The sequence below is a fragment of the Bufo bufo genome, chromosome 2 (genome assembly GCF_905171765.1).
Source record: "Bufo bufo chromosome 2, aBufBuf1.1, whole genome shotgun sequence".
NCBI classification, from domain to species: domain Eukaryota; kingdom Metazoa; phylum Chordata; class Amphibia; order Anura; family Bufonidae; genus Bufo; species Bufo bufo.
Genome location: NC_053390.1, coordinates 270,465,737 through 270,537,825, shown reverse-complemented (window position 1 = coordinate 270,537,825; position 72,089 = coordinate 270,465,737).

Below are 72,089 nucleotides of genomic sequence, written 5' to 3'. Positions count from 1 at the left end.
CAATCCCTTGACATTGTAAGATACTAATTTGAGCTCAGACATATTTGGGTATGTCAAAGTGGGTATTGTGAGCTTCAAATAGCTTAAAGGAAGGGCATTGACCAACCGGCAAAAGAAGGAGAGAGAGGGTGCCACCTTGAGGAGAGTATTCCCATAGCCATCGTCTCAGACCGCCCCAGCACCACGTTTTCCTTCTCAGCTCTATCTCTGATTCACACATATGAAAAATTGCCAAGAGAGATTGTGAGTACCTGTCAAAACAATAAAGGTAAAAAACATGGAACATAACAAAAGAAAGAAACCAAAAACGATTAGTTAATCGCCATATATGGGAGAATTTGACAACTTTGTCTCCCTGAATAGATGACATAGGGGGGGATAAGGTAGAAATACCTAGAAATAGCGACTCCCTCTATGAAGTCAATATTACTGGAAAATGGTAATAGTAGGAAAACCATAGGATTATACTAGTACTGTATATGTACTAGTAGACAGTGAGGGAAGAAGGTAGGATGTCATGTTACAAATATTAAAACATCAATCTCATAGACTACTGCTCAGGAAGAAAAAACTGATTCAGCCTACAAACAGATGGGAAGGGGATCCCTACTGTCTCTTCCTCCAATACTGAGTGGAGATATGGTGTAGTTGGAAGCGATGAAAGTGGAAATGCCTGTATCTCCACTCAGTATAGAAAGCAGAATCATGTGGAGTGTATCAAACATATACAGTAGTGATATAAAGACCTGACATGAGTCCTGCAAATCCCTATTCACAAGTAGGGAGGTTTTAGACTGGTTACTTATCCGCCAGAGCTAGGCGCTTAGGGGTGGAAGAAAAGTTTCCTCTTCTGGACCTTTGGGGTTTTGGGGTGTGGGGAGGCTCCCAGGGTGTCACTAAAGGCAGGTCGGGTAAGGTGGTCATATTCTGGACCATGTCCCAGTGTTCTATAGGTAATGGAAAGATCTGTAGAAGTTCGTAAGCTTCATCCAGGTCACTAAAGGAGGAAATATGGATGCGGCGACCATCATGGAGAAAGGAGAGACCAAATGGAAATGTCCATCTGTAGATAATCTTGTGATGGCGTAGCCAGTCTGTGAGTGGTTTCATTGCTTTCCGTTTTCTGAGCGTTGACTGAGCTAAGTCTTGGAAGATGGTGATGGAATTATCTTCCCACTCTACAGAGTTGGAGTTTCTGGAGCTCGCCAATATAGCTTCTTTCACTGGAAAGTGCAAAAACTTGCAAATCACATCTCTGGGTGGTTCACTAGCTTGAGGCTTAGGGCGAAGGGCTCTGTGAGCTCTTTCAATTAGGACCTTGTGTGCAGAATCCGGGCCCAGTAGTTTAAGGCAGATCTGGATAACCGTTTCAGGAATATCTACTGCCGGAATCGTTTCAGGTATGCCCCTGAAGCGGAGATTGTTCCGCCTACTCCTGTTCTCTTGATCTTCCATTGCGGTATATAGGGAGTTGATATCGTTTTGAGCAAGAGATAGGCTGGTGGACACTTCATTTTGATGTTGTAAAATTACAGCCTGGGTGTCCTCTAAAACTTCCACCCTCCGGCTTATGTGGCGCACATCCTCCTTTATTGAGAAAAGATCTAGGCTAAGGGGTCCCAGGGCGTCTGCCAGAGCTTCTTTTAGGTAAGCTCTGGCGATGGGAAGACAGTCCGTTTCACTGGGATCTTCCCCTACCTTATCGGCGCCTGCTGCCGCTGCTTGCTTGTGGCTGGAGTGAGGTGTTCCGGGCGCCATCTTGGAATCTCTATTCACTGCTGCGACCGCCACCTTTTTAATGAATTTCTCCATTTCTCCAGGCTGGTTCAGGGAGCGAGTGTGACCCGTCTGGTCAGCGGGTTTTTGGCCACCGATTTTGACCATTTTGAGGTCCAGTGCGCTAAAGATAGGGAGCTGTGAGGGATATGCTAGCAGGAGAGCTGCACCTCACACAACCATCCGGCTCCGGTGCAGGCTCCGCCCCGCCATTTTGAAGTGGTTTTGCTGAAGAATACTGTCCCCACAGCAGGTTGTTAGCAGGAGCCTCAGCCAGACACAGCCATTCAGCACCGGTGCTAGCTCCGCCCCCAGAACTTTTTCCACCTTTAATGTGACCAATAAACTGTACAACTCAATTGACAAACAAACTAAAATCTTTTAGGTAGAGGGAAGAAAAAATATAAAAATAAAATAATATGGTTGCATAAGTGTGCACACTAGAGTTGAGCGGACACCTGGATGTTCGGGTTTGATGAGTTCGGCCGAACTTGAAAAATAAAAGTTCGGGTTCGGGACCCGAACTTGAGTCGAACTTGACCCCGAACACCATTGAAGTCAATGGGGACCCGAACTTTTGGGCACTAAAATGGCTCTAAAATAGTCCTGGAAAGGGCTAGAGGGCTTAGAGCATGGCAACTGTTCTGCAAACAAATGTGGATAGGGAAATGACTTAAAATAAAGAAAAATTAAAAATAACAATCTGGATCTAGGAGTAGGAGGTTGAGGAGGCGGTGGATGGGTGGATGTGGCGGTGTAGGTTGACGTGGCGGTGTAAGGAGAAGCGGCGGTGAAGGAGGAATAGGTAGCCAACACTGATTTGTGTTATTTTTCATTTTTAAAATTTTGGGTCATATTACAAAATAAAACAAAGAATAAGTGCACTTGAGTACAAGAATGGATGGTTGAGGCTAGTATAAATGTCTATTCTGCACAAGGTACGGAGAAATTCCTGTGGGATCCATGCCTGGTTCATTTTAATAAACGTAAGCTTGTCCACATTGACTGCGGTCTGTGATAATGCTCTCTGCTGTGCTAAACACACGTTCACACTATACACTGGCTGCAGGGCAGGTCAGCACCTCCAAGGCTGACAAAGCTTTTCCACATTTTGGCCATGCTAACCCTGACTTCTCAGGTGCTGTCGGTACCCCAGCTACGTTAGCGACCTCTTCCTCCTCCTCTGCCTTCGCCTTGTGCTTCCACTGTGCCCCCACTGTCTGGTGGGAATGCCATTATCAGCGTGCGCTTGTAGTCGCGCATCTTCCGATCAGTAACAGATGTTTTCACTAAATTAAGTTCCCTGTCAGCAATGCAGAGCAGGGGTTCATTCATGGCAAAAGGGGGTTCATGTCACCCAGCAATAGAACAGAGGATTTTGAGAGAGCGAGGCCCATTTCACCCAGGCACAGCAGGGGTTCATTCACGGCAAAAGGGGGTTCATGTCACCCAGCAATAGAACAGAGGATTTTGAGAGATTTAGGCCCATGTCACCCAGGCACAGCAGGGGTTCATTCACGGCAAAAGAGGGTTCATGTCACCCAGCAATAGAACAGACGATTTTGAGAGATTTAGGCCCCTGTCACCCAGGCACAGCAGGGGTTCAATCACGGCAAAAGGGGGATCATGTCACCCAGCAATAGAACAGAGGATTTTGAGAGATTTAGGCCCCTGTCACCCAGGCATAGCAGGGGTTCATTCACGGCAAAAGGGGGTTCTTGTCACCCAGCAATAGAACAGAGGATTTTGAGAGATTTAGGCCCCTGTCACCCAGGCACAGAAGGGGTTCATTCACGTCAAAAGGGCGTTCATGTCACCCAGCAATAGAACAGAGGATTTTGAGAGATTTAGGCACATGTCACCCAGGCACAGCAGGGGTTTGTATACTCCAAAAATGGTAAAATGTCAAATAAGATTTTTTTTCAATTTAGGGCACTAAAATTGGCACTTTTTTGCATTAAAATGGCTTCAAAATAGTCCTTGAAAAGGCTAGAGGGATGTAAAAGGCAGTAAAATGTGCTTAAGAACATGGCAACTGCTCTGCAAACAAATGTGGATAGGGAAATAACTTAAAATAAAATACTAAAAATTACAAATTATTAACCAGCAACTCAGAGAAGGAGGTGGATATGGAGTCGGAGGTTGAGGAGGCGGTGAATGTGGTGTTGTAGGTGGAGGCAGCAATGGAGGAGGAGGAGTTAGCCAACAATTTTTTTTTATTTTTTTTACTGGGGTAGATAACCCCCAAAATATTGGGACAAATAAAAAATAAAGAAAACAAAGAATCATTGCACTTGACTTGAGTACAAGAATGTATGATTGATGGTGGTATAAATGTCTATTCTGCACAAGGTACAGACAAGTCTTGTGGGATCCAAGCCTGGTTCATTTTAATTAACGTGAGCTTGTCCATGTTGGCTGTGGACAGGCGGCTGCGCTTGTCTGTGATGATGCCCCCTGCCGTGCTAAACACACGTTCAGATAATCCAAGGCGTAAAGGGCAAGCTCAGGCCATGTGCCCAATTTGGAGACCCAGAAGTTGAAGGGGGCAGACCCGTCATTCAGTACATGTAGGTGTGTGCACACATACTGCTTCACCATGTTGGTGAAATGCTGCCTCCTGCTAAGACGTTCCATATCAGCTGGTGGTGCTGGTTGTTGTGGCGTGCTGACAAAGCTTTTCCACATTTCGGCCATGCTAACCCTGCCTTCTGAGGTGCTGGCGGTGCCCCAGCTGCGTTGGCGACCTCTTCCTCGTCCTCTGCCTTCGCCTTGTGCTTCCACTGTGCCCCCGCTGTCAGGTGGGAATGCCACCAGCAGCGTGTCTACCAGCGTGCGCTTGTACTCGCGCATCTTACGATCACGCTCCAGTGACGGAATTAAGGACGGTACGTTGTCCTTGTAATGGGGATCCAGCAGCGTAGCCACCCAGTAATCAGCACGAGTTAGAATGTGGGCAATTCGACTGTCGTTGCGGAGACACTGCAGCATGTAATCGCTCATGTGTGCCAGGCTTCCCAGAGGCAACGAAAAGCTGTCCTCTGTGGGAGGTGTATCGTCTGTGTCCTCTGTATCCCCCCACGCACCAGTGATGGCTATGAGCTGGTCTGGGTGCCACCCTGCTGTGAACATGGTTTCTCCTCCTGCATCTCCTCCTCCTCATCCTCCACCTCATCATCCTCCAGAACTGTGCCCTGGCTGGACAATTGTGTACCTTGGGTTTGTGGGTGCAGGAACCCACCCTCGGAGCCACTTGGGAATGACTGGCCGGAAATCCTACGAAATGATCCCTCTTCCTCCTCCTCCTCCTGTGCCACATTCTCTTCCATCATCGCCATGAGCATTTTTTCAAGGAGGCATAAAAGTGGGATAGTAACGCTGAGAACGGCGTTATCGGCACTGGCCATGTTGGTGGAGTATTCGAAACAGCGCAACAAGGAACACAGGTCTCGCATGGAGGCCCAGTCATTGGTGGTGAAGTGGTGCTGTTCAGCCGAGCAACTCAGGCTACTTTCACACTAGCGTTCGGGTGTCCGCTCGTGCGCACCGTTTGACGGGGCTCATGAGCGGCCCCGAACGCATCCGTCTGGCCCCAATGCATTCTCAGTGGAGGCGGATCCACTGAGAATGCATCCGCCTGCCAGCGTTCAGCCTCCGCTCAGTGAGCGGACACCTGAACGCTGCTTGCAGCGTTCGGGTGTCCGCCTGGCCGTGCGGAGGCGAGCGGATCCGTCCAGACTTACAATGTAAGTCAATGGGGACGGATCCGCTTGAAGATGACACTATATGGCTCAATCTTCAAGCGGATCCGTTCCCCATTGACTTTCAATGTAAAGTCTGAACGGATCCGCTCAGACAACTTTCACACTTAGAACATTTTCTAAGTTTTAATGCAGACGCATCCGTTCTGAACGGATGCGAACGTCTGCATTATCGGAGCGGATCCGTCTGATGAAACATCAGACGGATCCGCTCCGAACGCAAGTGCGAAAGTAGCCTCACCCGTGCGTGCTGCAGCTGAAACTCCACTATCGCCTGCTGCTGCTCGCACACTCTAGCCAGCATTTGCAAGGTGGAGTGCCACCTTGTGGGCACGTCGCATGTGAGGCGGTGAGCGGGTAGGCCGAAGTTACGCTGCAGCGCTGACAGGCGAGCAGCAGCAGGGTGAGAACGCAGAAAGCGCGCACAGAGGGCCCGAACATTATGCAGCAGCTCTGACATGTCGGGTAATTTTTAAGGAATCTCTGCACCATCAAATTCAGCACATGCGCCAGGCAAGGGATGTGCGTCAAACCGGCCAGTCCCAGAGCTTCTACGAGAGGAGGAAGCAACAGGAGGCAAACTTAAGCGCCCTGAAATCCTCGGTGGTGGAAGGACATGCGCCAAACTGCTATCCGCCTCAGGCCCAGCTGCCACTGGATTTACCCAGTGTGCTGTTATGGAAATATAACGGCCCAGACCGTGCTTACTGGTCTACGTATCCGTAGTCAGGTGCACCTTGCCACAGATGGCGTTGCGCAGTGCACACCTGATTTTGTCCCCTACTTGGTTGTGAAGGGAAGGGATGGCTCGCCTTGAAAAGTTGTGGCGGCTGGGCGCGACGTACTGTGGGACAGCCACCGCCATAAGGCCTTTAAAACTATCCGTCTCCACCAGACGGAATGACAGCATTTCAAAGGCAAGTAATTTAGAAATGCTGGCATTCAGGGCTAGAGATCGCGGGTGGGTAGGGGGGTACTTCCTCTTCCTCTCCAGCGTTTGGGATTTGGAGAGCTGAACGCTTCCATGGGACATTGGGGAGATGCTTGGTGACCCAGGTGTTGGTGTTGCTGGCAGATCCTCTGTTTGCGAGGTGCCAGGTGGCACTGTCACTCCAGAGGTGGATGAAGAGGCCACGACTGCATCAGAAGAGGAAGCAGGAGGAGCCAGAGACCTTTCTTGGTTTTTAAGGTGTCTACTCCACTGCAGCTCATGCTTTGCACTTAAATGCCTGGCCATGCAGGTTGTGCTCAGGTTGAGAACGTTTATCCCACGCTTCAGGCTTTGATTGCACAGCGTGCAAACCACTCGTGTCTTGTCGTCAGCACATTGTCTGAAGAACTGCCATGCCAGGGAACTCCTTGGAGGTGGCTTTGATGTGCTCGGTCCCTTGCTGCGGTGAGCAGTAGGAGGTGTACTGTCAAGAGGGCGGCCGCTCCGCTTTTGCACCCTGCTCCTTCTTCTGCTGTGCTGGTGGCTCTGTGCGATCACTGCCTCTTCCTCCGAACTACATCGGTCACTCGCATTACCTTGATTCCATGTGGGGTCGAGAACCTCATCATCCTCCACATCATCTTCCACCCAGTCTTCACCCCTGCTTTCCTTGTCGGTCTGCACACTTTCGAAAGCCCCAGCAGTTCGCACCTGTGTTTTGTCATCATCCGAGACATGCTGGGTTGGTCCTCCCATGTACTCAACTTGAAAAATAAGTGGTTGGGCATCGGTGCACTCAATCTCTTCCACTTCTGGGGCAGGGCTAGGTGGATGGCCCTGGGAAACCCTGCTAACAGAGTCATCAAAAAGCAGACGAAACTGCTGCATGACTTGGGGCTCAGACTGCTTTGCTAATTTGCAAGGGGGTGAGGTGAAAGACTGATGGACATCGGCTGCAGGTGCCAACTGTGGTCTTTCAGCAGGAGACTGGGTGGGAGAATATGTGAAGGAACTGGATCCACTGTCAGCAACCCAATCTACTATCGCCTGTAATTGTTTAGGCCTCACCATTCGTAGAGCAGCATTAGGCCCGACCAAATACCGCTGCAGTTTTTGTCGCCTGCTTGCACCTGACGAAGGGGTTTCACTTGTGCGTGTAGCTGGCACAGATCGACCACGTCCTCTCCCTGCAACAGGAGCTACACCAGCAGCACCACGACCTGGGCCACGTCCCTTATTTGACGCTCTCCTCATATTTCTCGAGTTTAGGATCTTACCCTAAATGGGTGTTTAATTAATAGTACAGTGGAATAGAACGACAGTATGTACATTGTGTATCTCACACGCCCTGAACTAGACTAGGCCTCAATTAAATTAGTTTGCCCAAAATGGCTGTATTTCAAATACCTGAATAGAACCCCTGTATTTAAAGGGTGTATCTCACAATGACATCTGTGGCAAAGGCTGCCAAATATTTTTTTTTTGCCCAAACGGCATATCTGCTAAGATTCTATCTCTCAGGGAAGCAAAAAAAACGACCTTGTGCTACATTAGGAGCATAGATATTGTAAATGCTGAGACTTCTGTTTACATCCTTCATTGTCAATACCAGCACCCTGCCCTCGTCATCTGCAGCATGTCCTTGGATCTTATGCACTAAATTCCTATGTACCAGAGTGACCACGCCCGCTTTACCTTGCACTGCCGGAGAACCATAAACCTTCCCCACCCACAGCTTCGACATTCTCCGAAAATCTTCCTCTAAAAGGTGTGTTTCCTGCAGAAACGCAATGTCCGCTCCCAGGCGTTTGAGGTGACGTAGCACCATCATGCGTTTCTGCGGGGAACGTAAGCCCTTGACATTCCAGGTAATTATTTTAACCATTATACAGCATTATTACAGCTTCTTCTACCAATCTGTCACATGGAAATGCATTAAAGGTCAGCAGGAAAATGCTAACAGATCTGTAACTTGCGTAAAGAACTTATAAGAACAGCATTATAGATCCTATAAAGGATATAAGAAATAAAAAGTAAATAAAACATCTATTGTGGACTTCTCTTTTTTCTGGTATCATAGTAAAATCCTCATACTCCCCTTTTTTGGGTTGACATGGGAGAGCGAAAATACTGCAGCAATACAGCACCTCTTTTGGTTTTTGGCTTTCTGAAAGTGTTCTTACGTTGCCTCTGTAAGACTTACTTTCGGTGTCGCCGTTGGTTACTTGCCGATGAGGTGAAGTCCTCAGGTTTTCGCTGCGACTTATCGCGGAAAGTTCCAGGCAATGCGTGCTGTGTGTTTTGTGGCCTCTGGCTTTCTTTCTCCACCAGATCGTCATGATCTGAGATGTACGGGCCTTGAGCAAAAAAAGCTGTAGCATCTGAAGCAGAATTAAAGTTCCTGTAAATGCCGTCCTTGTATTTTCCTCTGGAATAAGGACGTGCAAATTTCACTGAAGCCTCTTCTTTTCTTTGTGACCACCGCAGAGTAGTCATTGAAAAGCATAATCTTTTGACCCCGATAGGTAAGTGGCTCCTTGCGGGCCCTAAAAGCACGCATTATGTCCTCTTTATCAGAGAAATCCAGGTATTTCATAATGACCTGTCTACTCCTTTGAAACCGGGCAGAAGACTCCTTGGATCCCCCTAAAGGGTTCTGTAATGATCCCAATCTATGCGCTCTTTCTACTTTGCGAGGAACAGACAGTCCCAGCGGTCTGGGGAGGTCCGATTCACAAATATGCTTAAGTTCAGAGCCCGATATCTCCTCCGGGAGACCCACTAATCTGAGATTACTGTGGCGGGAGCGGTTTTCGAGGTCATCCACTTTATCCCTCAGCTCACTCACCGTCTGCTGCAGTTTTGACACACACGATTGTGCGCCATTTAAATCTTCTTCCACACAAGACATCCGCTGCTCAAGCTCCTCTATGCGGTACCCTTGTTGATTGTAAGCTTCTTGTAGCTCTGTAAGGGATTCTTGAATCGTTGCCGCAAGTGTGGTCTTGAGGTCAGGTGCCAAATGCGCGGCAACTTCAATCGCCAGACGCTTGAGATCCGAAGCTGAAAGAGGAGTAGGGCTAAACATATCCTCCTGTGAGGAGGTTAGAGGCTTGTTCAAAGCAGCGTTTTGCGGCGCAGCCTCATGTTCAGCCGCCATCTTGATTGCTCGGTTCGCCTGCTCAGGCCGCGGCTCGTCTCCGTCCTCCGACTTCTTCCCTCTACGAAGGCGTTATATTAGTGGTTACCACACTTTGTGTGGATACAGGAGCCCTTGGGCGGTGAACGGAGGGTAATGGTGTCGGGGAGAGTGGCGGAGCTCCGCTAAGCGAGTCTCCTCATACCAGTGCCGGAACCAGAAGTCCGCCATAACCTTTTTATTTTTCCATTCACATAACGGTATGAGGGCTTGTATACAATGTAGTGGGAAGGAGGAAACAATTTCTGATGGGGTTGAGTTATTAAAAATACAAAACAAAAAAACAATTCCGCCACTGTTTTATCGATTTAGTTTTTACAATGTTTCCTATGCGGTAAAACTGACCAGTAACTTTTATTCTCTGGGTCAGTACAAATGTAGCGCTAACCAAAAATTGTAAAAACTTTGAAAAAACTAATTTTTGATCACTTTTTATAAAATTTTTGGCGGGGTCAAGTCACAAAAAAATGTTGAATCTGCGCCTTTGATTTTTTTTCCATTATGCCATTAGCCGCATGGGATAACATACAGCCAGGTCCATACATATTGGAATATCGACACAATTCTAACAATTTTGGCTCTATACACCACAATGGATTTGAAATGAAACAAACAAGATGTGCTTTAACTGCAGACTGTCAGCTTTAATTTGAGGGTATTTACATCCAAATCAGGTGAACGGTGTAGGAATTACAACAGTTTGCATATGTGCCTCCCACTTGTTAAGGGACCAAAAGTAATGGGACAATTGACTTCTCAGCTGTTCCATGGCCAGGTGTGTGTTATTCCCTCATTATCTCAATTACAATGAGCAGATAAAAATGTCCAGAGTTCATTCAAAGTGTGCTATTTGCATTTGGAATCTGTTGCTGTCAACTCTCAAGATGAGATCCAAAATGCTGTCACTATCAGTGAAGCAAGCCATCATTAGGCTGAAAAAACAAAACAAACCCAACAGATAGCAAAAACATTAGGCGTGGCCATACAACTGTTTGGAACATTGTTAAAAAGAAGGAACGCATCGGTGAGCTCAGCAACACCAAAAGACCCGGAAGACCACAGAAAACAACTGTGGTGGATGACCAAAGAATTCTTTCCCTGGTGAAGAAAACACCCTTCACAACAGTTGGCCAGATCAAGAACACTCTCCAGGAGGTAGATGTATGTGTGTCAAAGTCAACAATCAACAATGAACAATCAAGAGAAGACTTCACCAGAGTGAATACAGAGGGTTCACCACAAGATGTAAACCATTGGTGAGCCTCAAAAACAGGAAGGCCAGATTAGAGTTTGTCAAACAACATCTAAAAAAAGCCTTCACAGTTCTGGAAGAACATCCTATGGACAGATGAGACCAAGATCAACTTGTTGCAGAGTGATGGGAAGAGAAGAGTATGGAGAAGGAAAGGAACTGCTCATGATCCTAAGAATGGCACCTCATCAGTGAAGCATGGTGGTGGTAGTGTCATGGCGTGGACATGTATGGTTGCCAATGGAACAGGTTCTCTTGTATTTATTGATTATGTGAGTGCTGACAAAAGCAGCAGGATGAATTCTGAAGTGTTTCTGGCAATATTATCTGCTCATATTCAGCCAAACGCTTCAGAACTCATTGGACGGCGCTTCACAGTGCAGATGGACAATGACCCAAAGGATACTGCAAAAGCAACCAAAGAGGTTTTTTAGGAAAAAGAAGTGGAATGTTATGCATTGGCCAAGTCAATCGCCGGACCTGAATCCGATTGAGCATGCATTTCACTTGCTGAAGACAAAACTGAAGGGAAAATGCCCCAAGAACAAGCAGGAACTGAAGACAGTTGCAGTAGACGTCTGGCAGAGCATCACCAGGGATGAAACCCAGCGTGTGGTGATGTCTATGCGTTCCAGACTTCAGGCTGTAATTGACTGCAAAGGATTTGCAACCAAGTATTAAAAAGTGAAAGTTTGATTTATGATTATTATTCTGTCCCATTACTTTTGGTCCCTTAACAAGGGGAAGCACATATGCAAACTGTTGTAATTCCTGCACCGTTCACCTGATTTGGATGTAAATACCCTCAAATTAAAGCTGACAGTCTGCAGTTAAAGCACATCATGTTTGTTTCGTTTTATATCCATTGTGGTTGTGTACAGAGCCAAAAATTTTAGAATTGTGTCAATGTCCCAATATTTATGGACCTGACTGTATTTTATATTTTAATAGTATGTGCATTTTTGCATGCGGTAATGCCTATGATGGTTATTTATTTTTGAAATGTTTATGTATTTTTATTTTTTGGAAAGTGTGGTGATTACAATTTTGTCAACATTTTTCAAAACTTTTTTTTTTTTTTTACACTTTTTAATAGTTACCCTAGGAAACTTTAACAAGCAATCCTTAGATTGCCTCTCATAGAGAATTTCACTATGTTCCCATGGAGCCTTGTCACAGGCAGGGTCTTCATAGGATGATAGCTACAACAGCTTTGGATCATTCAAGAGGACCGTGGATGCCACACAAACCATCCGGCTCCCCTGATCTCCGCTAGGAGGAGCCGTTGCAGGGCCAGGAGCGTCCGCTCCAGTTTTTGAGCTCCCAGATTCAAGCATCTAAAGGGTTAAATGTTTGCTATCAATGATATTGTCAATTACGTACATTAGCAGCTACGCAACTGTAATGGCTTCCATTGCTTCCACTCACGAGCGGGTGCCATCTTTAAATACCCAACCTCCTATAAATATTTTCACTGGACAGTTGGTAGGGCGTTAAAGGGAATCTGTCAGCTCCGATACAACCTCCAAACTGCAGTGTATAGTATAAGTTACAGTTATGTCATTTTTACTTGTATTCTGATGCTGTGCTCTGAGAAACCAGCAGTAAAATACATTGAGAGGACTCCAATGCTCACACACATACTGGAGAGGACTCAAATAGGAGTCCTCTTAATGCATTTTACTGCTGGTTTGTGGGAGTACAGTGTTGGAATACAAGTTAGTATGAAGATAAAAATTACATAATCACTACTTACTGTAGTTTGAAGATTCCCTTTAAAGGTATGTTCTTACTTTATGTTACAGGTAAATGCAGTTGAGTCTGCTCTTCATATATACCGAGTAAATCACAGGATTGTAAAATGAATAATAGTTTATATTGTGTCTTGCCATTAGTTGGAATTGCTATTGAAAATGTCATTTGGGTTAAAATAACAATCAATCAAACTGATTAGCCTCTAGACTTCTATACAGCATAATTATGTACTAAGTGTCTTAAAGGAAAGTACAAAATCAATTTTGTAGAACACTGTATGCTACATGCATTAGCAGTACAGAAAATAACATTTCATCTAGACGCTCATCAACAAAAAAAGAGCTATTCACCTTATACAAATCCCCAAACTGTTGTTTATTTTACAGTGTAAAAGTAGAATATAATATAAAATGAAAAGCTTGAAAGCAACATGTATACTGTAGGACAAAATGGTTCGTAGAATAACAAATTTATGTGGGAAAACAATGTGAACAGTAGTTTTGCACCAAAACAGACACATAAAATACATGCTTGATTCATCTTTGATTCCTTTTTGGCCTTTCCCCTTGCATGTTGTTTGTTCTCACCAGTTATAATTCCAGACCTGACAGAAATCTAAAGCCTCTGTTTCTCATCTGAAACTTTCCTTTATTGTTGTTGTTGTTGTTTCTCTCATCTCAAAATGTGAGCTCCTATTCCATCCTATTTTTCTCTCCTTTTTCTCTAAACTAAAATCTTGGATCATCACGGGGGTTATTTTCAGTAAATATGTTGTTTCCTTTGGCATATTGCTTGGAAGCTTTGTTGCCCCTTTAGTCTCACTCTCAGTTGGGGATCAAAGTTCATTCCTTTTCTATTGTCTTTTCACCCCTTAAACAGGTTATGCCATGATTAATATAAACTAATGAAGACATCATCTAGTACATGAAAAACTCTTTATAGCCAATCTTGGACTGTCTTTGTACCTCACATGGTTTCAGAGATCTCCCCACTGATTGTTCCAATTGTTCTGCTAGATATATTTTAGGCTGGCAGCTCAGGGGGCATGTCTTTCTGCTGTAGCTCTTTCCCTGTAACTGTAAAAGACTAAATGGTTGGTGACAGGTAAAAATGTAAACTGAGTGTGTGCGGTCATCTCTTAATTATGTGCAATTACAAAAGTATTTAGATCCAGGTGCTAGTTTGGAAAATCTATATTTTTTGTGGCACAACCCATTTAAAGATTGGGCCAATTTTATGTTTTCGTTTATTTTTATTTTTTTTACTTCTCTCTTCCAAGAGCCAAAGCTAATATTTATTAAAAAAAAATTATGCATATTATTCATATAATTTTAAAAGGGCTTATTTTATTGTGGGACAAGTAATCTTTTTAATAGTAACATTAAACTTAACATATTGTAACAAAAAATTTGTAAATCAAATTGTTTATTTATTAATGATCTTGTAGAAGGCTTGCATAGTAAAATATCAATTTTCGCAGATGACACTAAACTGTGTAAAGTAGTTAACACTGAAGAGGACAGTATACTACTACAGATGGATCTGGATAGATTGGAGGCTTGGGCAGATAAGTGGCAGATGAGGTTTAACACTGATAAATGTAAAGTTATGCACATGGGAAGGAAAAATGCAAGTCACCCGTACATACTAAATGGTAAAACACTCGGTAACACTGACATGGAAAAGGATCTAGGAATTTTAATAAACAGCAAACTAAGCAGCAAAAACCAGTGTCAGGCAGCTGCTGCCAAGGCCAACAAGATAATGGGTTGCATCAAAAGGGGCATAGATTCCCGTGATATGAACATAGTCCTACCACTTTACAAATCGCTAGTCAGACCACACATGGAGTACTGTGTACAGTTCTGGGCTCCTGTAAACAAGGCAGACATAGCAGAGCTGGAGAGGGTTCAGAGGAGGGCAACTAAAGTAATAACTGGAATGGGGCAACTACAGTACCCTGAAAGATTATCAAAATTAGGGTTATTCACTTTAGAAAAAAGACGACTGAGGGGAGATCTAATTAATATGTATAAATATATCAGGGGTCAGTACAGAGATCTATCCCATCAGCTATTTATCCCCAAGACTGTGACTGTGACGAGGGGACATCCTCTGCGTTTGGAGAAAAGAAGGTTTGTACACAAACATAGAAAAGGATTCTTTACGGTAAGAGCAGTGAGACTATGGAACTCTCTGCCTGAGGAGGTGGTGATGGTGAGTACAATAAAGGAATTCAAGAGGGGCCTGGACGTATTTCTGGAGCTTAATAATATTACAGGCTATAGCTACTAGAGAGGGGTCGTTGATCCAGGGAGTTATTCTGATTGCATGATTGGAGTCGGGAAGGAATTTTTTATTCCCCTAAAGTGGAGAAAATTGGCTTCTACCTCACAGGGTTTTTTGCCTTCCTCTGGATCAACTTGCAGGATAACAGGCCGAACTGGATGGACAAATGTCTTTTTTCGGCCTTATGTACTATGTTACTATGTTACTATGTTTGTGATTTGAAATAAAAAAAAGTCTGTCATAATTTTTGGAGTTTTGTTTTTATAGTGTTCACTGAAAGCTAGAGATGATATGAGAATATACTGTGTGGGTCAGTACAATTATGACAATACTAAATGTATGTAACTTTTAATTAAACTTTTAGTACTTTAGTAAACCTTTCAAAATAAATATTTGCTTTGTATCATCATATACTGACACAATTTTCATGTTTTTGTCTATTGAGCTGTATGAGGCTTGTTTTTTGTGAGTTGATCTGTGATTTTTATTTGTATAGTTTGTAATAATTTTCTATTCAATTTGTTTGGCAAAAGCAGTGACCGAAAAACAAGGAATTGATTGTTTTATTTTATTTTTTCCGTTACAGCATTCAATGTGCAGGATAAATATTTTGAGCAGTTTGGACATTTTTGTATATGATTATATTATTCTTTTTTTTTTATAATTTATTTTTATAGGTAAATATGGGAAAGAGGAATGATATGTTTATAATAAAAAAAATAATAATAATTTACGGTCATTTTTATCTTGAGCCCATTCCATGCAAATTAAGTATAGGTATGTAATCAATGAGCTTTGACTGGGAAGCTATGGTTTTGAGTAAAATCTCTGTGCTAATGAAATCCAACTGTGCATTGCCTTAGGGCTCATGCACACGACCGTATGGTGTTTTCAGTGTTTTTTTGGGCCATTTTTAACGTTTTTTTTTTTTCCCGTTTTGTTTCAGTAGTGTTTCCGGTTCAGTTCCGTTTTTCCGTTCCGTTTTTCCATATGGCATATACAGTATGCAGTAATTACATAGGAAAATTGGGCTGGGCATAAAATTTTCAATAGCTGGTTCCGCAAAAAAGGAATGGATATGGAAAACATACGGAGTATATTTCGGAACGTAATTTGCGGCCAATAATAGGATATGTTCTATCTTTGAACGGAATGGAAAAACGGAAATATGGAAACGGAATGCACAAGGAGACACTTCAGTTTTTTTTTACTGACCCATTGAAATGAATGGTTCAGTATAAGTTTAGCATACTGAACTCAAAAACGGCCAGTATACTGAACGCAAAAAAACATTTGTGTGCATGAGCCCTAATGTGAAACATCTCTACTTTCACTTTATGAACTACAATATGACTATAAGGGCAAGGTTTCCCTCCCACTAGGTCAACCCTAAGCATAGTGTCATGTGCCTAATGAAATACCTGGCTCTGCTCACATTAAAACTTCAGCAGATCAATAATTATTTTATTTGATATTAGTTATTTCAGATGTACATAATTTTACTAAAATGATTGTTGCAAATCCAGCAAATCCATTACTATTGCAGCGATTACAGCATTATAATAATTAAACCAACTGTTGTATGATTGAGATATACTTAGATGGGGAGAAGTTTCTAATACTTATTACTGCTAGTCTCTTTTTTTGCTAAAATTGGCTTCTCTGAGAGCAAGCAAAAGCAAGCAGCTCAGGAGCGATCAAACCACATTGGTGCCACTAAAGTACATGTCCACCTTGTGAGGTCAAATCTAGTGACTGAACACAGATTTGACCTAACAAGATCTGCACAGATGCTGCAGAAAATCTTGTTGGATCAATTATTCATGCTGAACTCCTATAATGATAGCTCAGTGTGAATTGTTGTTCACCCTGCATGTATACCTGTCTCTTCTACAACCTGAGGAAGGTGCCCTAGAACCTAAAAACTCATTTGTCTTAGAAGGTCTTCTTACTTATTACATTTTTACTCCTTTATAATCCCTTGAGTGTTTCAATGATCATTCTTGCACCTACAAGGTCATGTACTACAGTCTGTGACCCCTTGTCACAAATTTCACCCCACTCTTGATTCCTGTCTGAAGATGGTTGGCACCCATATCCAGGACATCAGCAACAGATATGATAACAATAATAAGCTGTCATTAGTGTTGTGCCTTAATATATTCACCTATGAGCACTTTTACCATTTATGGCACTTATAGTTGCCTGTCTGACCTGTTCCTGAGCTCTGTACTGACCCCTTGCTGCCTGCCCTGACCTATTACTGTATAGCATATATTCTGCCTGTCCTGACCTCAGCTTGTCCCTATGAATCTATCTGACCCCTTGGTGGCCTGCATTGATGTATCTGACCCCTGTGTGTCAGCTATGAATCACACAGAGACTACTCCAGGAGATAACCTTTTGGTGGTTCCCTTTCAGCAAAGTCCAGATCCCTGGACCAGGAGACTACCAGGATAGCACCCTTAGGAATAGCCCAAAGTCAAATCTGTTGGCTAATGTATAAACTGCTAAGGTTATTGGTAGGATAAGCCTTAAAAATGTTTGACTTTAGGTTTAATGATTTTGATATTTACATTATACAAGTACAAAATGAAAATACAAAACTATAGAGTTACAGTTTTATTAATGTAGATTGTAAAGTGATAGTGTTTGAGTCCATTAATCGTGACATATATTAATAACAGGCTGCTTGGTGCAGTGCAGTTTTATATGGTAAGTCATAATGGAAAATTTCTGCTCTCTTAATGAAGACAGGAATATATTAGAAAACCACAAGATATGTGACCATCATTGTTATTCAGGTACGTTGCTTCATGGCAGTAGAATTTATATGGCTAAATGCGATTTTCAATTAATTGAAATAACTCTCCTTTTAATATAAAGTCCAAGATTTATTAATTTTTTTACTCAGTTTAATGATATGCTCCTAGGCTGATGCATTGCATTGCTCCTCAATATACATTGCTATGTACCAGACAAAAAAATATATACACAAATGATGCATAACTTCAAGGGCTGCACTCAATATTCAGGAGTTTTGATCTTGTATACAATAGCAGGCACAGTATGTAAAGGGCATCTATCACAAGGAAATTCACTGCTAAACCAGGCATGGTGCCTTGTAGAGGAAGCTCTGCTTGAATGTAGATACCCCTCTATCCTTCTTGATTGACCTGGGGAGATGACTATGCAGGATTCTGGCTCTGTCTATCAAGAAGGAGAGGGAGTGGCTGGCAGAGCAAGTAGGAGAAGCAAGGGTGCGCAAAGTGCCTTGGACCCACCTTTGGTCAAAATGCTGGGTCCCCCACAATCCTAAAAACTGGGTTCCAGTTCCCATGTTCTAATGGAGCGTTCGGCTATCTCTGGTATTCCCATGGAGAATTAATAGAGCGGTATCATCAGAACAGGCAACAAGACCATTCTCAGGATTGTGGGGGTCCTAGTGGTCGGACCCCCAGCTATCAGTTGTTATCCCCTATCCTGGCAATGGAGTAAGCTTTCTGAATCCTGTCTTATCATTGACATCATTGCATAAAAGCATACAATAAGTTATTGAGTTAGTCAGCATGGTATGCTTGAAATCTTTGTCTCTCCATTGGAGCTCTGACAACTTTAAAAATATTTAAACGGAGAATACAAATGTGATCGCACTCTATATCCAGCATTCTGCCCTGCCTCCATGCTGGATGAGACATTGGTGTACATTTTGGCCAAAGCATAATAAGCCACTCACCACGTCAAGGTTGCCTCCATTTGAGTGGTCCCTAACGCTAGTTCCCACCTGTTCATGGGCCATGACAGCCACACAAAATCCAGAGAATGCAGGTCAGCGTGCACGCCAAGCACACTCTGCTTTTAACCCCGTCTGGTGCCATTACAGCTTTCATCGTATCCAGGGATGCAAGTACCAACATGCACGCTGAGCCCACCATATACTTCTCCTGGAGCCAAATGGCCACTGGTAGGTTCTATATAAGCAGACTCAGTTTTATACTGACTTTAAAACCAGCCTCCAGGACAGATTGACTGGTCAGGTGTGCATGACTCAAAGGAGATCGCCACGCCTCCAATACATACTACAAAGAAAATTTTTGGGGGAATTGAGTCAGCACAACCTGTATATAGGTGCAGACCACTATGGCGAAATACATATACAAACGGAGAATACAAATGTGATCGCACTCTATATCCAGCATTCTGCCCTGCCTCCATGCTGGATGAGACATTGGTGTACATTTTGGCCAAAGCGTAATAAGCCACTCACCACGTCAAGGTTGCCTCCATTTGAGTGGTCCCTAACGCTAGTTCCCACCTGTTCATGGGCCATGACAGCCACACAAAATCCAGGGAATGCAGGTCAGCGTGCACGCCAAGCACACTCTGCTTTTAACCCCGTCCGGTGCCATTACAGCTTTCATCGGATCCAGGAATGCAAGTACCAACATGCACGCTGAGCCCACCATATACTTCTCCTGGAGCCAAATGGCCACTGGTAGGTTCTATATAAGCAGACTCAGTTTTATACTGACTTTAAAACCAGCCTCCAGGACAGATTGACTGGTCAGGTGTGCATGACTCAAAGGAGATCGCCACGCCTCCAATACATACTACAAAGAAAATTTTTTGGGGAATTGAGTCAGCACAACCTGTATATAGGTGCAGACCACTATGGCAAAATACATATACAAACGGAGAATACAAATGTAATCGTACTCTATATCCAGCATTCCGCTCTGCCTCCATGCTGGATGAGACATTGGTGTACATTTTGGCCAAAGCGTAATAAGCCACTCACCACGTCAAGGTTGCCTCCATTTGAGTGGTCCCTAACGCTAGTTTCCACCTGTTCATGGGCCATGACAGCCACACAAAATCCAGGGAATGCAGGTCAGCGTGCACGCCAAGCACACTCTGCTTTTAACCCCGTCCGGTGCCATTACAGCTTTCATCGGATCCAGGGATGCAAGTACCAACATGCACGCTGAGCCCACCATATACTTCTCCTGGAGCCAAATGGCCACTGGTAGGTTCTATATAAGCAGACTCAGTTTTATACTGACTTTAAAACCAGCCTCCAGGACAGATTGACTGGTCAGGTGTGCATGACTCAAAGGAGATCGCCACGCCTCCAATACATACTACAAAGAAAAATTTTGGGGGAATTGAGTCAGCACAACCTGTATATAGGTGCAGACCACTATGGCGAAATACATATACAAACGGAGAATACAAATGTGATCGCACTCTATATCCAGCATTCTGCCCTGCCTCCATGCTGGATGAGACATTGGTGTACATTTTGGCCAAAGCGTAATAAGCCACTCACCACGTCAAGGTCCCACTCACCACGTCCCTGGATCCGATGAAAGCTGTAATGGCACCGGACGGGGTTAAAAGCAGAGTGTGCTTGGCGTGCACGCTGACCTGCATTCCCTGGATTTTGTGTGGCTGTCATGGCCCATGAACAGGTGGGAACTAGCGTTAGGGACCACTCAAATGGAGGCGACCTTGACGTGGTGAGTGGCTTATTACGCTTTGGCCAAAATGTACACCAATGCCTCATCCAGCATGGAGGCAGGGCAGAATGCTGGATATAGAGTGCGATCACATTTGTATTCTCCGTTTGTATATTTATTTCGCCATAGTGGTCTGCACCTATATACAGGTTGTGCTGACTCAATTCCCCAAAAATTTCACTTTAAAAATATATTGAAAAATGATCACAGAATTTGAAGCTTTTTAGATTAACTGCTTCTTTTCAAGAATTATTTGATAATTTTTCAATGTATTTTTAACGTGGTCTTTGCATGTCTAAATGGATGTGACATTTTCCATTCAGACATGAAAAGGCATCCCTTGGCTCTCCTGCTATGGTCATGCTGGCATGGTCATCTCTTACCCTGCTCACTCCCCACCACACGTACTGTATGGACACAATGGTGGAAAGTAAGGAGGGTGGATGTACAGGATTAGATTAGTTTACTTAGATGCTGAAAACAATGGTATCCACAGCATCTAAGAAGTTTCACAGAGAAAACATAGGCACACTCATAGGCACACCACTAACCATTAGCATTTGTATGGCAGCCACTCATAGGCACACCACTAACCGTTAGCATTTGTATGTCAGCCACTCATAGTCACACCACTAACCATTAGCATTTGTATGGTAGCCAGGGTTCTGACTCTAACCCCTCCCTATTTGCCCTACCAGAGGTGTGGCCTAATAGCTTTTTTGCCAGTTATTCACTGACAGACAATAATGCTTTGGAATACTATGTATGTCGTATGCCTAAGCAATAATGGGCTTCTAGTTTTCTAGGCTATCAAAACAAGTTGCATTAAAGGGGTATTTCAGTTATATGAAGTCATTCCCTATCCACAGGATAGGGTATAACTATTAGATTTATGGCTGTCCTAATGCTGGGACCTCCACCAATCACGATAACAGGGAATCTATACCCGTGGGGCCCCCTGAAATGAACTGAATGACTGGTCAGGCATCTGCGCAGCAGCTCCATTAATATCTACAAAATTCAGCTTTCTCCGGCACTCTCATAGAAATGAATGTAAGGGCACACACTGTTCTGTTCATTTCAAGGGGCTCCACGTGATATGGGGTTCCCATTCCCATGATCGATTGAGGTTCCAGCAACAGGACCCAGAGATCTAAAAGGATGGAGATAACTTCATATAACCAGAATACCCCTTTATGTTAACTAATCTTCTTATTCTTTAAACATAGTAAAGAAAAATCAGTAAACTAAATATTTGGTGCCCATGCAACCGTGACGTAGAAACAGTATTTAAGCCGCATAGCGCAACACATAAAAAAAAAATAAGCATGTTGAAAAAACAATACAGAATTGCTATCTTTCTCCATTCCCATAAAAAATTCAACAATAAATTAAATGTATCCACAAAACGGTGTCAAGAAATGTCCAACAAAAGCAAGAGACAATATGCTTGTGTTGGCAAAAAAAAGTTATGGGTGTAGGAAATTGGCAACAGTTAACAAATTGTAAGCACCTTAAAATAGTGGCACTAGAAAGTGCAACTTGTTCTACAAAACAAAAAACTCAAAGCTTTGTTGAAAGAAAAATGAAAACAAAGTCATAGTGTGGATTTAAAAAAAAAACACTGAATGTGTCACACGCCAACTACACATAGATATACAGTGGATATAAAAAGTCTACACACCCCTGTTAAAATGTCAGGTTTCTGTGATGTAAAAAAAATGAGAAAAAGATAAATCATTTAAGAGCTTTTTCCTCCTTTAATGTGACCTATAAACTGTACCACTCAATTGAAAAACAAACTTAAATCTTTTAGGTGGAGGGAAGAAAACAAAAAAAAAAACTAAAATAATGTGGTTGCATAAGGCCTATTGCACACGACCGTATGGCTTTTTCAGTGTTTTGCGGTCCGTTTTTCACGGATCCGTTGTTCCGTTTTTTATTTCCGTTGTGTTTCCGTTTCTATTCCGTTTTTACGTTCCGTTTTTCTGTATGGCATATACAGTATACAGTAATTACATAGATAAAATTGGGCTGGGCATAACATTTTCAATAGATGGTTCAGCAAAAAACCGAACGGAAACGGAAGACATACGGATGCATTTCCGTATGTGTTCCGTTTTTTTTGCAGACCCATTGACTTGAATAGAGCCACGGAACGTGATTTGCTGGCAATAATAGGACATGTTCTATGTTAGAACGGAACGGAAAAACGGAAATACGGAAACGGAATGCATACGGAGTACATTCCGTTTTTTTTGCGGAACCATTGAAATGAATGGTTCCGTATACGGACCATATACGGAACGCAAAAAATGGCCAGTAAACGGGGGAAAAAAACGGTCGTGTGCATGAGACCTAAGTGTGCAAACCCTCTTATAACTGGGGATGTAGCTGTGTTCAGAATTAAGCAATCACATTCAAAATCATGTTAAATAGGAGTCAGCATACACCTGCCATCATTTAAAGTGCCTCTGATTAACCCCTAATAAAGTAATAAAGTTCAGCTGCTCTAGTTAGTCTTTCCAGAAATTTTCTTAGTCGCATCCCACAGCAAAAGCCATGGTCCAGAGAGAGCTTCCAAAGCATCAGAGGGATTTCATTGCTAAAAGGTATCAGTCAGGAGAAGGGTACAAAAGAATTTCCAAGGCATTAGATATACCATGGAACACAGTGAAGACAGTCATCATCAAGTGGAGAAAATATGGCACAACAGTGACATTACCAAGAACTGGACGTCCCTCCAAAATTGATGAAAAGACAAGAAGAAAACTGGTCTGGGAGGCTACCAAGAGGCCTACAGCAGCATTAAAGGAGCTGCTGGAATATCTGGCAAGTACTGGCTGTGTGGTACATGTGACAACAATCTCCCGTATTCTTCATATGTCTGGGCTATGGAGTAGAGTGGCAAGACAAAAGCCTTTTCTTACGAAGAAAATCATCTAAGTCAGGCTACATTTTGCAAAAACACATCGGAAGTCTCCCAAAAGCATGTGGGAAAAGATGTTATGGACTGAAGAAACCAAGGTTGAACTTTTTGGCCATAATTCCAAAAGATATGTTTGGTGCAAAAACAACACTGCACATCACCAAAAGAACACCATACCCACAGGGAAGCATGGTGGTGGCAGCATCATGCTTTGGGGCTGTTTTTCTTCAGCTGGAACTGGGGCTTTAGTTAAGCTAGAGGGAATTATGTACAGTTCCAAATACCAGTCAATATTGGCACAAAACCTTCAGGCTTCTGCTAGAAAGCTGAACATGAACAGGAACTTCATCTTTCAGCATGACAACGACCCAAAGAATACATCCAAATCAACAAAGGAATGGCTTCACCAGAAGAAGATTAAAGTTTTGGAATGGCCCTGCCAGAGCCCAGACCTGAATCTGATTGAAAATCTGTGGGGTGATATGAAAAGGGCTGTGCACAGGAGATGCCCTCGCAATCTGACAGATTTGAAGTGTTTTTGCAAAGAAGAGAGGGCAAATCTTGCCAAGTCAAAATGTGCCATGCTGATAGACTCAAGCCCAAAAAGACTGAGTGCTGTAATAAAATCAAAAGGTGCATCAACAAAGTATTAGATTAAGGGTGTGCGAACCCGAACTGTAAAGGATTTTGGGACCCCGAACCCGAACATTTCAGTGAAAGTTTGGGTTCAGGTTCGGTGTTGGCAGTTATCTTAGCGCTTTTTGAAAGGCTGCACAGCAGCCAATCAACAAGCGTCATACTACTTGCCCCAAGAGGCCATCACAGCCATGCCTACTAATGGCATGGCTATGATTGGCCAGAGCAGCATGTGACCCAGGCTCTATATAAGCTTGAGTCACGTAGCGCTGCACGTCACTTTGCTGTTACAAGTGTAGGGAGAGGATGCTGCTGTATTTGTGATTTCAGGGAGAGCATAGGAGAGAATCTAACTCAGCGATCTACAGACAAATAGTTGTGTGGGTGCAGGGCACTATCGTTTTGCCCTGCCCTGAGCTCATTGACCAAAAAATACAAACTTTTAGAATTCTGTTAGTTAGGTGGGTGGCGGCAGCGGCGGCCATTTTATGCATGCTCAGTGCACCAGCACTGCATCTGAGATTTTGGGATATTGCAAATCACCATTTTTTGGGGGCAAACTACAACATCTGGATTAGTCAGTGTGCAATTTAAGGTAGAAATACACCCATCATTTTCTAGGGTTTGAAAAACACACATTTTTTTTCAAAAAACAGTATTTTCCAGATATGCAAATGTTAAATTCAAGTTTAACCTCCTCAGGACCGCCGTACGCAGGATTGCGTCTTTGCGGCGGCCCTGCTCTTCTGGGTGGACGCGCCGGCGCGTCCTCTCGCGAGACGCGAGATTTCCTGTGAACGCGCGCACACAGGCGCGCGCGCTCACAGGAACGAAAGGTAAGAGAGTTGATCTCCAGCCTGCCAGCGGCGATCGTTCGCTGGCAGGCTGGAGATGTGTTTTTTTTAACCCCTAACAGGTATATTAGACGCTGTTTTGATAACAGCGTCTAATATACCTGCTACCTGGTCCTCTGGTGGTCCCCTTTGTTTGGATCGACCACCAGAGGACACAGGTAGCTCAGTAAAGTAGCACCAAGCACCACTACACTACACTACACCCCCCCCCCGTCACTTTAACCCCTTATTAGCCCCTGATCACCCCTGATCACCCCATATAGACTCCCTGATCACCCCCCTGTCATTGATTACCCCCCTGTCATTGATCAACCCCCTGTAAAGCTCCATTCAGACGTCCGCATGATTCTTACGGATCCACTGATAGATGGATCGAAACCGCAAAACGCATCCGGACGTCTGAATGAAGCCTTACACGGGCGTGATCAATGACTGTGGTGATCACCCCATATAGACTCCCTGATCACCCCCCTGTCATTGATTACCCCCCTGTAAAGCTCCATTCAGACGTCCGCATGATTTTTACGGATCCACTGATAGATGGATCGGATCCGCAAAACGCATCCGGACGTCTGAATGAAGCCTTACAGGGGCATGATCAATGACTGTGGTGATCACCCCATATAGACTCCCTGATCACCCTCCTGTCATTGATTACCCCCCTGTAAAGCTCCATTCAGATGTCCGCATGATTTTTACGGATGCACTGATAGATGGATCGGATCCGCAAAACGCATCCGGACGTCTGAATGAAGCCTTACAGGGGCATGATCAATGATTGTGGTTATCACCCCATATAGACTCCCTGATCACCCCCCTGTCATTGATTACCCCCCTGTAAAGCTCCATTCAGATGTCCGCATGATTTTTACGGATGCACTGATAGATGGATCGGATCCGCAAAACGCATCCGGACTTCTGAATGAAGCCTTACAGGGGCATGATCAATGACTGTGGTTATCACCCCATATAGACTCCCTGATCACCCCCCTGTCATTGATTACCCCCCTGTAAAGCTCCATTCAGATGTCCGCATGATTTTTACGGATGCACTGATAGATGGATCGGATCCGCAAAACGCATCCGGACGTCTGAATGAAGCCTTACAGGGGCATGATCAATGACTGTGGTTATCACCCCATATAGACTCCCTGATCACCCCCCTGTCATTGATCACCCCCCCTGTCATTGATTACCCCCCTGTAAAGCTCCATTTAGACGTCCGCATGATTTTTACGGATCCACTGATAGATGGATCGGATCCGCAAAACGCATCCGGACGTCTGAATGAAACCTTACACGGGCGTGATCAATGACTGTGGTGATCACCCCATATAGACTCCCTGATCACCCCCCTGTCATTGATTACCCCCCTGTAAAGCTCCATTCAGATGTCCGCATGATTTTTACGGATGCACTGATAGATGGATCGGATCCGCAAAACGCATCCGGACGTCTGAATGAAGCCTTACAGGGGCATGATCAATGACTGTGGTTATCACCCCATATAGACTCCCTGATCACCCCCCTGTCATTGATCACCCCCCTGTCATTGATCACCCCCCTGTCATTGATCACTCCCCCTGTCATTGATCACCCCCCCCTGTCATTGATCACCCCTCTGTAAGGCTCCATTCAGACATTTTTTTGGCCCAAGTTAGCAGAATTATTTTTTTTTTTTCTTACAAAGTCTCATATTCCACTAACTTGTGTCAAAAAATGAAATCTCACATGAACTCACCATACCCCTCACGGAATCCAAATGCGTAAAATTTTTTAGACATTTATATTCCAGACTTCTTCTCACGCTTTAGGGCCCCTAGAATGCCAGGGCAGTATAAATACCCCACATGTGACCCCATTTCGGAAAGAAGACACCCCCAGGTATTCCATGAGGGGCATATTGAGTCCATGAAAGATTGAAATTTTTGTCCCAAGTTAGCGGAACGGGAGACTTTGTGAGAAAAAAATTAAAAATATCAATTTCCGCTAACTTGTGCCAAAAAAAAAAAAATTTCTATGAACTCGCCATGCCCCTCATTGAATACCTTGGGGTGTCTTCTTTCAAAAATGGGGTCACATGTGGGGTATTTATACTGCCCTGGCATTCTAGGGGCCCCAAAGCGTGAGAAGAAGTCTGGTATCCAAATGTCTAAAAATGCCCTCCTAAAAGGAATTTGGGCACCTTTGCCCAAATACACCCATCATTTTCTGGGGTTTGAAAAACACACTCTATTGACAAAAAAACACTATTTTCAGGCCTTGCAGCATCAGCACGTGTGAAATTACAGGCTTATATACTGCTGTCAAATTCAGTTTTTAAACAAACACTCATTTGGGCACAAAAAATTTAGTTGGCAGCCTTTGATGCAGATGTCATTGTGAGATACACCCTTAATACATTTGGGTTACATTCAGACATTTTAAATACCGCCATTTGGTGCACCAATATTTAATTCAGGCCTACACTGGTTCAGGCCCTGTGAGATACCCCCTCTACATACAGGGGTTTGAATTAGGCATTTGAAATACAGCCATTTGAAATACAGCCTTTGTTTGAATTAGGCATTTGAAATACAGCCTTTTTGTGCAAAGATATATTTACTTCAGGCCTACACTGGTTCAGGGCGTATGTGATCCCCCTATACATACAGGGGTTTGAATTAGGCATTTGAAATACAGGGTGGACCATTTATATGGATACACCTTAATAAAATGGGAATGGTTGGTGATATTAACTTCCTGTTTGTGGCACATTAGTATATGTGAGGGGGGAAACTTTTCAAGATGGGTGGTGACCATGGCGGCCATTTTGAAGTCTGCCATTTTGAATCCAACTTTTGTTTTTTCAATAGGAAGAGGGTCATGTAACACATCAAACTTATTGGGAATTTCACACGAAAAACAATGGTGTGCTTGGTTTTAACGTAACTTTATTCTTTCATGAGTTATTTACAAGTTTCTGACCACTTATAAAATGTGTACAATGTGCTGCCCATTGTGTTGGATTGTCAATGCAACCCTCTTCTCCCACTCTTCACACACTGATAGCAACACCGCAGGAGAAATGCTAGCAAAGGCTTCCAGTATCCGTAGTTTCAGGTGCTGCACATCTCGTATCTTCAGAGCATAGACAATTGCCTTCAGATGACCCCAAAGATAAAAGCCTTTTTGTACAGCCTTTTTGTGCAAAGATATATTTACTGAAGGCCTACACTGGTTCAGGGCGTGTGTGTGATCCCCCCTATACATACAGGGGTTTGAATTAGGCATTTGAAATACAGCCTTTTTGTGCAAAGATGTATTTACTGCAGGCCTACACTGGTTCAGACCGTGTGTGTTATCCCCCTACATACAGGGGTTTGAATTAGGCATTTGAAATTCTGCCTTTTTGGGCAAAGATATATTTACTGCAGGCCTACACTGGTTAAGGCCTATGAGATACAACCTTTTCATACAGGGGTTTGAATTAGGCATTTGAAATACAGCCATTTGAAATACAGCCTTTTTGTGCAAAGATATATTTACTGAAGGCCTACACTGGTTCAGGGCGTGTGTGATCCCCCCTATACATACAGGGGTTTGAATTAGGCATTTAAAATACAGCCATTTGAAATACAACTTTTTTTGCAAAGAAATCTTTAATTGAGGCCTAGTCTGGTTCAGGCCGTGTGAGATACACCCTTTACATACTGTCGTTCTTTTCTGCTATTAATTAAACACCCATTTAGGGCAAGATCCTAAATTCAAAAAATATGAGGAGAGCGTCAAATAAGGGACGTGGCCCAGGTCGTGGTGCTGCTGGTGGAGCTCCTGTTGCAGGGAGAGGACGTGGTCTATCTGTGCCAGCTACACACACAAGTGAAACCCCTTCGTCAGGTGCGAGCAGGCGACAAAACCTGCAGCGGTATTTGGTCGGGCCTAATGCTGCTCTACGAATGGTGAGGCCTGAACAATTACAGGCGATAGTAGATTGGGTTGCTGACAGTGGATCCAGTTCCTTCACATTTTCTCCCACCCAGTCTCCTGCTGAAAGACCACAGTTGGCACCTGCAGCCGATGTCCATCAGTCTTTCACCTCACCCCCTTGCAAATTAGCAAAGCAGTCTGAGCCCCAAGTCATGCAGCAGTCTCGTCTGCTTTTTGATGACTCTGTTAGCAGGGTTTCCCAGGGCCATCCACCTAGCCCTGCCCCAGAAGTGGAAGAGATTGAGTGCACCGATACCCAACCACTTATTTTTCAAGATTAGTACATGGGAGGACCATCGCAGCATGTCTCGGATGATGACGAAACACAGGTGCCAACTGCTGGGGCTTTCGAAAGTGTGCAGACCGACAAGGAAGTCAGGGGTGAAAACTGGGTGGAAAATGATGTGGAGGATGATGAGGTTCTCGACCTGGAATCAAGGTAATGCAAGTGACCGATGTAATTCGGAGGAAGAGGTGGTGATCGCACAGAGCCACCAGCACAGCAGAAGAGGGAGCAGGGTGCAAAAGCGGAGCGGCCGTCCTCTTGACAGTACACCAAAGTCACCTCCAAGGAGTTCCCTGGCATGGCAGTTCTTCAGACAATGTGCTGACGACAAGACACGAGTGGTTTTCACGCTGTGCAATCAGAGCCTGAAGCGTGGCATAAACGTTCTCAACCTGAGCACAACCTGCATGACCAGGCATTTAAGTGCAAAGCATGAGCTGCAGTGGAGTAGACACCTCAAAAACCAAGAAAGGTCTCTGGCTCCTCCTGCTTCCTCTTCTGATGCAGTCGCGGTCTGTGCCAGCAACACCAACACCTGGGTCACCAAGCATCTCCACAATGTCCCACGGAAGCTTCAGCTCTCCAAATCCTAAACGCTGGAGAGGAAGAGGAAGTACCCCCCTACCCACCCGCGATCTCTAGCCCTGAATGCCAGCATTTCTAAATTACTTGCCTTTGAAATGCTGTCATTCCGTCTGGTGGAGACGGATAGTTTTAAAGGCCTTATGGCGGTGGCTGTCCCACAGTACGTCGCGCCCAGCCGCCACAACTTTTCAAGGCGAGCCATCCCTTCCCTTCACAACCAAGTAGGGGACAAAATCAGGTGTGCACTGCGCAACGCCATCTGTGGCAAGGTGCACCTGACTACGGATACGTAGACCAGTAAGCACGGTCTGGGCTGTTATATCTCCATAACAGCACACTGGGTAAATGCAGTGGCAGCTGGGCCTGAGGCGGATAGCAGTTTGGCGTATGTCCTTCCACCACCGAGGATTTCAGGGCGCTTAAGTTTGCCTCCTGTTGCTTCCTCCTCCTACTCTGCTTCCTCATTCTCTACCAGCAGCTCATCCGGTCAGCGTAACACCTTCACTGCCAACTTCAGCACAGCCAGGGGTAAACGACAGGCAGTTTAAAAACGTATCTGTTTGGCAGACAAAACCCACACCGCGCAGGAGCTGTGGACGGGCCTTGAACAACAGACCAATGAGTGGTTTGTGCCAGTCAACCTCAAGCCCGGCCTGGTGGTGTGCGATAATGGGCAAAATCTTGTAGAAGCTCTGGGACTAGCCGGTTTGACGCACATCCCTTTCCTGGCGCATGTGCTGAATTTGGTGGTGCAGAGATTCCTTAAAAATTACCCGACATGTCAGAGCTGCTGCATAATGTTCGGGCCCTCAGGGCACAGTTCTGGAGGATGATGAGGTGGAGGATGAGGAGGAGGAGATGCAGGAGGAGTAACCATGTTCACAGCAGGGTGGCACCCAGACCAGCTCATGGCCATCACTGGTGCGTGGGGGGATACAGAGGACACAGACGATACACCTCCCACAGAGGACAGCATTTTGTTGCCTCTGGGAAGCCTGGCACACATGAGCGATTACATGCTGCAGTGTGTCCGCAACGACAGTCGAATTGCCCACATTCTAACTCGTGCTGATTACTGGGTGGCTACGCTGCTGGATCCCCGTTACAAGGACAACGTACCGTCCTTAATTCCGTCACTGGAGAGGGATCATAAGATACGCGAGTACAAGTGCACGCTGGTAGACGCGCTGCTGGTGGCATTTCCATCTGACAGCGGGGGCACAGTGGAAGCACAAGACGAAGGCAGAGAAAGAGGTCGCCAACGCAGCTGGGGCACCGCCAGCACCTCAGAAGGCAGGGTTAGCATGGCCAAAATGTGGAAAAGCTTTGTCAGCACGCCACAACAACCAGCACCACCAGCTGATATGGAACGTCTTAGCAGGAGGCAGCATTTCACCAACATGGTGGAGCAGTATGTGTGCACACGCCTACACGTACTGAATGACAGGTCTGCCCCCTTCAACTTCTGGGTCTCCAAATTGGGCACATGGCCTGAGCTTGCCCTTTACGCCTTGGAGCTGCTGGCCTGCCCTGCAGCCAGTGTATTATCTGAACGTGTGTTTAGCACGGCAGGATGCATCATCACAGACAAGCGCAGCCGCCTGTCCACAGCCAAAATGGACAAGCTCACGTTAATTAAAATGAACCAGGCTTGGATCCCACAAGACTTGTCTGTACCTTGTGCAGAATAGACATTTATACCACCATCAAACACACATTCTTGTACTCAAGTAAAGTGCAATGATTCTTTGTTTTCTTTTTTTTTTTATTTGTCCCAATATTTTGGGGGTTACCTACCCCAGTAAAAAAAGAAAAAAAAACTTTGTTGGCTAACTCCTCCTCCATTGCTGCCTCCACCTAAAACACCACATTCACCGCCTCCTCAACCTCCAACTCCATATCCACCTCCTTCTCTGAGTTGCAGGTTAATAATTTGTAATTTTTTGTATTTTATTTTAAGTTATTTCCCTATCCACATTTGTTTGCAGAGCAGTTGCCATGTTCTTAAGCACATTTCACTGCCTTTTACATCCCTCTAGCCTTTTCAAGGACTATTTTAAAGCCATTTTAATGCAAAAAAGTGCCAATTTTAGTGCCCTAAATTGAAAAAATTCTTATTTTCAATTTTCGGGTGACATTTTACAATTTTTGGCGTATACAAACCCCTGCTGTGCCTGGGTGACAGGGGCCTAAATCTCTCAAAATCCTCTGTTAAACTGCTGGGTGACATGAACCCCCTTTTGACGTGAATGAACCCCTTCTGTGCCTGGGCGACAGGGGCCTAAATCTCTCAAAATCCTCTGTTCTATTGCTGGGTGACAAGAACCCCCTTTTGCCGTGAATGAACCCATGTTATGCCTGGGTGACAAGGGCCTAAATCTCTCAAAATCCTCTGTTCTATTGCTGGTTGACATGAACCCTCTTTTGCCGTGAATGAACCCCTGCTGTGCCTGGGTGACATGGGCCTAAATCTCTCAAAATCCTCTGTTCTATTGCTGGGTGACATGAACCACCTTTTGCCATGAATGAACCCCTGCTGTGCCTGGGTGACAGGGGCCTATATCTCTCAAAATCCTCTGCTATATTGCTGGGTGACATGAACCCCCTTTTGCCGTGAATGAACCCCTGCTATGCCTGGATGACAGGGGGCCTAAATCTCTTAAAATCCTCTGTTCTATTGTTGGGTGATATGATCCCCCTTTTTCTATGAATGAACCCCTGCTGTGCCTGGGTGACAGGGGCCTAAATCTTTCAAAATCCTCTGTTCAATTGCTGGGTGACATGAACCTCCTTTTGCCATGAATGAAACCCTGCTGTGCCTAAGTGACAGGGGCATAAATCTCTCAAAATCCTCTATTCTATTGCTGGGTGACATGAACCACCTTTTGCCGTGAATGAAGCCCTGCTGTGCCTGGGTGACAGGGGCCTAAATCTCTCAAAATGCTCTGCTCGATTGCTGGGTGACATGAACCCCCTTTTGCCGTTATTGAACCCCTGCTGTGCCTGGGTGACATGGGCCTAAATCTCTCAAAATCCTCTATTCTATTGCTGGGTGACATGAACCCCCTTTTACCGTGAATGAACCCCTGCTGTGCCTGGGTGACATGTACCTAAATCTCTCAAAATGCTCTGTTCTATTGCTGGGTGACATGAACCCCCTTTTGCCGTGAATGAACCCCTGCTGTGCCTGGGTGACATGGGCCTCGCTCTCTCAAAATCCTCTGTTCTATTGCTGGGTGACATGAACCCCCTTTTGCCGTGAATAAACCCCTGCTCTGCATTACTGACAGGGAACTTAATTTAGTGAAAACATCTGTTACTGATCGGAAGATGCGCGACTACAAGCGCACGCTGATAATGACATTCCCACCTGACAGCGGGGGCACAGTGGAAGCATAAGGTGAAGGCAGAGGAGAAGGAAGAGTTCCTGTTTTGCAAACCAGTAGTCTATGCGGGACCATGAGTTTTGTGCATGGGAGAGATGGGTGAACTCTCGATCATCAGGATGTGAAATCCTCCAGACATCCACCAGTGTGGTGTCATCCGTAAAGTAAGACAAAACCCCTCTCCTCCCCTGCCCTTTTACCCTCAATTTTTCCAGGTGTTTACGGTCCTCTATTTCGACCATTGTGGCATTGAAATCTCCTCCTACAATATACTGCACATCTGGGATTAGAAAAGCATAAGTGACTGTCACATTTAGGCCAGAAATATGGCTTTTTGGTTACTGGGGTGAAAAAACCCTCTGATATATTGCACATCTGGGACTAGACAAGCATAAGTGACTGTCACATTTAGGCCAGAAATACGGCTTTTTGGTTACTGGGGTGAAAAAACCCTCTGATATATTGCACATCTGGGACTAGACAAGCATAATTGACTGTCACATTTAGGCCAGAAATACGGCTTTTTAGTTACTGGGGTGAAAATATCTTCTAATATACTGCACATCTAGGATTAGACAAGCATAAGTGACTGTCACATTTAGGCCAAAAATACGGCTTTTTGGTTACTGGGGTGAAAAAACCCTCTAATATACTGCACATCTGGGATAAAACGTGCATAAGTGACTGTCAAATTTAGGCCAGAAATACATCTTTTTGCTTACTGGGATGAAAAAACCCTCTAATATACTGCACATCTGGGATAAGACGTGATTAAGTGAATGTCATATTTAGGCAAGAAATATGGCTTTTTGGTTACTGTGGTGAAAAAACCCTCTAATATACTGCACATCTAGAATTAGACAAGCATAAGTGAGTGTCACATTTAGGCCAGAAATACAGCTTTTTGGTTACTGGGGTGAAAAAACCCTTTAATATACTGCACATCTGGGATTAGACAAGCATAAGTGACTGTCACATTTAGGCCAGAAATACGGATTTTTGGTTACTGGGGTGAAAAAACCCTCTAATATACTGCACATCTGGGATTACACATGCATAAATGACTGTCACATTTAGGCCAGAAATACAGCTTTTTGGTTACTGGGGTGAAAAAACCTAATATACTGCACATCTGGGATTACACATGCATAAATGACTGTCATATTTAATCCAGAAATACGGCTATTTGGTTACTGAGGTGAAAAAACCCTCTAATATACTGCACATCTAGGATTAGACAAGCATAAGTGACTGTCAAATTTAGGCCAGAAATACGGCTTTGGCATACTGGGGTGAAAAAAGCCTTTGATATACTGCACATTTGGGATTTCACTTGCATAAGTGACTATCACATTTAGGCCAGAAATACGGCTTTTTGGTTACTGGGGTGAAAAAACCCTCTAATATACTCCACATCTGGGATTACACATGCATAAATGACTGTCACATTAAGGCCAGAAATACAGCTTTTTGGTTACTGGGGTGAAAAAACCTAATATACTGCACATCTGGGATTACACATGCATAAGTGAGTGTCACATGTAATTCGGAAATACGGCTATTTGGTTACTGAGGTGAAAAAACCCTCTAATATACTGCACATCTAGGATTAGACAAGCATAAGTGACTGTCAAATTTAGGCCAGAAATACGGCTTTGGCATACTGGGGTGCAAAAAGCCTCTAATATATTGCATATCGGGGATTACACGTGCATAAGTGACTGTCACATTTAGGCCAGAAATACGGCTTTTTGGTTACTGGGGTGAAAAAACCCTCTAATATACTGCACATCTGGGATTACACGTGCAGAAGTGATTGTCACATTTAGGCAAGAAATATGGCTTTTTAGTTACTGGGGTGAAAAAACCCTCTAATATACTGCACATCTAGGATTAGACAAGCATAAGTGACTCTCACATTTAGGCCAGAAATACGGCTTTGGCATACTGTGGTGAAAAAAACATCTAATATACTTCACATCTGGGATAAGACGTGCATAAGTGAGTGTCACATTTAGGCCAGAAATACGGCTTTGGCATACTGGGGTGAAAAAAAGCCTCTGATATATTGCACATCTGGGATTACACATGCATAAGTGACTGTCACATTTAGACCAGAAATACGGCTTTTTGGTTACTGAGGTAAAAAAAAACCTCTAATATACTGCACATCTGGGATTAGACAAGCATAAGTGACTGTCATATTTAGGCCAGAAATACGGCTTTTTGGCTACTGGGGTAAAAAAACCCTCTAATATACTGCACATCTGGGATAAGACATGCATAAGTGACTGTCACATTTCAGCCAGAAATACATCTTTTTGCTTACTGGGGTGAAAAAACCCTCTAATATACTGCACATCTGGGATTAGACAAGCATAAGTGACTCTCACATTTAGGCCAGAAATACTGCTTTGCCATACTGTGGTAAAAAAACCCTCTATCATACTTCATATCTGGGATAAGACGTGCATAAGTGAGTGTCACAATTAGGCCAGAAATACGGCTTTTTGGTTTCTGGGGTGAAAAAGCCCTCTAATATACTGCACATCTAGGATTAGACAAGCATAAGTGAGTGTCACATTTAGGCCAGAAATACGGCTTTTTGGTTACTGGGGTGAAAAAACCCTTAAATGTACTACACATCTGGGATTAGACAAGCATAAGTGACTGTCACATTTAGGCCAGAAATTCGGCTTTTTGTTAATGGGGTGAAAAAACCCTCTAATATACTGCACATCTAGGATTAGACAAGCATAAGTGATTGTCACATTTAGGCCAGAAATATGGCTTTGGCATACTGTGGTAACAAAAACCTCTAATATACTGCAGATCTGGGATAAGACGTGCATAAGTGAGTGTAACATTTAGGTCAGAAATACGGCTTTTTGGTTACTGAGGTAAAAAAAAAACCCTCTAATATACTGCACATCTGGGATTAGACATGCATAAGTGAGTGTCACATTTAGGCCAGAAATACGGCTTTGGCATACTGTGGTGAAAAAAGCCTCTAATATATTGCACATCTGGGATTACACATGCATAAGTGACAGTCACATTTAGGCCAGAAATACGGCTTTTTGGTTACTGGGGTAAAAAAAACCTCTAATATACTGCACATCTGGGATAAGACATGCATAAGTGACTGTCACATTTAGGCCAGAAATACATCTTTTTGATTACTGGGGTGAAAAAACCCTCTAATATACTGCACATCTGGGATTACACGTGCATAATGATTGTTACATTTAGGCCAGAAATACGGCTTTTTCATACTGTGGTGAAAAAAGCCTCTGATATACTGCACATCTGGGATTACACGTGCTTAAGTGATTGTCACATTTAGGCCAGAAATATGGCTTTTTGGTTACTGGGGTGAAAAAACCCTCTAATATACTGCACATCTGGGATAAGACATGCATAAGTGACTGTCACATTTAGGCCAGAAATACATCTTTTTGCTTACTGGGGTGAAAAAACCCTCTAATATACTGCACATCTGGGATTACACGTGCATAATGATTGTTACATTTAGGCAAGAAATACGGCTTTTTCATACTGTGGTGAAAAAAGCCTCTGATATACTGCACATCTGGGATTACACGTGCATAAGTGATTGTCACATTTAGGCCAGAAATACAGCTTTTTGGTTACTGGGGTGAAAAAACTCTCTAATATACTGCACATCTGGGATAAGACATGCATAAGTGACTGTCACATTTAGGCCAGAAATACATCTTTTTGCTTACTGGGGTGAAAAAACCCTCTAATATACTGCACATCTGGGATTACACGTGCATAATGATTGTTACATTTAGGCCAGAAATACGGCTTTTTCATACTGTGGTGAAAAAAGCCTCTGATATACTGCACATCTGGGATTACACGTGCATAAGTGATTGTCACATTTAGGCCAGAAATACGGCTTTTTGGTTACTGGGGTAAAAAAAAAACTGTAATATACTGCACATCTGGGATTAGACAAGCATAAGTGACTGTCATATTTAAGCCAGAAATACGGCTTTTTGGTTACTGGGGTGAAAAAACCCTCTGATATATTGCACATCTGGGATTACACATGCATAAGTGACTGTCACATTTAGACCAGAAATACTGCTTTTTGGTTACTGGGGTGAAAAAACCCTCTAATATACTGCACATCTGGGATAAGACATGCATAAGTGACTGTCACATTTAGGCCAGAAATACATCTTTTTGCTTACTGGGGTGAAAAAACCCTCTAATATACTGCACATCTGGGATTAGACAAGCATAAGTGACTCTCACATTTAGGCCAGAAATACTGCTTTGCCATACTGTGGTAAAAAAACCCTCTATCATACTTCATATCTGGGATAAGACGTGCATAAGTGAGTGTCACATTTAGGCCAGAAATACGGCTTTTTGGTTTCTGGGGTAAAAAAACCCTTTAATATACTGCACATCTAGGATTAGACAAGCATAAGTGAGTGTCACATTTAGGCCAGAAATACGGCTTTTTGGTTACTGGGATGAAAAAACTCTTAAATGTACTACACATCTGGGATTAGACAAGCATAAGTGACTGTCACATTTAGGCCAGAATTTCGGCTTTTTGGTTACTGGGGGGAAAAAACCCTCTAATATACTGCACATCTAGGATTAGACAAGCATAAGTGATTGTCACATTTAGGCCAGAAATACGGCTTTGGCATACTGTGGTAACAAAAACCTCTAATATACTGCAGATCTGGGATAAGACGTGCATAAGTGAGTGTAACATTTAGGCCAGAAATACGGCTTTTTGGTTACTGAGGTAAAAAAAAAAACCTCTAATATACTGCACATCTGGGTTTAGACATGCATAAGTGAGTATCATACTTAGGCCAAAAATACGGCTTTGGCATACTGTGGTGAAAAAAGCCTCTAATATATTGCACATCTGGGATTACACATGCATAAGTGACAGTCACATTTAGGCCAGAAATACGGCTTTTTGGTTACTGGGGTAAAAAAAAACTCTAATATACTGCACATCTGGGATAAGACATGCATAAGTGACTGTCACATTTAGGCCAGAAATACATCTTTTTGCTTACTGGGGTGAAAAAAACCTCTAATATACTGCACATCTGGGATTACACGTGCAGAAGTGATTGTCACATTTAGGCAAGAAATATGGCTAATTAGTTACTGGGGTGAAAAAACCCTCTAATATACTGCACATCTAGGATTAGACAAGCATAAGTGACTGTCACATTTAGGCAAGAAAATACGGCTTTGGCATACTGTGGTGAAAAACCCTCTAATATACTGCACATCTGGGATAAGACGCGCAAAAGTGAGTGTAACATTTAGGCCAGAAATACGGCTTTTTGGTTACTGGGGTGAAAAACCCCTCTAATATACTTGAACATCTAGGATTAGACAAGCATAAGTGACTGTCAAATTTAGTCCAGAAATACGGCTTTGGCATACTGGGGTGAAAAAAGCCTTTGATATACTGCACATTTGGGATTACACTTGCATAAGTGACGGTCACATTTAGGCCAGAAATACGGCTTTTTGGTTACTGGATTGAAATAACCCTCTAAAATACTGCACATCTGGGATTAGACAAGCATAAGTGAGTGTCACATTTAAGCCAGAAATACGGCTTTTTGGTTACTGGGGTGAAAAAACCCTCTAAAATACTGCACATCTGGGATTAGACAAGCATAAGTGACTGTCACATTTAGGCCAGAAATACGGCTTTGGCATACTGGGGTTCAAAAAGCCTCTAATATATTGCACATCGGGGATTACACGTGCATAAGTGACTGTCACATTTAGGCCAGAAATACGGCTTTTTGGTTACTGGGGTGAAAAAACCCTCTAATATACTGCACATCTGGGATTACATGTGCAGAAGTGATTGTCACATTTAGGCAAGAAATATGGCTTTTTAGTTACTGGGGTGAAAAACCCTCTAATATACTTCACATCTGGGATAAGACGTGCATAAGTGAGTGTCACATTTAGGCCAGAAATACGGCTTTGGCATACTGGGGTGAAAAAAGCCTCTGATATATTGCACATCTGGGATTACACATGCATAAGTGACTGTCACATTTAGACCAGAAATACGGCTTTTTGGTTACTGAGGTGAAAAAAACCCTCTAATATACTGCACATCTGGGATTAGACAAGCATAAGTGACTGTCATATTTAGGCCAGAAATACGGCTTTTTGGTTACTGGGGTGAAAAAACCCTCTAATATACTGCACATCTGGGATAAGACATGCATAAGTGACTGTCACATTTAGACCAGAAATACGGCTTTTTGGTTACTGAGGTGAAAAAAACCCTCTAATATACTGCACATCTGGGATTAGACAAGCATAAGTGACTGTCATATTTAGGCCAGAAATACGGCTTTTTGGTTACTGGGGTGAAAAAACCCTCTAATATACTGCACATCTGGGATAAGACATGCATAAGTGACTGTCACATTTAGGCCAGAAATACATCTTTTTGCTTACTGGGGTGAAAAAACCCTCTAATATACTGCACATCTGGGATTAGACAAGCATAAGTGACTCTCACATTTAGGCCAGAAATACTGCTTTGCCATACTGTGGTAAAAAAACCCTCTATCATACTTCATATCTGGGATAAGACGTGCATAAGTGAGTGTCACATTTAGGCCAGAAATACGGCTTTTTGGTTTCTGGGGTGAAAAAGCCCTCTAATATACTGCACATCTAGGATTAGACAAGCATAAGTGAGTGTCACATTTAGGCCAGAAATACGGCTTTTTGGTTACTGGGGTGAAAAAACCCTTAAATGTACTACACATCTGGGATTAGACAAGCATAAGTGACTGTCACATTTAGGCCAGAAATTCGGCTTTTTGGTTACTGGGGTGAAAAAACCCTCTAAAATACTGCACATCTGGGATTAGACAAGCATAAGTGAGTGTCACATTTAAGCCAGAAATACGGCTTTTTGGTTACTGGGGTGAAAAAACCCTCTAAAATACTGCACATCTGGGATTAGACAAGCATAAGTGATTGTCACATTTAGGCCAGAAATACGGCTTTGGCACACTGTGGTAACAAAAACCTCTAATATACTGCAGATCTGGGATAAGACGTGTATAAGTGAGTGTAACATTTAGGCCAGAAATACGGCTTTTTGGTTACTGAGGTAAAAAAAAAAACTCTAATATACTGCACATCTGGGATTAGACATGCATAAGTGAGTGTCACATTTAGGCCAGAAATACATCTTTTTGCTTACTGGGGTGAAAAAAACCTCTAATATACTGCACATCTGGGATTACACGTGCAGAAGTGATTGTCACATTTAGGCAAGAAATATGGCTTTTTACTTACTGGGGTGAAAAAACCCTCTAATATACTGCACATCTAGGATTAGACAAGCATAAGTGACTGTCACATTTAGGCAAGAAAATACGGCTTTGGCATACTGTGGTGAAAAACCCTCTAATATACTGCACATCTGGGATAAGACGTGCATAAGTGAGTGTAACATTTAGGCCAGAAATACGGCTTTTTGGTTACTGGGGTGAAAAAACCCTCTAATATACTTGAACATCTAGGATTAGACAAGCATAAGTGACTGTCAAATTTAGTCCAGAAATACGGCTTTGGCATACTGGGGTGAAAAAAGCCTTTGATATACTGCACATTTGGGATTACACTTGCATAAGTGACTGTCACAATTAGGCCAGAAATACGGCTTTTTGGTTACTATATTGAAAAAACCCTCTAAAATACTGCACATCTGGGATTAGACAAGCATAAGTGAGTGTCACATTTAAGCCAGAAATACGGCTTTTTGGATACTGGGGTGAAAAAACCCTCCAAAATACTGCACATCTGGGATTAGACAAGCATAAGTGACTGTCACATTTAGGCCAGAAATACGGCTTTGGCATACTGGGGTTCAAAAAGCCTCTAATATATTGCACATCGGGGATTACACGTGCATAAGTGACTGTCACATTTAGGCCAGAAATACGGCTTTTGGTTACTGGGGTGAAAAAACCCTCTAATATACTGCACATCTGGGATTACACGTGCAGAAGTGATTGTCACATTTAGGCAAGAAATATGGCTTTTTAGTTACTGGGGTGAAAAAACCCTCTAATATACTGCACATCTAGGATTAGACAAGCCTAAGTGGCTCTCACATTTAGGCCAGAAATACGGCTTTGGCATACTGTGGTGAAAAAACCATCTAATATACTTCACATCTGGGATAAGACGTGCATAAGTGAGTGTCACATTTAGGCCAGAAATACGGCTTTGGCATACTGGGGTGAAAAAAGCCTCTGATATATTGCACATCTGGGATTACACATGCATAAGTGACTGTCACATTTAGACCAGAAATACGGCTTTTTGGATACTGAGGTGAAAAAAACCCTCTAATATACTGCACATCTGGGATTAGACAAGCATAAGTGACTCACATTTAGGCCAGAAATACTGCTTTGCCATACTGTGGTAAAAAAACCCTCTATCATACTTCATATCTGGGATAAGACGTGCATAAGTGAGTGTCACATTTAGGCCAGAAATACGGCTTTTTGGTTTCTGGGGTGAAAAAGCCCTCTAATATACTGCACATCTAGGATTAGACAAGCATAAGTGAGTGTCACATTTAGGCCAGAAATACGGCTTTTTGGTTACTGGGGTGAAAAAACCCTTAAATGTACTACACATCTGGGATTAGACAAACATAAGTGAGTGTCACATTTAGGCCAGAAATACGGCTTTGGCATACTGTGGTGAAAAAAGCCTCAAATATATTGCACATCTGGGATAAGACGTGTATAAGTGAGTGTAACATTTAGGCCAGAAATACGGCTTTTTGGTTACTGATGTAAAAAAAAAAACTCTAATATACTGCACATCTGGGATTAGACATGCATAAGTGAGTGTCACATTTAGGCCAGAAATACGGCTTTGGCATACTGGGGTGAAAAAAGCCTCAAATATATTGCACATCTGGGATTACATTAGCATAAGTGACTGTCACATTTAGGCCAACAATACGGCTTTTTGGTTACTGTGGTGAAAAAACCTTCTAATATACTGCACATCTGGAATTACACATGCATAAGTGACTGTCACATTTAGGACAAAAATACGGCTTTTTGGTTACTGGGGTGAAAAAACCCTCTAATATACTGCACATGCAGGATTAGACAAGCATAAGTGATTGTCACATTTAGGCCAGAAATACGGCTTTGTCATACTTTGGTAAAAAAAAACCTCTAATATACTGCACATCTGGGATAAGACGTGCATAAGTGAGTGTAACATTTAGGCCAGAAATACGGCTTTTTGGTTACTGGGGTGAAAAAACCCTCTGATATACTGCACATCTAGGATTAGACAAGCATAAGTGACTGTCACATTTAGGCCAGAAATACGGCTTTGGCATACTGGGGTGAAAAAACCCTCTAATATACTGCATATCTGGGATAAGATGTGCATAAGTGAGTGTCACATTTAGGCCATAAATGCGGCTTTTTGGTTACTGGGGTGAAAAAGCTTCTAATATACTGCACATCTGAGTATACACGTGCATAAGTGAGTGTCACATTTAGGGCAGAAATACGGCTTTTTGGCTACTGGGGTGAAAAAACCCTCTAATATACTGCACGTCTAGGATTAGACAAGCATAATTGACTGACACATTTAGGCTAGAAATACATCTTTTTTGTTACTGGGGTGAAAAAACCCTGTGATATAATGCACATTTGGGATAAGACGTGAATAAGTGAGTGTCCCATTTAGGCCACAAATACCTCTGTCATATAGTTAAAAAAAAAAAAAATTGTGCAATACCCTACATCAGGGTTTTTATTGGCGTTAAATTATTTTTAAGAGACTAAACCACTTTTTACTTTGCTTTGTAAACGCTAACTATGAGGCAAACATCTAATAAGGGACGCGGTCATGGTCGTGGTGGTGGTGTTGGTGGAGCCTCTGATGCAGGGAGAGGACGTGGCCGTTCTGCCACAGCTACACGTCCTACTGAACCTACTACCTCAGGTCACAGTAGCCGCCAAAATCTACAGCGATTTTTGGTCGGGCCTAATGCCGTTCTAAGGATGGTAAGGCCTGAGCAAGTACAGGCGCTAGTCAATTGGGTGGCCGACAGTGGATCCAGCACGTTCACATTATCTCCCACCCAGTCTTCTGCAGAAAGCGCACAGGTGGCGCCTGAAACCCATGCCCATCAGTCTGGCACATCACCTCCGTGCATATTGGGAAACCTGTCTGAGCCTCAAGTCATGCAGCAGTCTCTTATGCTGTTTGAAGACTCTGCTAGCAGGGTTTCCCAAGGGCATCCACCTAGCCCTTCCCCAGGGGTGGAAGACATAGAATGCACTAATGCACAACCACTTATGTTTCCTGATGAGGACATGGGAATACCACCTCAACACGTCTCTGATGATGACGAAACACAGGTGTCAACTGCTGCGTCTTTCTGCAGTGTGCAGACTGAAAAGGAGGTCAGGGAGGAAGATTGGGTGGAAGACGATGCAGGGGACGATGAGGTCCTAGACCCCACATGGAATGAAGGTCGTGCCACTGACTTTCAGAGTTCGGAGGAAGAGCAGTGGTGAGACCGAGCCAACAGCGCAGCAAAATCGGGAGCAGGGTGCAAAAGCAGAGCAGCCGTCGCCAAAACAGTTTGCCTGCTACTGGCCACCGTCACCAGGGACCGAGCACACCAAAGGCAGCTTCAAGGAGTTCCCTGGCATGGCACTTCTTCACACAATGTGCTGACGACAAGACCCAAGTGGTTTGCACGCTGTGCCATCAGAGCCTGAAGCGAGGCATTAACGTTCTGAATCTTAGCACAACCTGCATGACCAGGCATCTACATGCGAGACATGGGCTGCAGTGGAGTAAGCACCTTTAAAACCAAGAAAGGGCTCAGGCCCCTCCTGCTCCCTCTTCTGCTGCCTCGGCCTCTTCCTCCGCCTCTGGAGGAACGTTGGCACCTGCCGCCCAGCAAACAGAGGATGTGCCACCAACAACACCACCTCCGTCACCAAGCATCTCCACCATGTCACACGGAAGCGTTCAGCTCTCCATCTCACAAACCTTTGAGAAAAAGTGTAAATTCCCACCTAGCCACCCTCGATCCCTGGCCCTGATTGCCAGCATTTCTAAACTGCTGGCCTTTGAAATGCTGTCATTCAGGCTGGTGGAGACGGACAGCTTCAAATAGCTCATGTCGCTTGCTGTCCCACAGTTCCCAGCCGCCACTACTTCTCCAGGAGAGCCGTGTTCTCCCTGCACAACCAAGTATCGGATAAAATCAAGTGTGCACTGCGCAACGCCATCTGTGGCAAGGTCCACCTAACCACAGATCCGTGGACCAGTAAGCACGGCCAGGGATGCTATATCTCCCTAACTGCACACTGAGTAAATGTAGTGGAGGCTGGGCCCCAGGCGGAGAGCTGTTTGGCGCACGTCCTTCCGCTGCCAAGGATCGCAGAGCATCATTCTTTGCCTCCTGTTGCCTCCTCTTCCTACTCGGCTTCCTCCTCCTCTTCTATCACTCCCTCATCCGGCCAGCGACAGACCTTCACCACCAACTTCAGCATAGCCAGGGGTAAACGTCAGCAGGCCGTTCTGAAACTAATGTGTTTGGGGGACAGGCCCCACACCGCGCAGGAGTTGTGGTGGGGTATAGAACAACAGACCGACGAGTGGTTGGTGCCAGTAAGCCTCAAGTCTTGCCTGGTGGTGTGCGATAATGGGCGAAATCTCGTTGCAGCTCTGGGACTAGCCGGTTTGACGCACATCCCTTGCCTGGTGCATGTGCTGAATTTGGTGGTGCAGAAATTCAGTCACAACTACCCCGACATGTCTGAGCTGCTGCATAAAGTGCTGGCCGTCTGTGTCCGCGCTTCCGGCGTTCTCATCCTGCTGCCGCTCAGCTGTCTGCTCTACAGCGTATCTTCGGCCTTCCCGCTCACCACCTCATATGCGACGTGCCCACCAGGTGGAACTCCACCGTGCACATGCTGGAGAGACTGTGCGAGCAGCAGCAGGCCATAGTGGAGTTTCAGCTGCAGCACGCACTGGTGAATCGCACTGCGGAACAGCACCACTTCACCACCAATGACTGGGCCTCCATGCGAGACCTGTGTGCCCTGTTGCGCTGTTTCGAGTACTCCACCAACATGGCCAGTGGCGATGACGACGTTATCAGCGTTACAATACCAACTCTAAGTCTCCTTGAGAAAACACTTAGGGCGATGATGGAAGAGGATGTGGCCCAGGACGAGGAGGAGGAAGAGGGGTCATCTCTAACACTTGCAGGCCAGTCTTTTAGAAGTGGCTCAGAAAGAGGATTTTTGCAACAGCAGAGGCCAGGTACAAATTTGGCCAGCCAGGGCCCACTACTGGAGGATGGAGGAGGAGGATGGGGATGAAGCATGTTCACAGCGTGGTGGCATCCAACGCAGCTCTGGCCCATCACTGGTGCGTGGCTGGGGAGATACGGAGGACGCAGGCGATACGCCTCTCACAGAGGACAGCTTGTCCTTACCTCTGGGCAGCCTGGCACACATGAGCGACTACATGCTGCAGTGCATGCGCAACGACTGCAGAGTTGCCCACATTTTAATGTGTGCTGACTACTGGGTGGCCACCCTGATGGATCCCCGTTACAAAGACAATGTGCCGTCCTTAATTCCCTCACTGGAGCATGATCGGAAGATGCGCGACTACAGGTGCACGCTGGTAGACGCGCTCCTGAGAGCATTCCCGACTGACGCCGGGGGACAAGTGGAAGCACAAGGTGAAGGCAGGGGAGGAGGAAGAGGTCACCAACGCAGCTGTGTCAGCGCCAGCACCTCAGAACGCAGGGTTAGCATGGCCAACATGTGGAAAAGCTTTGTCACCTCGCCGCAACAACCGGCCCCAACTGCTGATATGGAACGTGTTAGCAGGAGGCAGCATTTGAACAACATGGTGGAACAGTACCTGTGCACACGACTACACGTACTGACTGATGGTTCTGCCCCATTCAACTTCTGGGTCTCCAAATTGTCCACATGGTCAGAGCTTGCCCTGTATGCCTTGGAGGTGCTGGCCTGCCCTGCAGCCAGTGTACTCTCTGAACGTGTATTTAGCACGGCAGGAGGCGTCATTACAGACAGACGCAGCCGCCTGTCCACAGGCAACGTGGACAAGCTCACATTTATTAAAATGAACCAGGCTTGGATCCCTCAGGACTTGTCTGTACCTTGTGCAGAATAGCCAGTTCTAACAGCCTCAACCATCCATCCTGGTACTCAAGTGCACTTCTTCCTTTTTTTTTTTTTTTATATGTTCCAATATTTTGGGGGATACCCCTATGTAAAAATGAAAAAAAAAAAATAACACACATCTGTGTTGGCTACCTATTCCTCCTTCGCCGCCGCTTCCACCTAGACCTCCAAGTGAGCCTACACGGCCACATCCACCCATTCACCGCCTCCTCGACCTCTTCCTCCTACATCATTCCTAATTTTTAGTTTTTTAAGGTCTTTTATGTTTTTTTAATTCATTTCCCTATCCACATTTGTTTGCAGAGCATTTGCCATGCTCTTAAGCACATTTTGCTGCCTTTTGCAACCCTCTAGCTCTTTCCATTACATTTTTACAGCCATTTTAGTGCTTAAAAGTTCGGGTCCCCATTGACTTCAATGGGGTTCGGGTTCGGGGTCGAATTTTTTTTTCAAGTTCTGCCGAACCCGAACATCCAGGTGTCCGGTCAACTCTACTCTTTACCTGAAATAATCGGGCAACTTAATAATAATTATTCATATGATAGAATCTTAGCATGTATTAACCATTCTGCCTCTGCGAGGATTTGGGACTCCTGGGCAACATCGAAATATGCATCTCCTCAGGTATAGAGAATATTATAATGACAGCTGTTTGACCAACTACCTGGTAAAATCTTATTTGTGTATTTTATATTTTCATGTTTCTCCTTTTGGTACACTGTTATGTGTTTATTTTGAGGGAAAAAAGCTATAAAAACTTCATGATTTAAAAAAAAATAACAGTGGAAACCCACCGGCTGTGGTGCCCTCTTCTGCGCTTGTGAGTATATTTAAAGTCCCAACTACCACATTACAAGTAAGGTAGCGGTCGGGAAGTAGTAAATTAAATATTTATGCTGATATATTATTGCTCTGTATTTTATACTTGATGATTCTTGTATACTTTTTTATTCTTGAAAAGCACTACTCAAATGTAAAGCCTGTATTAGACCGGTCAATTGTCGGCCAGTTCATTGTTAACAAGCGTTTGCAGGAATGCTTGTTAGCGATGATCTGAAAGTCTAATACTGCCGCTGATTACCTTATGAACGAGCAAACACTTGTTAATCAGGCAATCCAGAATTTTAAGCTTGCTGGATAGCAAGGGGACAAGTGATGGCATAATGATTGCTCCTCCCCATGCTGTGGAGGAGATCGCTGCATGTAAAAGGAAGGAACCCTTCCCTCCTGACAATCGCCGGCCTGATCTGGCTGTCTAATCAGCCTTAACAGTGTGGTATATATATTATGGTCATTTCACATGTGTCACTGCTTGAGAAAGGTCCCGTGATAGGACTGAAACATTGCTGGTAGTGTTAAGCAAAGCGAGCTTCGGATGCTACATCCTAAGTCGCTTCATTAAAAACTTCGGATTAATACTGTATGTAGATCCGTCTCCGTACAGTATTAAAATCTATGGGCTCCAATGAGCTAAATTTGGTTATTCGTGAAGCCGCAAGTGACTTTGTTGAATATCTTTGGTAGTTGATTTTTAAGTGGAAAACCACTTTAAAACTTAAAACCAAACTCGGCTTCAATTCCAAGGTACTAATCGGTTTTAAAGTTATTCAACGAAGTCACGTGCGTCTTTGCGAATAACTAACTTTGGCTCATCGGCACCCATACATTTTAATACTGTACAGATATAGATCTCCATACAGTATTAATCCAAAGTTTTGAGCGAAGCGAGCTTTGGATGCTACATCTCAAGTCGCTTCGTTCAACACTAATCGCTGGTTTTTATACATGGAAGAATAAATCCCCCCTTTTTTGTATTTGTCTGGAGTGCTGAACATTTCTTTATCTATCTATTTATCATCTGTCTATCTGCCTATCTATTTGCTAATATTAAAATTTGTGTTTAATTTTTTATTTTCAAGATTCAGTTAATGAATAAAGCTATTTCTAGATTAAAATGTGTGTGCTTGTATTTGCCTATCAGTCATTTAATTATGAATTAGGATAGTGAAGCAAGCATAAATCTAATCAGACTAAAGGCGATTAACAAAGTAATGTAAGAAATCATTTTGTTAAAATACTCTGCCAAAGTCAGCACTGATCTATTGCAAATTTGGTCAGCTAATGAAGACTTAATTAGCATCTAAGGTCAAAACAATTTATGGCACTAGTTCAGAAGAAAACTGAATTTAAACTTCTGTTCTTTTACATATGCATATGAAGTCACAATTTATTAGGGTATATATTTTTTTCAGTTTCTTTAAGGGTTATTGATTAATCACTAAATGTTATACCATATTTTTCGCCCTATAAGACGCAAATGGGGGAAAAAATGGGGGGGAAATGGGGGGAAAATGCCCCTGCGTCTTATGGGGCGAATGCTGACATTTTTACATCGCAGGCTGCGATGTATGAGCGAGCGGGGAGGGACTGGGAGGAGGAGCTGGGGGCCGGCAATTGCGGCGGGGTGGTGAAGTCACTGTACTCCGGCCCCGCCGCTCCAATGCTGCACTATACAAATATAAAATGTCTCATTCATTTAAAAGTGATTAAACATGCCCCCCCACTTTTAATATTACCGTACACCCTAACCGCCTCTGTGGAATGCAGGGCGGCAGCGTAACTCCCTGATGTCACGTGCCTGCGCCGCCTACTTTATGAATGAAGCAGGCGGCGCAGGAACGTTACGTCAGTGAGTGACGCGCCGGCCGCCCCGGCCTGCCTGCCTTAGTACAGAAGCTGTTAGAATGTACGGTAATATTAGGTGTGAGGGGGCATGTTTAATCACTTTTAATTGAATGAGACATTTTATATTTGTATACTGCAGCACTGGAGGGGGGGGGGATCTGTGGATGACAGTTTTATGGGGAACATCTGTGGAAGGCACTGTTAAGGGGTGGGGGGGGTCTTTGAATGGCACTGTTATGGGCTGGGGGGGTCTGTGGATGGCACTGTTATAGGCTGGGGGGTCTGTGGATGGCACTGTTATGGGTGGGGGGCTCTATGGATGGCACATATATAACAGTGCCACCCACAGATCCCCCATAACAGTGCCATCCACAGATCCCCCCTGTAACAGTGTCAGCCACAGATCCCCCCTGTAACAGTGTCAGCCACAGATCCCCCTGTAACAGTGTCAGCCACAGATCCCCCTGTAACAGTGTCAGCCACAGATCCCCCATAACAGTGCGTCATCCACAGATCCCCCTGTAACAGTGCCATCCCCAGATCCCCCCATAACAGTGTCCTTCAGAGATCCCCCATAATAGTGGCATCCACAGATCCTCAGTAATAGTGCCACCCACAGACCACAATTAGTTCCAAACCCACCAAAAGCACACCATTTGGTTAAAAATATATTTTTTTCTTATTTTCCTCCCCAAAAACCTAGGTGCGTCTTATGGGCCGGTGCGTCTTATAGGGCGAAAAATAAGTTGTTTTTTTTGTCTTATTTTATGTATCAATACATGATTACTTTCCAACAAATATATTAAGTAATATGGGTATATATATATATATATATATATATATATATATATATATACACAGTTGCAAGAAAAAGTATATGAACCCTTTGGAATGATATGGATTTCTGCACAAATTGGTCATAAAATGTGATCTGATCTTCATCTAAGTCACAACAATAGACAATCACAGTCTGCTTAAACTAATAACACAAAAAAGAATTAATTGTTACTATGTTTTTATTGAACACACCATGTAAACATTCACAGTGCAGGTGGAAAAAGTATGTGAACCCTTGGATTTAATAATTGGTTGAACCTCCTTTGGCAGCAATAACTTCAACCAAACGTTTCCTGTAGTTGCAGATCAGACGTGCACAACGGTCAGGAGTAATTCTTGACCATTCCTCTTTACAGAACTGTTTCAGTTCAGCAATATTCTAGGGATGTCTGGTGTGAATCGCATTCTTGAGGTCATGCCACAGCATCTCAATCGGGTTGAGGTCAGGACTCTGACTGGGCCACTCCAGAAGGCGTATTTTCTTCTGTTCAAGCCATTCTGTTGTTTATTTACATCTATGCTTTGGGTCGTTGTCCTGTTGCAACACCCATCTTCTGTTGAGCTTCAGCTGGTGGACAGATGGCCTTAAGTTCTCCTGCAAAATGTCTTGATAAACTTGGGAATTCATTTTTCCTTCGATGATGGCAATACGTCCAGGTCTGACGCAGCAAAGTAGCCCCAAACCATGATGCCCCCACCACCATACTTCACAGTTGGGATGAGATTTTGATGTTGGTGTGCTGTGCCTCTTTTTCTCCACACATAGTGTTGTGTGTTTATTCCAAACAACTCAACTTTAGTTTCATCTGTCCACAGAATATTTTGCCAGTACTGCTGTGGAACACCCAGGTGCTCTTGTGCAAACTGTAAACGTGCAGCAATATTTTTTTGGGACAGCAGTGGCTTCCTCTATGGTATCATCCCATGAAATCAATTCTTGTTTAGTGTTTTACGTATCGTAGATTCGCTAACAGGGATGTTAGCATATTCCAGAGACTTTTTTAAGTCTTTAGCTCACACTCTAGGATTCTTCTTCACCTCATTGAGCAGTCTGTGCTGTGCTCTTGCAGTCATCTTTACAGGACGGCCACTCCTAGGGAGAGTAGCAGCAGTGCTGAACTTTCTCCATTTATAGACAATTTGTCTTACCATGGACTAATGAACAGCAAGGATTTTGGAGATACTTTTATAACCCTTTCCAGCTTTATGCAAGTCAACAATTCTTAATCGTAGGTCTTCTGAGAGCTCTTTTGTGCGAGGCATCATTCACATCAGGCAATGCTTCTTGTGAAAAGCAAACCCATAACTGGTGTGTGTTTTTTATAGGGCAGGGCAGCTTTAACCAACACCTAAAATCTAATCTCATTGATTGGACTCCAGTCGGCTGACACCTAACTCCAATTAGCTCTTGGAGATATCATTAGTCTAGGGGTTCACATACTTTTTCCACCTGCACTGTGAATGTTTCCATGGTGTGTTCAATAAAAACATGGTAACATTTAATTATTTGTGTGTTATTAGTTTAAGCAGACTATGATTGTCTATTGTTGTGACTTAGATGAAGATCACATTTTATGACTAATTTGTGCAGAAATCCATATCATTCCAAAGGGTTCACATACTTTTTCTTGCAACTGTGTGTATATATATATATATATATATATATATATACTATTATTATATATATATTTTTTTTCTGTTAAGATATTATTAGCTAAATCTTTGAACACACAGAAATAATCCTTGGGAACTGGGGTACCTTCAGCATAGTAGACAAAAGGAATGTAAGGGCCCACCCATGTCTATTACATCACAAAGAACATTTATAACTTACAGATTTGGACCGGTACTCAAAACATTCTGAAAGTATGTGGAACCACACAAATTTATTATAAAATTTCAATTTACCTAGGTACTATACATCTATTATATAAAATATATGAAATATTACATATAGGATAAATACAATATATAAAAGTAGAACATCATATCCTATTTATTTAGTATATTTTTTATATATTTTTATATATTTTATTTATCCTATGTGTAATATTTTATATAATAGATGTATAGTACCTAGGTACATTGCGATTTTATAATAAATTTGTGTGGTTCCACATACTTACAGAATGTTTTGAGTGCCGGTCCAAATCTCTAAACTATAATTGAGAATAAGGGATGGTTCTTTTCGACCTGAGCACCAGTCGTGATTGTCCACAGTTAGCCATCTGTTTATTGTATTCAGAACATTTATAACTATATAATTTCTCCAATCCAATTGTGGTAGAGATTAAATTCCCTTGGTGTGATCATCCCTATCACATCTTACAAGTGCTCCTCTCATGGTTGAGTTGCTAGTCACTTGAATCGGAACAGTGCTGTAAACAGTTCCATCCACTACTTAGTTAGTAAATGGAGCTGAATAGTTCCATTGCCAGAGGTACTGCAGAACAACTGATCAATGGGGGTGATAGGACCCCCCCCCCCAACAATTTTATATTAATGATCCTTTCATAACAATTTATGTAGAGCAAATCCCCAAAAAGATAGGCCCAAGACCACCTATTATGTGCAGTATTTTAGCTGTTCAATAACTGAATACAGCCCCACTTATGTATTACGGTTGGTCTGGTAGTATACATTTTTCTCTTATGCATTGGATGCCCAATATGGAAGAGGAGGCTCCTTATATTTCTATATGCAGGGCTATTTTATTTATTTATTTATTTTAAATGGACCAAACTTAAAGTTAATCAGAATATACCATAATTCAGATGTGAACATAGCCTTAAATCGCTACTGCATCTTTTAATAGACGTCAGCAGAGTCTTTCCAATTCAGCAGGATGGCACTGACTGATGATGTCACTCACCAGAAGCTTCCCACAAAATCCTAACTATGGAGATAAACAGGAAGAGGAGCCTGGGTGCAAGGTTTGGGCAAGGGTCATCTTACGTGAACTTTCATCATCGACAAGTGTCTACCAGTTAAATATAGCATGGATCTAACTGATCTAAACATCTATGCATCTACACACCTTTACAGCGATATCCCTACATAATCAAACATCTCTTCATGGTATGTATGCATCTTGAATACTGCTAATAACTCTGCTTGCTCTACACACCTTTCCAGCTTTATCCCTGCATAATGAAATACTTCTCAATTGTATATATGCAGCTTGAATCCCGCTAGTAACTCTGCTTGCTCTACTCACCTTTCCAGCTTTATCCCTGCTTAATCTAATACCTCTACATGGTACATATAACTGTGTTAATCTGAAATAATAATATTCACTTTAGGTATACTGTTTGATCCTTAAGGTCCCTTTAGAAGGGAAAATGTAGCAGGCAATTGTCGGGAAGGAAGCATTTGTCAGTAAAGGTGATTGCAGCATATACATGCAGTGATCTCCTCCACAGAAGGGGGAGGAGTGATCGCTAATGCCATCACTTGTCCCCATACAGAATCATTGTTTGCCAGCAGCAGAGCATGATTAGATGGCACAATCTGCTGCTGGCAGACGACGATTTTTGTGTCTGCACAAAATATCTATTACCTGATGAACAGGCATTTCGCTCATTCATTGGGTAATTGGTGGCACCTTTACACAGCTAGATAATCACTAACGAGTGTTCCTATGAAAGCGATTATCTAGTGTATTCTTGGCCCATGTAAAAAGCCCTAAGGTGTCTTTCCAGAGATAGACGGGCCAATGTGGGCAATTTATTTTCCTTTACATATCACTTCCTACTCAACTTGTTGTCAACTTGTTAATTAGAAGAAAAAAAAAAGCTTGATTACCCATAAATCCCAGCACACATTGCACTATACTGTAAATTTAGATAGAGTATAGGGGTATACAGGTGTAGAATTTGGGCATGAGTCATCTTGCACAAAGTGTCATCGTCGACAAGTGTCTAGCAGTTTATTATGGTAGTTAGATAAGGGCAGGAGACAGGTAAGCTATAACAGATACATATACAGTACAGACCAAAAGTTTGGACACACCTACTCATTCAAAGAGTTTTCTTTATTTTCATGACTATGAAGGCATCAAAACTATGAATTAACACATGTGGAATTATATACATAACAAACAAGTGTGAAACAACTGAAAATATGTCATATTCTAGGTTTTTCAAAGTAGCCACCTTTTGCTTTGATTACTGCTTTGCCCAGAACTGTTTACTCTTTCTCTTTATACTTTTGCTTCTTACACTAGTGGATATTTCACCTAACCCAAGTCCACCCTTTTTTTATTTATTTCAACACCTTCCCCATCTCACATAGAAACCCTGCTAATCTCATAAACATTTGTTGTGTCCTTTCTACCCTCTTATAACAATGCGCTCTGGACCCCCTGATCAGTGTGTTACAAACTCCCTTACATTCATAACTTTTTTTTTTGCCAATTCTCTTAACCTGTAGGCTCTCCCTGAAAAATCACTTCCCCTGCTGCTCTTTCTTCTGGTGGCCTACCCTTTTCTCAAACCCCCATAACTGACAACAGACATGGTGGTGTAGTTGGCATACTTCTTTCACCACAATGCACAATTATTCCAGTACCATGACTCCTATTGCCATCTTTTGAGATGCACAACCTCAGACTATTCCATTCTCTCTTCCTCAGAGTGGTGGTTGTTTATCCTAACCTTGGCTCATGCACCCAGTTCCTGGATCAATTTGCTACATGGCTGCCACACTTCCTGTCCTTAGAATTACCAACTCTCATTTTGGCTGACTTTAACATTCCCATAGACAATCCTATATCCCCATCTGCCTCCCAGCTTCTATATCTAATGTCCTCTCTTGGTCTTTCACAACTTTCTAACTCTTAGACGCATAAAGAGGTAACACACTTGACATGGCCTTTTCTGGCTTTGCTCAATTTCTGGCTTTACTAACTCTCCTCTTCCTCTGAAAAAAAAAAAACATCTCTCATTAACTCTCCTCTGCCTCTGATATAACCTTCTCTCCTTCACTGTCACAATCCCTGATCCATCTCGGCAAACTCCTACTTATCACTAGAGGTGGGACGAATCCAATTTTTTAAAATCTGAATCCGAAAAGGTTCTCGAATATATTGAATCTTTCGAATATCGAATCCTATGAATCCTGTACATAAGAATTGTGTGAATGGTGTAAGAAACAAAGTGATCCAAACTCTAAATTCTTTTAATATGAAAAAATAAAGAGTCCTTACATTTTTAACGTAAAGTATTTATTTAGTCAACACAGAAAGTAAGTAACCTTAAGGACAACTGAAATGAGAGGTATATGGAGGCTGCCATTACTTGAGCAATAATAGTTGCCTGGCTGTCCAGCTGATTCTCTACCTCAAACATTAGCCATAGGCCCTGAAGGAGTAGCAGGCAGTTACTTCCCAAAGTTCCCAATAACTGCCTGTAATGAGGACCACAGGCTTGGTCTATAGGACAGCTTCAGGTGTGTTCAGTCACAGTTAGACTGCACCCTCTGCATGTCTCATAAGAGAGGGACTTCTTGTGTTTACAGAAAAGTGACAAGATCATTGGGAAATGCATTGGTACTATGACCCCCATCATCAGCCTGCCACTCCCATATCAATAGACAGCAGCAGACCAGCGCAACACAACTTACAAGAAGTCACTACTACTACTCCAACGCTCTCTTGACTGCATGCTCGGTGCTGTAGTTTCAAGAGGCTGAACTACGGACTTGCTATGAGACGTAAAGCAGTTCAGTAAGTGCAATAAGAAACATAGGAGAACACAGAGCTGCGCACACAACTAACCCCAGGGCTCACAAACACATCTCTGCAGTGCAGCAGCCAGCAGATAAGGAGCCAGCAGATATGACTACGGAAACCGCCAGAGATCCAACAACCTCAAGGATGGCGGCTGAAGAGGCTCAAACCACGTCAGTTTGTCTGAACCTCCTCCTCCTCCTTCTTTTGTGGGTGGAGAAAAAAAAATTGGCAGGATTGCTGTGCAAACAAGACCAGAGAGTCACCCGCTGCCCGGGCACGGCAGAGGAGGCCGCCCGGGATCCGAGGTGAGTGCGTTCCTCAGGCTGCTGTTATGCGGTGCTTTCTTAGGGTTTTACTAGGGAAAGTTCACGGGTAGGGAAATAGCAGGCGTCTCGGGAGGCGCGGGGACGTGACGTCGCGCTGGGATTCGTCGGATTTGAATTTCGTAAATTACATCAGGATTTGAGTCCACGAATCCCACGAATCCAGCAAAATTTGAAGGATTTGTGGATTCGACTGATTCGTCGTCCCACCTCTACATATTCAGAAATCTACATGCTATTGACACTAAGAAACTTACAGACTCTCCACAGTCTTCATTGACTCCGTTTCCAGTCTTGAACTGGCTGCAAAACACTAGGACACCCTCAGAAGTTCCCTGGATAAATTAGCGCCCCTACACTCACAACCTCCAAACAGAGACAAAAGCAACCCTTCCTTACACTTCAAACTCACTTTCTCCAGCAGTCACAGGAGACACAAATGCCTATAAAGAAAGATTTCCTCCATTACAAATTTATGCTGAGAACTTATAACTCTGCCTTTCACCTCATCAAACCTATTTCATGACTCTGATTTCCTCACTATGCAATAATCCCAAAAAACTATTTTATTCTTTTTACTTTCTATTCAGTCCAAAAGTGCAGACCCCTGTGCTGAACATCTGGGTACTTACTTCAAAAAGAAATTTGAAAATATCTAAGGAAATTTGCTTCTAGCCTCTAAGTGTCATCAATATTCCCCTCCCCCGCATCTCCCATGGTTCTATATCCACATTTAAACAAGTCACAGAAGAAGAATTTTCCAGGTTCCACTCTTCTTCTTGCCATACCACATGCACTGCTGACCCTATTCCCTGACACTTCCTTCAGTGTCTCTCTCCAGCTGTCACGATACACCTAATTAAAATCTTCAATCTGTCTCTCTCTTCTGGTATCTCCCCTTCTTTTATCAAACATTGTGTCATAACCCCATCATAAAAAAAGTATTTTACCCGTCCTGTGAAGCTAATTCCAGACCTGTCTCCAATCTTCCCTTAATTTCTAAATTCTGGAGCGCCTGGACTACTGTCGCCTCATCTGCTATATCTAACTCTCTCCTTGATTCAGTACAATCTGGTTTCTACACTACATTCTATAGAAACTGCCCATACTACATTCTACAGAAACTGCCTTTACCAAAGTGACAAATGACCTACTAAGAGCAAAATGCAATGGTGACTACTCTCTACTAATTCTCCTTGATCTCCCTGCAGCATTTCAATATATTCTTAATGCAGAAGCCAGGCTCATCTATCTATGTAACTTCTACTCTGTTGCCTCTGCTCTATGCTATTCATTGCACTGGGTGCCCATACAGTAGATGATTAAATTTTAACTGCTCATTCCTCCAACAAAGCTCTCCACAGTGTTGCACCCCCCTACAAAATTGTAAGACTTCACCAGTTCTCTGGAATTCTCTACCCCTAGCAATTATGTTAATTCACAATCACAACATCTACAGTTTTAGACTCTCCTAAAAAACATATCTTTTTAGGTTGGCATATTACATCCCTAATTTAAAGGGGTTATCCCATCATAATGATCACTGTTAAATCTGTTAATGATTTGACAGTGATCATTTTTGTAAATATATTTGATTAACCAATTCCCACCGTTTAGGAGAAATTTCATCCCCACTTACCTTATTGTTGTCATTCGGTCTCCCCTGGTTACGGCCACTACTCTTCTCCAGAATCCCAGTGGCCGTGCTTGCGCAGAAGACTCCTTCTTTTTTCCCGGCTGGGCTGCTCGCTGTCCTGAAAGCGCACGCCGCCAAAATAGTACAGAGCCGCGAACTCTTGTGCATTCAGTCCAGCGCGCGGCCCGGCCGGGAGAAGACTTCAATCTAGATGAAGCCCGGCCCCAGCCAGGAAGTGAATGGCGCGCTGGCAGCAGGTAGTATGAAAATGCAAAGTGGGATAACCCCTTTAACTCCTCTGCATTTACCCCTTATCATTCTTCTGCACCTTCACTCAAATACACTACAGATATTGGCTGGTGACTGGCTCATTCAGATTTATGCATTCCTCTTTACTGAGTTAAGATGGCTTGGCCATTGTACAAAATAAGCACTTGTTACTTTTTGTGTCACCTCTATTCACTCATAGATTGTAAGCTTTTGTAAGCATGGCCCTCATTCCCTCTTGTTTTAATTGTTGACTTGTTTGTAGCTGTGTTATTTATGTACATGAATCCTCTGATTGTAAAGTGCTGTGGAATATGTTGGCACTATAGAAATAAAGACTATTATGAAGGTATCAGAATGAATGTCATTTAGAGGGTTAAACAATCACATTAAAGAAAACAAAAAATGAAGATAACCTAAAATGTAAAATTCTATGTATAATGTGATAAGAGCCTTTTTTAACGATCAATAATTGCACTAATTATCAGGAACCAATGCTCCTCAATGAACGCTTAGGAAGTCTTACCGCAGCTGCTTCATGTTCCCATCCCAGGGATCATGTGATCACTTTACAACATTGTTAAGCCTCTGAGGGCTATTCCCCCTTAAACTGAGCTAATATGTCTGCCCCCATCAGCAATAAAAAAAAAAAATATTTAAATGTCCCCCAAAGGTCTTGTATAACCTCATGGGGGGCACAAAGTGTGAAGGATTTTAGTTGCATTTTGTGCTAGCCAAAATAAAATAAAATAAAATGGAAATAAGATATTTGCCGCCATTTTAACATATCCTTGGTATAAACTATAAAAACAAAAAATACTAAAATAAAATGACATTATAATAAAGCCAAATTTATCACTTAAAAAGGCACAACAATTATTTACATAACCAAACGTAAAACAGGAAATGGCCCCTTCTTGAACTGGTTGAACAGATGATGTGCTACAGACAATATGCAAAGTCAATGTTATAATGATCATGCAACCTTTTTTCACATAACACTGAACTGTATGAAAGGTCCTTCAAATCAGTTTATAATGACTTCTACTGTACATTGTGCATCAGAGATCCTTTATTGCCCAGCATTAGCCCTTATAAGAGCACTACACATCTACTAGAATAGGACTCTTGGACAGAAAAAAAAAAAAAAATCGGTGAAAAATGTAAATGTGAATAAAAAAAATTAAAGATGACCTTTATATGTTCCTACTTGACTTTCATAGGGAGGAAATTAGTTGCAGGTCCTCTTACAATGTATCATACTGAACCTGCGGCTTTAGGTCTGACAAATATGCTTATATCCTGTTATTTTCCAAATGAAAACCTTCATATAAGTTTGTATATTTATGACAAAAACAAGTAAACATAAAGGATATTACTGAGAAAAATTTTAAGTAGAAATATTTATAAGATGGAAATATGAAATTAAAATTCTGTTGCTTTAATTTGAATTCTACTGTTTGGGGAATTATGGTGAATATATCCTTCGGAATATAATGTCTTCTTTTGAATTATAGTTCTTTAATACTATCCACATATTTCTAAGATAAATCAGAAGATCGTCTGCTTCTGTTGAGAATACAGACAGTACCAGTGGCACCTAATTCATAAGTATTCCACTTGTACGCTCCCCTGATGTATCAAGCACACACTAAACATCACTAGAAAACCTTCTGAGTCTTGTCAGAATCTTTCTTTGTGCTTGAAATAGTATAATTTGTATTAAATTATTCTGGTTTATAAAACTCAAGCTATGTGAGCAAAGAAATCTATGGCTTTAATGTTTTAAATTACAGCAGTTGCCTGTCAGATGCATTTCTGTGATAAATGAAACAATGAAGGCAATGAACTATAAAAACAGACTCTTTTAGACAGTATATTGTTAATTATTGGTCACTATTACAAAAAAACTTGTTAAATATTGCTTTAAAGATTGCTTTAATGTTGATATTGATTTAAAGAAAATAAGCTAAAGTACAGAGCTATTCTTTAACATATGATAACAAAAGTGTGCATCACGTGTATTAATTAACACATAGCTCACATATTTTTATACCTTATATTTTTATTATACCTTTCTTTGCATTAATTAATGTTACTACATATCAATTCAGTGCAGCTAGTATGATACAAAAAAACTATTGTAGGTTAGTAAAAAAAAGTCTTTATTTGCTTTAACTTCAATGTGTCAGACACATGCAGACAGAACTTTGTTTTCCATCCAGCATAATGGAAACCAGAAGGATCCGTTATGCTTGTCCTTATACTTCTATTATTATGAAGGATCAAAACGGAATGCTTCTGTCACGAGTTGGAGGTCCCAGGAGAGACCACCGCGTCATCAAGCAATAAACGCAAATCAGGTACAGACACATAAGAGTTTATTGCACAAACAAAAACATGAGCTCTATGTACCGTCAGCACAGTGGGAGAAAACCCCCACTGTGCCACTGTCTAGTAATACTCCAGGGGGACGTGACTAAGCAACTCCTGGTATTCACTAGAGCCCTAGATGGTAAGGTTAGACTTTGCCGCAGGAAGTTGCCAGGGTCCACTCTGGAGCGTGAACTAGACAGTGACAGCAAGAACAAATGGACAACAGGTACCAGAAGGTACCGACGGCACATAGGCAAACATAACAGACAGGCAAATACAAAACAGGGCAACTAATAATACAAGCAGGAGTTCACGCAAGGAAGCAGGAGTGGCAATGAGCAGAGAAGGACTTGCTCCACCAGTAGTAAACTGCATGGCCTTGCGCATGCCACTCTGCTGCAAAGGCTTGCTGAACACAGACATAATAATACACACAAAGTAACTAAAACATAACAGGCAGAACAGATAACAGAAAGACGACATTAATGAACAAGTAGGGAAACCCACAGAGCACAGACAGACAGACACGGATCCCATGGGTCAGCAGCATGGGAGAGAGAGTACAAACCAGGACCAGGACAAGACAACACACACCAGGAGAACTGACATAGAACTGAGGAAACCTCAGCCTTATATACAGGTTCCATGGGTGCAGCAGAGAGACCACACCCATGGAGCAGACAGAGGATTAACTCCTAATAGGCACACAGGGGAGTTAACCCATAAAGAACCACAAATGACACACAGGAACAGAACTTCAGCGAGGAGCGCCGAATGAGCAAGAACGGAAGGTCACAGTCAAAGGTAACGACTGTGACAGCTTCTAAAAGTTTCTGTTTTGATTTCCGTCTTATGGATTCCGTTATTTTCCGTAATAACCATGTTCTAACTGAAAGCTATAACGGAATACATAACGGTGATGTGAACAAGCCCTTAGCTAGCTTTGCTGCATAATTATGTATAAAAGACTGGAAGCTACCTCTGCCAATCTGCTATGTGTAAATAATGCAGCACTTATATTGCTAATGTGTTCTCCTTACTGTTTACCTTTGTCCTGAAAGAACTAGCTGCAGATGTGAGACTGGCTTAGCATAGCTTTTTTCTACTTTTTGCAACTTAAGCATGTTTAAGAGGCCAGAAGGCATCTCTGCCAATCTCTGCGTGAAAGTAATGTAGCACTCATATTGATGCTATGTTTGCCTTACTGTGTACTTACTGTCTGTGTAGCAGCCACTAGGTGTAAATATAGCTCCTTCCTGATCACCTCTTTATAGCAAAGACAGACAACACCATCAGCAACTTTATTTTACTATATTGGATCAACTTCAGACAGAGACACCTCCACAGCCACCTTCAACTGAAAGTGAGACAAGAGAATTACATCATCCCACAAAGCTTACACCTCTCAATAAAACATGCAAGCTAGTTCTCTATTTTCTCTCTCTCATTTTTTAAAAATTCGGCAAACTTCAAACAAAATGAATCCTGCCCAGTTTGTTCATCTTTAGCCCATATAATACACATCACTATTTCTTTATTGCAATGCATTATGTCAGTTACAGTAAAACTGATATATTGGCTATTGGGCATTCAGTGCCTAATAGACATCCATCCATGGAAGGCCTATTGCAATTTTCAGGTCTTTGGCTTCCAAGTCAACCCCTCAGCATCCCACAACAGGAGGAGGGCATTGGCATAAACACTCAGATGTCATTGTCAGCATAGACCCCAGCACCTAAGGGGTTAAACTGTAAGGATTCACATAATCTCTGATTCTGGCAGTAAGAGAAGGGTGCCAGCTATATACTATAGCTAAAATGTGCATGAGGTGATGTAGGCACAGTTCTTTAACATCTTCCCACCTTACATTGTCATAGTACTTCTACCTGCTGATTATTTACATTTTCACTGCGCCAAATGATCCTCCACTATACCACCAATGGCAATACTGTTTGATAGAGGTCACTTAGAGCGAATGTCGCATATTTTTGTTGCCTTAAATGCATTTCAATACAGTAATCATATCTTCTATTTTTCCACATGAAGTGCTGAAGCTCATATTCCTAAATTATTTCATGGGTTGGAACTCTAACCAAAGCACCCAATTATTTCTCCTCAGTGCCATGAAACCTATTACATAAATGGGTTAAAAAGGATTAGAGCAAATTTCTTGATATTCATATTAAAGAAGTCAGTCGGCACATTTGTTTTCAGGTCAGAATAAATTTGATCTGAATCGAAGGTTCTCAGATAGCCCTGAAAAGTCAGCCATGACACGCTGAGTTTTATTAGGACTGTATCCAATCATCTCCAGCTTTCCCAGCTTTTTAATGTCAAGACAGCATTAGCAATGTTAAGGTGACAATGACATAGATGGCTATAGATAAACGCATGGCTACTAGTGATAACAAGCTACCTGTTTAGAAGCACACATCACTTTCAGATTTGTCACAATTTTTTTTAAATTAAAAAGCACTCCAAAAAATATCATGAGCCGCTATAAATATGAAAAACATGTTATTATGAGATAGCACTAATTGAATAGCTTGACCCTACCACCAAGAGAAAATATTATGAAAAAGCGCTGATTGAACAGTTTGAATCTACCCCTAGGGAAAAATCTCTCTCATTACAGGGAGCACCTACTATGTGTTATACATGCACAAACTATTTTAGGTCATACAAGATGCCTCAAAATTTATTGGAAAGATATTCAAATGATGTAAGAAGTGCTGATTTTCATATATTTTCCCCAGAAACCCAGAGGAGCGTTGACTGGCTTAATATACTACCCGTGCATATTCAACACCCTGCATTAGGAGGTGTACCTTAACAAAGGCTTCTTAAGCAGCGAATCAACTTTTCTTTACTCAGCTCTATTAAAACGTAGTTACCCAGAAAGAGCTGTGTTTCTGTTATGAGATGCATGGTTTTCCATTTTATTTGTCCCGCAAACAGCGGGTCCGCAATATATAGTCACCAGCAGGGTGTGAAACTTATCACAGATATCCAGAAGATATGGAGCGGAAGACCACAGAAGTGTTAGTGTTACCATTTAGTATGTACTGATCACTTGCATTATTCTTTCCCATGTGTATAACTTTACATTTGTCAGTGTTAAACCTCATCTGCCACCCTTCTACCAAAGCCTCCAATCTAGCCAGATCCATCTGTAGCAGTATACTGTCCTCTTCCGTGTTATATACTTTACACAGTTTAGTGTAATTTTCAAAAATTGATATTTTGCTGTGCAAGCGTTCTACAAGATCATAAATAAATATATTGAAGAGAATAGGGCCCAATACTGACCCCTGTGGAACCCCACTAGTGACAGTGACTTAATCTGAGTGTGTACCATTAACCCCTTAGTGACCACCCATACACCTTTTTACAGCGGTCACTAAGGGGACTTAGGCTGGGGCTACGTGGCCCAGTCTAAGCGCTGCACGGGTCTCCCATGCAGCTGGGAGCGGGGACCCGCCTCTCATATGAGAGCCGAGACGCTGATCTAACAGCCCGGACTGGTAGGAGGGCTTATACAGGTTGTTTAAAACCTTAAATGCTGCAGGCAATGGCGCCCATCGCATGTAAAGTGCTGACAGAGGGAGCGGACTCCCTCTGTCTCCCATCGGCACCCCGCAAATCTGATTGCGTGGTTCTGATTTGTGTGAAGGCTGGCTGGGGTCTGATGTAGGCCCCAGACCAGCCTTGAGTAGCTTCCAGCAGGCTGAGCCTCTCTGGCGCAGCCTGCTGGTCAATGTCAGAATAGCACTGACATTAAAATGCAATGCACTATAGGAATAGTGCTTTGCATTTTAAAATCAATCAAAAAGCTGTCTGTTATATTCCCATTGTGGGACTATTAAGTAGTAAAAAAATAAATAAAATAAAAAACACATTTAAAAAAAAAATCCCATAAAATATTTTCCTTTTTTATTATTGAAAGTATGCTTTGCAATGAAAAAAAAAATGCAAAAAAAAAATCTCCCCCATATGTTTGGTATTGCCGCATCCGTAATGACCCGGACTACATAAATATCATGTAAATTATTCATTACTATGAACGCCATAATTTTTTTTTTTTAAAACACATAATTGCTAATTTATTCTTAGTTGCCATTGAAAAAACATAATAACAAGTGATCAAAAAGTGCAATTTACTCCAAAATGCCAGTTGTCCCGCAAAAATCAAGCCCTCACACAACTCCATAGAAAGAGACATAAAAAAAATATGGGTCTTGGGAAGCGGCAATGCAAAAAAAAAAAAAATCCTTAAAAAAATGGTTATTTATTGCAAAAAAGTTGGAAAACGTAAAAAAAAAAACTATATGTATTTGGTATCACTGTAATCATACTGACCCAGAGAATAAATATATTATGTTATTTATACCGAAAAATTAAAGCCGTAACATTTATAACGTGAAAACGCAGTGGCAGTATTGCTGTTTTTTTCCATCTCCCTCCCAGAAAGAGTTAATACAAGTTATTTAGAAAGTTATGTGTATCCAAAATAGTGCCATTAAAACTACAACTTGTTAAGCAAAAAACAACCCCTAATAAAGCTATATAGAAGGAAAAATAAAAAAGTTATAGCTCTTGGAACACGACGATGAAAAAGGGAAGAAAAACACTTGGTCATTAAGGTCCAAAACAGACTCGCCACTAAGGGGTTAATAACCATCCTCTATCACTGACCCAGGTACTTACCCACATACATACATTCTCATTTTATATACTATACATTGCATCTAAAGCTTTGAAAAAGTAAAGATATATGACATCTGTTAATTTCATAACAAAATCTTTTATCTATTGCTGTTTTTGCGCTCCCACATAATGCTTCTCTGGAAAAGAGAGGCAAACTATTTTTCTTTCCATAAGCACTACAAAACTCCACACACATACTACGCATACTAAGTTTTTTCTGCAATGAGAACGATTACCCCCCCCCAGACAATGCATATGTATTGCCCAAAACCCAGAGTAGCATACTATGCTCTCTGTCTGTCTCTCCCCCTCACTAGAATATATATATATTTTTTTTAAATAAGTCCTAGTTGACTACAGAATGTTATATACAAATTTCAGGGATGTTGGAAGATATTTGATTTGGGGAGAAGTTCATTTAAGAAATTTACCCTTCTCTAGTGTGGTGTTATGTTAAAAAAATGAATAAATATATTCAATTTCTATCAATTCTACCTCCTCAAATACATGTACAGGTGACAGTGTGTCTGAATTTCTGGGAAAGTGAAAAAAACATGCCTCTTGTTTTTATTTTCACAAAAGCTATGAAAAAGTATCCATTTTCTGGGAGCACAAGACAGGAGATGTGTGGCTGTGTAGGGGTAGTAGTAATAGCAGGAGGGTCAGTAGGAGTTGTAGCAGTACAGTATGGAACCTGATGGACAGTAGTGTAGTAGTAGTAGTAGTGCCCACACATTCCATTATAGATGAATGACAATGGAGTGGATGATGAGGAGGATGAGTAGTGTGAGCAGGAGAAGCAGTAGCTGATTATGCTGCTGATGATGATAATTATGACAATAACACTCCTGATTCCCACATCTGAATTTACCCCAAGTGCTACTACCACCATAGCTACCAGTGCCCCTACCAGAACCACTATGGCTGCAAGTGCTACTATTACCACCATCACCACAGCTATGAATTTCTGTCATCAGGTCAAGCCAGTCTAAATCCTGACTGTTCACACACAGCTCATCAACAAAAAGACTATCTTTGGTTTTTCCATAGTACTCATAGTGTTGTCTCTTCCTAGGAAAAAAAGAAGGCAACCACAAGGCGGGGAGAATGAAAACAGAGTTGATGAAAATGAGAAGCTTATCTTGGGCCTCAAGGAGGAGTAGCAGGAGAAATTTTCTGAACCCTGGTGTCAAACTTAGAAGTAGCATCAACATCATATTGTTGTGACTGAGATGAGCGAGATATCCAGTCCTTATTGTCTGCTGTTTCCTCCACAATGATAATCTGTCACCTAACAGGAAAAGAGGGAGAACCATGGTCTTCTACTATTGTCCAGACGTATGGTGGTTACTGTGCTGCTTGCTCTACAGCCACCCATATTCTCCATTGCAGATGACTTGGCGCTAGTCTTTTGTTTTTCAGCACCCCACCCATTGACACTCTGTTGTTACCAGTCATTTTGGGGCACATTTAATAAGACTGACGTTTTATACCTGGTGGTGGATCCGCCAGAGTTATGAATGAGGCTGGCCTACCACTCTCACTGTTTTAAACCTGGCATGAGCGGGGAGAAGTCCCAGATTGCAGCGCAAAGGACCTATGAGCCACAATCTTCACCAGAAATACACTTAATTTAGGCATATTTCTGTTTAATAAATGACTTTATTTTAAGCCTATTTAGACAATAAAAAGTCACACTGTATTGTTGGACAGATTCCACTACAATGTAACAATGAGTGACACAGAACAACATATCAGGTACGCTAGTCTATGATGAATGGAATGTTTTAAATAAAACCGTCAACACTTTTTTAAAATAAAATGCCTGATTGTGAATTACAATATAACAGTGAGTGATACAGAACAACATGTCAGATAATGTAGACTAGTCTATGATTAACTGAGGTTTTTAAGAAACTTTGCAATATATTAAATAATGGTTTTGGACTCTATTCAATTGATGCAGCTCAGCCCGATACCAGTGAATAGGGCAGAGCTGCAATACCAAGCACAGCCATTATATAATGTATCGCACTGTGCTTAGTGAGCACCAGGAGCGCTGGTGCCTTCTCAAACAGCTGATCGACAGGGGTCCCAGGTGTCGGACCCCCACATATCAGATAATGATGACCTATTGTCTTGCAGCTGAGCCTGATTTAAAGGATCCAGTAGTGTGATGCCATTAGTGCAAGCTGAAATGCAGTGGCAACCAAAAAAGCTGGAGAGGGAGCAGGACTGGCTGGAGGAGAAGAGTGATGTTGTCCTCAATGTTGGACTTTGAACAAGTGAGTAACAGTTTACTAATGGAAGGACTACATCAATTGCGACATATAACAAACCTGGAAGTTCCACTAGGTACCTACACCAAGGTTGAATTTACAATCTGTTCAGCATGAAGATTCTACCGGTAATTGGTACAAGAAACAGATCATGTGTGTGCAGGATGCTGGTCTGCAGGGGGGAGGCATGGTGGCTGGATCTGGAGAGGATGCATTCTGAATGAAAAAGGATCCGATCAGTCTCCATTCCACTCTGGAGGCGGACACCAAAACGCTGCCTGCAGCGTTTTGCTGTCCGCTTGACGATACTGAGCCAAACAGATCCGTCCTGACACACAATGTAAGTCAATGGGGACAGATCAGTTTTCTCTGACATAATCTGGCGCAATAGAAAACGGATCCGTCTCCCATTGATCCGTCTTGGCTATGTTACAGATAATACAAACGGATCAGTTCATGACGGATGCATGCAGTTGTATTATTGTAACAGATCAGTTTTTGCAGATCCATGACGGATCCGCACAAAATGCTAGTGTGAAAGTAGTCTAAGCTACAGTGGTTTTAACATTTTTCTACTATGTTCTGAGTCAATAAAGGAATTTGTTTTTATCTGAGTGCCTGATCTGTCCACGTTTTCCTTAATTAGGGTTGCTCCGGTCCTCACAGTGGCTAATCCCTCTCTAGGCTCTGTTTGTACAGTGAGTGGAGGGCACACCATTTCTCTCTTGGGGAACAACTTAGACTTTTGGGTTCTCCCGCCTGGGGGTGGCCTGGATGCTATATGTGTGCGATTATGGGTCGCAAGGCAGGAAGTATGAGCCAGAAAATGGCTATTGGTTGTGATGTGGCTGTCAGTAACCACTAAGAGTCAGTATAGCAGTTGAGATGTTCATTCAGAAAGTTATTGCTCCAAAACACTAAAATAGTGCGACTAGCAAATGAAAACAAGAACTTAATGTGCCACAGTAAAAAAAAATCGTGTATTAAATCTTCATTTGCAAGTAAGTTTGGAGACACTTCATGAGGCCCCACACAATGAAATTAAGAGCAGCACAATTTCTCTTACCCTCTCACTTCAGGAATGCAACAGAATGTCCCACCAATGACTCCACATCCGGAATATCATAAAACTCCTAGAAAATTTCATGATGTCAGTATCTCAATCAGTGATGATTTTATTATATTAATCCCATTTGTTCAAATATGCAATGTTTTTGGCTACATCTTTGCCTTTTCAAGCATCACAGAGGAGCATGTATGTCCTATAAGTCTCCTCACACAGATTAAGGTGCTCTCTCCCTAAGGAGAGTTAGTTCCCCCCTGACCCAGACACAGGCCTCTCACCCAGTTAAGCCAGTATTCTCTGTTCTGCACTGATGAGGGGCAATCACCCCGAAACAGCTGTCTGCTGATGAGGTGTTGGCTTATTTAATATCCAAGTCATGTCTCAAGGCTTATTTTAAGAGCTGAACGTTGACATAGGATAGCTGCCTTACATCTGGTGGCATTAGAGGCAGAGCTTGTTAAGAGCTTTCATAAAAAAAATCACATTCAAAAAAAAAGTGTGGTGCTTACAAACACAATGCACCAATCACAGTTCTATAAATAATTAACAATAAATACTAACTGTGTGAACCACTGATGGAGATGCTGATGCCATTGAATTTTCTTAGAGTTCCACACTGAGGCTCAATCACCATAAAGGAGTTGCCCAACTGCCAGGTGTTTTTTAAACTTGACCCCCCCCCCCCACCCACCCAGTGAAGCCTGTTAAAGGGCTTCTGTCACCCCACTAAACTCATTTTTTTTTTTTTTTGTGTACTTATAATCCCTATCCTGCCATATTGCCATACATTATGTTATTAATAATTTTCGTTCAGTAGATTTAGCAAAAAACATACTTTTATGATATGCTAATTACCTTTCTACCAGCAAGTAGGGCGTCTAATTGCTGGTAGCAGCCTCAGAAAACCGCCCCCTCCTTCTGTTGATTGACAGGGCCAGCCGCAATCTCCTCCTCCGGCCCAAAATCGCACGCCTGTGTTGATTCAGCGCAGGCGCTCTGAGATAAGGAGGCTCGTCTCCTCAGCACCCCCTCAGTGCGCCTGCGCCGATGACGTCACCGAAAGAGAAGGCGTCATCGGCGCAGGCGCACTGAGGAGGCGAGCCTCCTTATCTCAGAGCGCCTGCGCCGAATCAACACAGGAGCGCAATTTTTGAAATGCTGTCAGGGCTGGCCGGAGGAGGAGATCATGGCTGGCCCTGTCAATCAACAGAAGGAGGGGCGGTTTTCTGCGGCTGCTACCAGCAATTAGACGCCCTACTTGCTGGTAGAAAGGTAGTTAGCATATCATAAAAGTAAGTTTTTTGCTAAATCTACTGAACGAAAATTACTAATAACATAATGTATGGCAATATGGCAGGATAGGGATTATAAGTACACAAAAAAAAAAAAGAGTTTAGTGGGGTGACAGAAGCCCTTTAACCACCTCCGGACCGCCGTACGCAGCGACGCGTCCTGGAGGTGGTTGATTCATTCCGAGTGGACGCGGCGCCGGCGCGTCATCTCGCGATGGCCGAGATTTCCTGTGAACACGCGCACACAGGCGCACACGCTCACAGGAACGGAAGGTAAGAGAGTGGATCTCCAGCCTGCCAGCGGCGATCGTTCGCTGGCAGGCTGGAGATGTGATTTTTTTTTAACCCCTAACAGGTATATTAGACGCTGTTTTGATAACAGCGTCTAATATACCTGCTACCTGGTCCTCTGGTGGTCCCCTTTGTTTGGATCGACCACCAGAGGACACAGGTAGCTCAGTAATATGTTGCACCAAGCACCACTACACTACACCCCCCCCCCCGTCACTTATTAACCCCTTATTAACCCTTGATCACCCTTGATCACCCCTGATCACCCCATATAGACTCCCTGATCACCCCCCTGTCATTGATTACCCCCCTGTCATTGATCACCCCCCTGTAAAGCTCCATTTAGACGTCCGCATGATTTTTACGGATCCACTGATAGATGGATCGGATCCGCAAAACGCACACGGACGTCTGAATGGAGCCTTACAGGGGCGTGATCAATGACTGTGGTGATCACCCCATATAGACTCCCTGATCACCCCCCTGTCATTGATTACCCCCCTGTCATTGATCACCCCCCTGTAAAGCTCCATTTAGACGTCCGCATGATTTTTACGGATCCACTGATAGATGGATCGGATCCGCAAAACGCACACGGACGTCTGAATGGAGCCTTACAGGGGCGTGATCAATGACTGTGGTGATCACCCCATATAGACTCCCTGATCACCCCCCTGTCATTGATTACCCCCCTGTCATTGATCACCCCCCTGTAAAGCTCCATTTAGACGTCCACATGATTTTTACGGATCCACTGATAGATGGATCGGATCCGCAAAACGCATACGGACGTCTGAATGGAGTCTTACAGGGGCGTGATCAATGACTGTGGTGATCACCCCATATAGACTCCCTGATCACCCCCCTGTCATTGATTACCCCCCTGTCATTGATCACACCCCTGTAAAGCTCAATTCAGACGTCCACATGATTTTTACGGATCCACTGATAGATGGATCGGATCCGCAAAACGCATACGGACGTCTGAATGGAGCCTTACAGGGGCGTGATCAATGACTGTGGTGATCACCCCATATAGACTCCATGATCACCCCCCTGTCATTGATTACCCCCCTGTCATTGATCACACCCCTGTAAAGCTCCATTCAGACGTCCGCATGATTTTTACGGATCCACTGATAGATGGATCGGATCCGCAAAACGCATACGGACGTCTGAATGGAGTCTTACAGGGGCGTGATCAATGACTGTGGTGATCACCCCATATAGACTCTCTGATCACCCCCTGTCATTGATTACCCCCCTGTCATTGATCACCCTCCTGTAAAGCTCCATTCAGACATTTTTTTGGCCCAAGTTAGCGAAAATTATATATTTTTTTCTTACAAAGTCTCATATTCCACTAACTTGTGTCAAAAAATTAAATCTCACATGAACTCCTCATACCCCTCACGGAATCCAAATGCTTAAAATTTTTTAGACATTTATATTCCAGACTTCTTCTCACGCTTTAGGGCCCCTAGAATGCCAGGGCAGTATAAATACCCCACATGTGACCCCATTTCGGAAAGAAGACACCCCAAGGTATTCCGTGAGGGGCATATTGAGTCAATGAAAGGTGAAAGGGAGACTTTGTGAGAAAAATAAATAAAAAATCAATTTCTGCTAACTTGTGCCAAAAAAAATAAATTTCTATGAACTCGCCATGCCCCTCATTGAATACCTTGGGGTGTCTTCTTTCCAAAATGGGGTCACATGTGGGGTATTTATACTGCCCTGGCATTCTAGGGGCCCCAAAGCGTGAGAAGAAGTCTGGTATCCAAATGTCTAAAAATGCCCTCCTAAAAGGAATTTGGGCCCCTTTGCCCACCTAGACTGCAAAAAAAGTGTCACACATGTGGTATCTCCGTATTCAGGAGAAGTTGGGGAATGTGTTTTGGGGTGTCATTTTACATATACCCATGCTGGGTGAGATAAATATCTTGGTCAAAAGACAACTTTTCCCATTTTTTTATACAAAGTTGGCATTTGACCAAGATATTTATCTCACCCAGCATGGGTATATGTAAAATGACACCCCAAAACACATTCCCCAACTTCTCCTGAATACGGAGCTACCAGATGTGTGACACTTTTTTGCAGCCTAGGTGGGCAAAGGGGCCCACATTCCAAAGAGCACCTTTCGGATTTCACTGGCCATTTTTTACAGAATTTGATTT